The following is a 60,948-nucleotide window of genomic DNA, read 5'->3' on the forward strand; positions in this document are numbered from 1 at the left end:
TTAAATTTTAAGGCACATTGGTAAACAAGTTCTTTTTCATATGCCAACTACAATAAGTTGCAAATGGCTGACTAGAACACTGAGTTGAAAAGGGTTCTGAGTATGAGCGTTCAAGTTCAGAAGGGGTTCTGAGATAATTTAGTGGCTTCTGCCACTGGTAGGTGATACAGGGAATGGCAGCATGCATGCCCTTGTTGCCATCTCTGCTAAGATGTAGGGAAATATTACTTTACATGAAACAATTGTTTATTATTAGTACTCTTTCTTCACAGTCATTTGACACATATTTATTGAGCACCAACTTTGTCCTAGAAAATGTGCTAGGTTCTGAGGATACAGCAGTGAGCAAAAAAATACACACACACACACTGACATTTGAATATAGTACTTTGCTATTTTCAGAGGTTTTTCTAGAAGATATCTCATTTAATCCTCACTATAGCCTAGCAAAATAGGTGAAACAGGTGGTGATATCTACATATTACAAACGAGGAGAATGAAGCATAAAAAGTTTGAATATACTTCTTTAGCTTAAGTATATTCACCAGAAAAGCATAGAGAGAAAAAACAAGAGCAAACAAATACTTAATGGTGAATCTTTAAAGGCATTTTTATCAAAATAAAGAGTAAGAGTAACCATTTCCTTTTAATACTGTACAGGAGCAATATAAGATTTGGAAAGGAAGAACCAAAGCTGTTCTTATTTACAGTCTATAGGTTACCTATAAATTCCAAAAAGTCAACATACAATTAATATTAGGGCACAAGATTTCTGGGTACAAAATCGAAATATGAAAATCAATAGAATTTCTATGCATCTTAGTACTAATCAGAAAATGTAATAGTAAAAAATCTCAGCTTTAGCTGTTTGTAGAGTTTGACAAGCTCAACCCAAAGTTTTCATTGAAATACAAAGGGTCAGCAGTACACGAGACAATAATGAAAATCAAGATAGAGGAATATTCATACTACCAGATATCAAGACCTATAAAATTGTAGCAATTAAGACAGCATAGCTTTGACCCAGGGACAGAAAAATAACCAATGAAACAGATTAAAGGACCTATAAACAGAACCCAGCACAAATGGAAATTTGATATATGGCAAAGTTGTATTACCATCAATTGAAAAGAGAGACTAGTCAGTAAATGGTCTTGGGGGGAGTTCCCTGTTTGCCTAGTGTTTAGGATTCCAGGCTTTCAGTGCTGTGGCCCGGGTTCAATCCCTGGTCGGGGAACTAGTTCCCACAAGTCGTGTGTCTTGGCCCAAAAATAAATAAATAATAAATGGTCTTGGGACATTGGCTATTTTTATGGAAAAAAATAACATTCATACCGTACTACACACACACACACACACACACACACACACACACACATGCATACACACATGCATACACACATGTATACACACATGTATACAGGCTCAGAAACTTTTACAGATAGATTAAAGACTTAAAATGAGAAGTTTTTAAAACTTTCAAAAAGAAATACAGAAAAATATCTTTACAACCATGAGATAGGAAAGAATTCTTACACAAAGCAGCAGAAGAAGGAGAATAATAAATTAAACTTCTTTCTTTTTTAATTTTTATTTTATAATAAATTAAACTTCTATCTAACAAAGATACTTTAAACAAAGTAAAAAAGATAAGCTACAGATTTGGAGAAAGTGTTTACAGTGAACGTAACTGACAAAAGATTAATTTCCAAAATAAAAAAGTATTCCTACAAAACACTAGGATAAGGAAACCCACCACCATCATGGGTGAAGGGACAGGCACTCACAGAACTCAGTGACAAACAAACATTTGAAAAGATGCTCAGGATCACTCATAATCAGCAAAACACAAATTAAGGACTTCCCTGGTGGCGCAGCGGTTAAGAATCCGCCTGCCAATGCAGAGGACAAGGGTTTGTGCCCTGGTCCGGGAAGATCCCACATACCACGGAGTAACTAAGCCCGTGAGTCACAACTACTGAGCCTGCGTGCTGCAACTACTGAAGCCCACGTTCCTAGAGCCGGTGCTCCACAACAAGAGAAGCCATGCAATGAGGAGCCCACGCACGTCAAGGAAGAGTATCCCACGCTCGCCGCAACTAGAGAAGCCCGTGTGCAGCAACGAAGACCCAACACAGCCAAAAAATAAACAAATAAAATAAGGAAAGAAATAGAAAAATATCCTAAAGACACACACACACACAAATTAAAACAATGATTTCACACCTTCAAACTGGCAGAAGAGTTTTAAAAGCTAACAAAATTCAGTGTTGATGAAGATGTAGAGCAAGGGATATTCTCATACACTGATCCATATAGTCATTCAGGGATACATCAGTCGTTCAGGCTGATGGAGGTTCCAGATCTTCCAATACTGCCATTTTAAAACATGCTTCCATGGTCTCTGCAGCAGGGAAGAGAGCCCAGAGAATTCGTTCTTCTATGCTTACTTTGGAACTTACACACACACCCCACATCTGCTTACAGCCCATTGACACAACTAGTCTCATGGTACCAACCTGCCTGCAAAGGAGGCTGGGGGATGCAATCTTTTTGTGTGCCCAGGGAAGAGGAAAATGAAATAGGATTTGATGAACACATGGCATTCTCTCTGTCATAATTGACAAAATATTAAAATTTTATAAAACTGGGTGGTAGGTAGATGTTAATTTTATTATTCTTTATGTTTACATTTTTCATAATTATTTAAAAGAGAGGAAAATGAAGAAAGATTAAATGATCTGTCCAGAGCTACAGTGCTAATAAGTGGTGAATTACACTAGAACTGTTCTCTCTCTGATAAAATTTTCCTCCAAGAGGCAAATCCAGTTACTGAATTCAGATTATTCATTTAAGACATATATATTGAGTTCCTATTATACTCCTGTCCTTGAAAAGGGCACATTACAAAGGCAGAAGAAACAGACACATAAATTATTGCAATACATTACAATTATCACAATGGAACATGAAAAAAGTATGTACAGAGTACTTTTGGTCATTAAAACATAATCACTGGAAACTTCTTCATGGTGGTCTTGATTCCCAGAAAACTTTTGAATGTACACTAGCAGTGCATGAGGTCAATGTAATCTTCAATTATGAGAGCCGAACTTTTGTGGAGGGTTATTTCAGGAAATTCCTGAAGCAAAACTTCGCCATGAACTCCATCCAGTTCATACTCAACCTGTACAGACTTGCTAGGGAGGTGATGCTAAAACAATATATACAGTCTTCTTTGACCTCACGTCTTCAAATAAGAAGCTCTTTGCTCTACACAAAAGTAGAGTGAAATAGTGAAAAGGAGAATTGTTCCATTTACTAGTATTGAAGTCTTATGCCTTGCTGAAGCCTCTAGGAAGACAGCTCTCAAAGCATGGCACACTTGTGGAGGTCAGAGACTGAAAAAACCTAGTGTATTTTCTAGACCATCCTCCATGACCAAGTACATAGCTGCTTCTGATAATTTACCTCCTTATATTCTCATCAATGCAGTTTTAAAATATTCCCCTTATGTATACAGCTATGTTTATCAAATGAATTCCATAATCTAGTTCATTCATTTATTCAACACAAAGTTTGGAGTTGGGGATATAGTGATTAGCAAAACAGACATGGTCTCTGACTTCTTGGAGCTTATAGTCCAGTTGGGGAAAGAGACATTTATCAAACAAGTACACCAATAAGTATTCTCATATATGGACAAGACTTATGAAGACAAATAAAGTGTTCTGTGAAAGAGAATAGAGAGTACTAAGGATTCTTATTTAGAATGAAGGGATTCAGGACTGCCAGTCTGGGGTAGTGACTAGTGGTAGATTAGACTAGGGAAGTGGTAGAGGAACGTTGAGACATTTGTGATATCTTTTAGTGGTTAAACTGCTAGGATTTGATGATTCATAGATATGTAGATGGAGGGAGAGGGAAGGTCCAGGATGACTCTCAGGACTAATCCTCAATATAAAAATTCCCCTCATATTCTCAGAATGCTTTTTCTCATCGAGTTTTACAAAAACACTCATATTCATCTATGTACTGTTGCATTCCTTGCATAAGCACTTTATCCTTAGATACAGATGTTTTCTTATCTGGCAGGGGGATCACTGCGACACTGGCCACATTTAAGCCTGCTGCACTCAATGCCATTCATCTTCTTTCTTTTTTCTGTCACCAAGATGATGCTAAATCCAGAGCTAAAGGCTCTCACTCCCCTACTGCTCTCTGTAGTTATTTTATACTCTTCAAGGATTTTTAATTCACATTTAATTTATTATATCACATTTACATGCATATTAAAATGGTACAAGTTTTACAAGGACAAAGGGTACACAATGAAAAGTAGGTCTCCTTCCACCCTGCAGCCCAGTTGTCTACCTTCTCTCCCTCAAATCAGCCACCATTATAAATTCCTTGAGTGTCCTTCAAGAGATAAGCTTTGCATATGCAAGCAAATGTTTTGTAAATAAATGGAAGGATACTATGACGGTTAATTTTATGTGTCAACTTGACTGGGCTAAGGATGCCCCAAATAGATAATAAACATTATTTCTGGGTGTGTCTGTGAGGGTGTTTGTGGAAGAGGTTAGCATTTGAATCAGTAGACTGAGTAAAGAAGATCCAACCTCACCAATGCAGGTGGGCATCATCCAATCCTCTGAGGGCCTGAATAGAACAGAAAGGCTGGAAAAGGGTAAATCTTCAAAAAAAAAAGGTAAAGCTGGGAGAGACATCCATCTTCTCCTGCCCTCAGACTTTGGTGCTCTTGGTTCTCAGGCTTTCAGACTCCGACTGGGACTTACATCGTCAGCCCCAGATTCTAGGGCCTTTGGACTTGGACTTACATCATCAGCTCCCATGGTTCTCAGGCCTCTGTTCTCAGACTGAATCACACCACTGGCTTTCCTGGTTCTCCAGCTTACAGATGGCAGATTGTGGGACTTCATGCCCTCCATGAGCCCATGACTCAATTCCTATAATCTTCTCCTATCTATCTATCATCTATCTATCTATCCATCCATCCATCCATTAATCCTATTTGTTCTGTTTCTCTAAAAAGCCCTAATACAGATACTATACTCACAGCTCTGCACCTTGCATTCTTCACTTATTATATCTTTTCATATAGGCTATTTAATGACAGTGTACGATTTAAATTGACTTGATTTGATTTAATTTGATTAATCTGTCCTTTATTGATGGACATGTATGTTGTTTCTAATTACAGGCCATTACAAACAATGCTGCAGTAAATAATCTTTACATACCTCATTTCACACATATGTAAGCTCCTCTACAGAAAAAAATCCTGTAAGTAGAATGCAGAACCAAAAGGTATGTGCATTTGTAATTTTTATATCTATTGCCATAATTTTAAAGGATACTCCAATTTACACTTCTATCTGCAATATATTGGAGTTCCTCCTATCTCACATTCTCACTCACATATTATGTCATCAAACTCTTTGATCTTTGACAAAATGAGAAGTATAAATATTACTGCATAATTCTAATTTGCATTTCTCTTAGAGTGAAATTGAATGTCTTTTCCTACAGCTCTAAGAGTGGTAAGGTTTAACTGTGAAATTTGCACATCTGTTCTTTATTTGAAAGAAACTTTTCAAAGTTAAAATGAATAAAAAACGTTCTTTGATCAACTATGAGTAGATAGATTGTCAAATCTGGTTGTACTGTCCTTTAAATATGAAGATGCACAGATCAATTTTGATGAAGTCATTAATTTGCAGACATTAAGTTTTGAAATGTTATTACTCATTATTGAGATTGAACTAAAATTGGCATATGTTCTTTCCATTTTTTCAAAAGGAACAAGCATTCATCCATGTAACAACATGGGTGAATCTTAAATGCATATTGCAAAGTGAAAGAAGGCAGAAAGATAGTCTACATTCTGGGAAAGGCAAAACTCATTAGAGATGGAAAACTGATCAGCCAGTCATTGCTAAGGGTTTGGGGAGAGAGAAGGACTGACTAGGTTAAGCACAGGGGACTTACAGGGCCATGAAACTATTCTGCATATTACTGTAGCGGTAGCTACACAACACTATCCATTTGTAGAAACCCACAGAACTTTACAGAACATGTGTGAACCTTAATAATGCAAAATTTTAAAAAAATCAACTAGGAGGGTGGGGGAATCCTGGGATGGAATACAGCCTGTGACAAAAGAATCTAACTATATTACTAATGTGCAACATGACCGCACTAAGGGAAATAGGGAAAAGAGATGCTGACCTACCTAACTTTGGAAATGACTGGAAACTGTAAGACTAAAGACAAAAGAAAGAGTACATCAGCCTATACTCTGGTTGGTAAAGTTGTTTCTCCAGGGGGACAAGTTAACAATTCTGAAACTGCTATATATGTATGCCAGGAGTGAGCAAATAAGTAAATGGCTGGTGGATAGCCAGGTTTCCCACTATCAGTGAGAGGGGTTACAGATCAGCAAAAGGAGGAGGCTAGAATGAGCTTTGTGGTTCTGGATTAGAATGGAAGAATTAGTATGCACTCATGTTAATCTTAATGCAGATATTGATGGATAGATATAGACATAATCTGCATCCTTATATAGATATAGATTATATAACCTGTAATAATCTATATCTAAATATCTATATATGTTCTTATACACAGGTTAGTATACATGCATATATTTCTTAGCTCTCTCTGCTGAGAGAGCTTGGAAAGAACAATACTCTAGTAGCAACAAGCACCCCTTGTGCCCAGATCTTGGTTTCTGACACCATTCTCCAATAAAAGGAACCAGGGCTCCTTGGAGAAATGGCTGATTCTAGGACTGGGTCTGGGAATATACAAGATGAGCCTGGAGCACCTTGTAGTGCCAGAAAGTAAGGAAGTGCTCAAAAAATAAAACTATGAGGGTATATCAAAGGGATACCAGAGCTAATTGGAAGAGCTCCCAAACGCCAAAGCAGGAAAAATTGGGGCAAAAAAAAGACTGGATTTTAGTCCAAAGTATAAAATAAATACCCAAGAATCTATTTTAATATAAATAAATGATTAAATAGATAAATAAATGGATGAGAAGAGACAAATCTCCCCATATAAAAGAACGCCAAATAATCCCCCCTCCACTACCTAAGGGTGGGTTACACTTAGTGATTTGCTTCCAAAGAGCACAGTATGAAAAGGAGAGGGAAAGGTAGCTTTACAATGAAGAAGCCTGGCAAACACTACCTTGGCCAGGTGACCAAGGTTAACATCCTCAGTAATAAATCATGTGGATAGCATGGACCTTAGATAATTATGTGCTGAAAATGGCTTAATTTCTGTGGTCTTCTTCCCCAGAACCTGTAACACCAGGATAACCGTGAGAAAAACATCAAATTAAGGGACATTCTACAAAATTCCTGACCAGTACTCCTCAAAACTGTCAAGGTCATCAAAAACAAGGGAAGTCTGAGAAACTGATATATCCCAGAGGAGCCTAGGGAGACATGGCAACTAAATGTAATGTGATATCCTGGAGAAGATCCTGGAACAGAGAAAGGATATTATGAAAAAACTACAGAAATCTGAATAAAGTATGAGTTTAGTTTAAAAAGATGTATCAATATTGTTTCATTAGTTGTAACAAATGTACTACACTAATGTAAGCTGTTAATAATAGGGAAAACTAGGTGCAGGCTATGTGGGAAAGCTCTGTACTTATCTTTGCAACTTTTCTATAAATCTAACACCATTTTAAAATAGTTTAAATATGAAAGATAAGATTGATAGGTAGATAGAGGAATGGATAGGTGGGGTAACTATCTGATAAGGCAACTATAGTAAAATATTACTGGTAAAATCTACGTGCTGGGCGTATGTTATCATTAAAACTTCTTCAACTTTGCTGTATGCTGGAAAAATTCATAATAAAATGGCAAAAATACATTCATGGAATTAAAAGCAATCTTATTAACTTCTTCCTTTTTGTACTACAAGATTTCCTTCTGCTTTCTTTTCTTATTTATTTAAAGGCCTGATTATCCATACAAAATTCAAAAAAAGAAAATTTTCACTGCTGCATTTCTCTTCTGGCCATTATCACTATTCATTTCTTTCATGATTATTACTGAAAATAATTTATCAGATGGAGGGGAGTTTAAAAATTATCGCTCCTGGGTATCAAATCACTAAATATGGCACTGCTGAGTACAAGTGAGAGTGGGTTACCCATGGTATCCCCCGGCCCAGCTCTGGTTTTGGGGAAAGGCAGTGATGGAGGGAGGTCAAGGCCATGAAGGTAATTTGGCTGGGCTGTCTGTGGGGCACTGAGAGCCCAAAGGGCAGCACCTGCAGTGGCCGCGTGGGGACTGGCAGCCTTGGCAGGGGACAGCAAGGGCATCTGTAGGAGAAATCGGGCACTTTTGGCCCAGGCATTGGCTGCCTTGGCCACAGACAGAATCCCAGGGAGCTGGAACAGAGTCAGAGGAGGGAAATGGTGATGCCACCTGGTATCTGGGGGAAGAGCCAGAGAAACATGATTTTATATCAGGATCCCAATTTTATCCCCTAGTCAGGAAACATGGGTTAAAGCTTCAGCAGCACCTTTATATTTTCTATGCAAATTGCTGGAGAAAAATTGAGGAAAGCATTAATATTTTGCTGCCTTTTATAACTCATTTGGCTCCTTTTTAACAGTTCCTCCCCACTTTCTTAATTTGTATAATGATGAATTAGATATGCAACGCAGTTGTCAACTGGGGTCTCTCTGCCAATCCATTTTTGGCTCAATTTCCCTGGTTTTCTGAAAATTTCCAGGGTACTTAGGTTCTCTGTTGCCTGGGGTTTTAACTTCCATATTAGAGTCTCTGTTTTGTAGCAAAAGAATCTGAACGTGAAACTCCGCTGCTTCTTACACCCACGGTAGGAGGCACCACTTCACTGAAGACTTTAGGGGGTGATGGAGAGGGAGTTTACAAGGCAATGCAAACAACTTCAAATGCACTGGTCTGCTGGCTAGAAAGGCCCAACTGGCAGGGCTGCTGTCACCACATCCTGGACTTACTTCAAAACCCCATTCAAAGCTAGAAGCCTTCTTAGTTACCAGCAAAAGGACCAAAGCAGTATTCACGAGTGTGGAAAATGCTGACTGCAGAACCCTAAGGGCCTACCACGCATTGTGCTCCCTTCTTAGTAGTGGAAGGCATGAAATGCAAATTTGTCCTTTACTTTGGAGGGGATGTCCCAGTATAGCCCAGCCTCTACACCCCTAAAAACTTCACTGATGTACAAGAGCCCTGGATTTTTGTAGGGTTTAACTCCCACCCTCTGATGCACAAGTATCTCACCAAAGCCTTCAACTTATTGGCACTTCCCGCTCACCTAATGTGATGAATATGGTATCATTGATACAGCAGACCGATGTGATATGATGTTTTCTCCAAGCTTCCAACAGTCATCCTAGCAGTGTGATGGCAACATCTCCTGGGGTCCTTGCCAGGATGAACTCCTATATCATAGGTGAATAGAAATTTCTCTTAGAAATGAGTTCTTCCTTAACCAGCTTTACGTTCTTCCCTGCCTTGATCACGTGTACCCAAGATCTATATATACTCTTCCAGCTTCCGCCAATACAGCTTTTCTGAGACACAGTCTCTTTTTTTTCCCATCGCTTATGTGGTGACTTAAACCTAGTTGTTGGTTTCGGGGGTGGGGAGTGGAGGTGGCAGAGTACCTTAAGATCCTTTGAGGAAAGGAAAATTTTTTTTAATTTTATTTATTAAACTTTAGATGATTTCAAATTTGTGTTAGTTTCAGGTGTACAGCTTCAGATTCTTTTCCATTATAGGTTGTTACAAGATACTGAATATAGTTCCATGTGCTATATAGTAAATTTTTATTGTTTATCTATTTTATATAAAGTGGTGTGTATCTATAGGAAGTGTTTTCTTTGAAGGCAAAAATCTCTGTATAAACTTCAAAAGTGAAGAGTGCTTTTAACCTGGAGAGTAGGACTCTTCTATAGCCCAAAGGATTCCGAGGAAATCTGGAGAGATTTACAAGGACATCGACCCACATGTCCTCATTCCATATCTCAGGATCTCATTCTTTCTCAATTAAGGCCATGATTTTGACATAGCCGACTTGTTAGGATTGAGAATTCTGTCTTCACTGGAGCTCTGCTACCTTATGATTTAAGTTCTGGGCCTCAACCTCAGGAGGTTCAGCCTCTCAAATTGGTGATTAATCACTGTCAGCCTTTCTTGTCTCTCCCCAATACATAGATAGTGGCCAGTAACACTCATTCCGTTGTCCTTAAATTACTACTCTCCCTGAACCTCTGGGTGCCCAGAATGCTGCACCCTCCAGTACATTCCCTTCCGCTGGCATCCCGCCCCAGTTAGCTGCTGGTGAATGTTTTACAGTTGCACTGCTACTTTGTCAGGGCCTCCACCTACCACTAGTGAGGGGTTTTCATTACCAGCTAGTCAGCAGGTAACCCAGCTCCAAAATCTTATTCCAGAATCTCTTCCCTAGGACCACCCCAATTCTGTGCCAGCTATTGGAGGGCAGATTTCTCCAGACTCTTGAACTCTGAGATTTGCCTGTAGGGGTATATTAGGGAGTGCCCTCAGGAGCTGCCTCTGCGAGGGAGCGAGGGAAGCAGGATTGGGTAGTGGGAGAAGTTGAGTTGCAAGGCAGTTGTAACAGAGGCCTCAGCTGTCCCCACGGGGAGCTCCAGGGCTGGGACGGCCAATCAAGAGACATCCTGAATTGAGGACTGGGGCTGCATCAATGGCTTACAGCTCCTGGAGGCAGGGCATAATTTGGAGTGAGGCAGTTGCCTGAGTAGGGTCTCAACTGTGAGCTGACACTACCAGCAGCTGGTGAAAAGAGTGTCTTGGTCCTGAAGTGGGGATCTGGGTGGTTTACCGAGACATTTACTACAGGTAGGGTGGCCGGGGCAACCAGGACTGAGGGACAGCACAAGACATATGAATATCAGTGCTGAAACTGGAACAGTCCCAAGCCCTTAAAATACTAAAGGGAGCTGCAAATTTGCCAACTACTACTTCTCATAACAATGAATAAGTATTAGTACAATATAAATTAGTAGTTAAGATGCTGGGCTATTGGATGAATATTCAAGGGGGAACTTTTACTACAAAAGGCAAATAGAATATTTGTGACAGTATTTGACTTGTAAACTTTAGTGGGTGAGTCATGGAACAAGAATATCAACATCTCTTCAGTGAAGTTTCTGACATAAAAACAGAGTAGAAGTTGCTTAAATAAGGCCACTATAAGGAAATAAAAGATCATATCAGAAAAACTAAAAACATAGACATCAGGTTAGCTAGCAACAGCATCAGAATCATCTGGGATCTTGTTGCAAGTGCAGAGTCCCACCAGCAGAAATACTGATTTGACACCTCTGGGGCGGAGTAGGGGAGCATAGGAAGCTGCCTTTATAACAGGTAAGTGACACCAGATCACACTCTAAGAGAAAAGGCACCGTTTCTACCATCCACTTTCTCTGAGCCCATGGATCAATCACCAATTATGTTTTTAAGTTTCTAGCAAGTCAGGTTGCTAGATAAAATACAGGTCACCCGGGCTTCCCTGGCGGTGCAGTGGTTGAGAGTCCGCCTGCCGATGCAGGGGACATGGGTTCGTGCCCCGGTCTGGGAGGATCCCACATGCCGCAGAGCGGCTGGGCCTGTGAGCCATGGCCACTGAACCTGCGCGTCCGGAGCCTGTGCTCCGCAACGGGAGAGGCCAAAACAGTGAGAGGCCCGCGCACCGCAAAAAAAAAAAAAAAAAAAAAAAAAATTATACGATTAAATTAAATGGTATGAAAAATTATGGGTGATATATCAAAATATAATACAAATTATTAATAATAAGAAATTATTCATTGTTTATCTGAAATTCAAATTTAACAGGGCATCCTGCATGATTATTTGCTAAATCTGCCAACCCTGCTATCAAGGGAATTTCCAAGCACACAAAAGTAGAAAGGATAGTAGCAGAAACCCATGTGTAACCATTCCTCTGCTTGAACAATTATCAATATTTTGCCCCAATTATTTTTTTATTTAAATTTTATGCCTACCATTAGGTTCTATGCAGTGAGAGATACAGAAAAAATTATGTCCTTAGTAGCTTCTGGTCAAGTTGAGGGTACATGATAAACATTCAAGAAGTAAGTGCTAAAGCATATAATTCTGACTGTAAGTTCCACAGGAGTTCATGGAAGGGAGCATCAGTGTTGACTGAAGTGTCTTGGATAAAGTGAGCCTGGAGTTGAGACTGTGTTAGGCCTGGTAAAATCTGTATAAATAAGGACGAAGTGAGCAGGCTGTCTAGGTAGGGTAACCAGCATGACCAGGTTTATTCACTTGGCTCTATAAAAGTCTCTCTCCATTTGAAAGCACTCACCCCTCATGCTTCACACTTCAATCCTCCGGGCCCACAGCAGCTGTCTCACATCAGGCTAATAGACATCAAGCACTACTGCAAATTACATCATCAGAACCGATTAGCTCTTCAACATGTCAGCACAATGGCTGCTCCATCTTCTCCGGGTGACTTGTTAGTTAACCTCTGCAATATGCTGTCTTTGACATCATTGGGGAGTTCAATCTTTCCTTGATTGAAAGTAGCCCTGGGGAGAATTATAAATTGGTAAGAGAAATAAAATTCTATTCCATCGGCCAGCTTTATGCTAATGCTTATGAAATGCTATGGCTACTTGAGCCTATAGGCACATGTCAAATAATTAAGAAAAATGAAGGATGATGCTGTATCTTATCTCTTGAATTACATTAACATTAAAATGGTCTATGCAAGTGACAATAACACAAAATGTGGGGTCTTATAATTTAATAAGTTTTCACTTTTTAATTCCTCTCAACTTTAAATGCAACTAATTCAAATACTAAGGATGAAAAAATTTTAAATACTTTATTGAAATAAAATATAGATACAGATGAAGAAACATTAAATGACCAGTATCCTCAGAAGCCCCCTTCATGCTCCCTTCTGGAAAGTCACCACCCCCAACAAAAAAGTAACCAGTATCCTGACTTCAAACACCATAGAATACTTTTTGCCTGGTTTGCATTTTATGTAAACAGAGTCATACTGTACGTACTCTCTTCTGTGTATGGCTTGCTTCACTCAACATCACATTTGTGAAATTCAAGAGATGCTAATTTTAAAATGACTTTTGTTATTAAATAAGTAATATCTAGTCAACATTAAAAAATTGGAAAACACACCATCATTTTTAATTAGTTTAATGTCTGTACATAATTTATTTGATCAAGATTATAAGCTTTTACAAAGGTCCTGCATAAAAAGTTCTCATTTTTTTTTAATTCTAAAGAGAGCAAATATCCATTTCTTTTTTTTTTAATTGAAGTATAGTTGATTTACAGTGTTGTGTTAGTTTCAGGAATACAGCAAAGTAATTCAGTTATATATATAATATATATATATTCCTTTTCAGGTACTTTTCCATTATAGATTATTACAAGATATAGAATATATCAATAATTCCCTGTGCTATACAGTAGGTCCTTGTTGTTTATCTATTTTATATATAGTAGTGTGTATCTGTTAATCCCAACTCCTAATTTATCCCTCCCTCCCACCTCCTTCCCCAGAAAAGTTCTCATTTCTTTTTGATCTTTTTGTTAATCCTTTTATCCTGGCCTATTATTATGACTATTAATCCCATTTCTCCAAAACTTAATCCTTAGTCAGCTCCTAGTGCTTTACAATCCTTGCAGCATGTTTATAATAAGAAGAGGAATGTAAGAATAAGATACAGAAGTTTATTTTCCAGCTGGTGTGCTCACTGGTAGCTGGTAGCCACTAGGGAAGTAGTTATGTTGCCAGCTCTGCCCCTGTAAGGACATCTGTCATCTGTCAGAGCAACACTCTAGGGCTTGCTCAGAAGAGTGGGTGTGCATCTAGGACTTAAAGTCAAGAATCAAGGTTTGATTGTGTCTACTCACCTCATTATAAGCATTACTCCAATTCAAAATTGTCCATCTATCTCATAAACTACCCAGTAAGCACAGGAACCTCCACCCTTGGCAAGACATTGTGTAGATTTGTGGCTTAATTGACCAGGCATAATGTAGTGCACAGGTGCCTGTCACATAAGTTAACTCACCGTGAACCACAACCATGCCCAGCATTGCCCTGAGATACAAGCTTTTTTTCCCAATTTTTAAAATTGTGGTAACATACACATATAACATTTACCATCTTAATCATTTTTAAGTGGTACTAAGCGGTACCAAGTACATTCATGTTGTTGTGCAACCATCACCACCACCTATACCCAGAACTCTTTTCATCTTGCAAAACTGAAACATTGTACTCGCTGACTAGTAACTCCCCATTCGCTCCTCACCCCAGCTCCTGGCAACCACCATTCTTCTTTCTTTGAGATACGGACTTTTAAAATACAAAATGCAAAATTCTTTCTCATGCACTTAAGCCAGGCTCCTGGGACACAAGTTTTCCTTATCGGAAGTCGTTCTCTGCCCTCCAGGATGAACCCCAGCTCATTACCTCCTGCTGTCTTCATCTTTACAGAGGTCATCATCCTAATGTCTGGATCCCCTTTGGTGAAATCAGACCACTTAGGCAGGAAGGAGAGGTTACTTCATTTAAACCTAAGGACCTAGACAGTATCTCACCCTCAGCCATCTCTTAGTGTCAATTCCAGTTCTTCCCATTCCAGAAAGTGCTCCAGTGGATTGCACTGGTTCACACGGGGCCTTCTGCTGACTTAGGAATCTTCTCAAACTCCATGTGGCAGGATGGGCTGTGAGTAACTGCTTTCTCCAACTAGGTAATTTCTGACCTTGCTCTAAGATTCAGTCCTTTACTTCTTATTTCTTGGCTACTTATCCTGCCTGACCCAATGGATCTGCTGTTAACTAAAAGCCCTGCCATCAGAGACTTCCAGCCATAGCTGGTTGAGAAGATCAGCAATGATCTCCCCAAAATGCAATCACAAAACTGGACAAAACTGACCAAAACGAGACTTCTCTGGCGGTCCAGTGGTTAAGATTCTGCGTTCCCAATGCAGGGGGCACAGGTTCAATCCCTGGTCAGGGAACTAAGATCCCGCATGTTGCAGGCCTTAAAAAAAAAAGACCAAAATAACCATTTCAGCCTTCTGAGAATAGATCAAAGACACACAACAATCTGAAAAGTGCTCATGCTTGAACTTCAGGTAAGAACAGTGGGAGTCTGTGGCATTCTGGCCCCTCCCATTCTCCTCCCTGCCCCCACCCCAGGTTGGCCAATGTAGATGTTCTGTCAGGGCAGAGCAGGCTGTCAGTACCAACAATACCTCTGCCACAGTTGAAGGGGCTCATTCAATTTGGAGTGCCCATACCTACAGGGAGAAATGAAGATTACCAGAGATGATAATTATATGGGCTAATATAAAAGACTGCAGTTATCTATTTCTCATGTCTTAACTTCTTTAAATACATACAATTATTTAAAGCAATAATTACAACATTGTATCGTTGGTTTTATAGCATATATAGATGTAACATATATGACAATAATAGCACAAAAAGACAGAAGGGAATAGAGAGATATTGAAGCAAAGTTTCTATATTTTTCTAGAATTAAATTAGTATTAATCTGAAGTAAATTGTGATAAATTAAGTTGCATATTGTAATCCTTAGATTATAATCCCTAAAAAAACTAAATTATTTTTAAAATTAACAGAATAATTTAAATGTTACACTGAAAATATTTAACACAAAAGAAGACAGTCAAGGCAGAGAAGAAGAATGAAAAAGAGAATTGAGCTATAGAAAACAAATAGATAAATGGCAAATATAAGTCCAACCATATCAATAATTACATTAAATGTGAAGAGTCTAAACACCTCAATCAAAATGCAGAGATTGTCAGACTGGATAAAAAGGCAAGATCCAGCTATATGCTGTCTACAAGAGACACATCTTAGATTCAAAGACGTAAGTAGATTGAAAGTGAAAGGATGGAAAAAGATATTCCATTCAAACAGTAACCATTAGAGAACTGAAGTGGTTATATTAATATTAGACAAAACAGACTTTAAGACAAGAAATATTACTAGAGACTAAGAGGGACATTTCATAAAGATAAGAGTCAATACATCAGGAAAATTTAACAATTATAAATATACGTGCACTTAACAACTAGGACTCAAAATACACCAAATGAAAACTGACACCTATCTCAGAAATAACCCAGGTGAAAAAAGGGGAGGCAGGGTTACTGTTTCCTGATCCCACCAACTCTGTCAGGTCCCTCACCTTATTCTGCCAAGTTACATAGCATTTATCGTGACGTGTTGTAATCATGGGTTTACTTATTTAGCTTACTTAGAGCCTTTTTGCCATTTGTATTCCCAGTGTATTGCACTCTTTAGGACATACAGTTCGTTTTTAAAAATTAATTGATTAATAAGTGAATGACAACCCAGGTAGAGTGGGGAGAAACGAAAGAGAGTATGGCATATTCCAGAAACTCTGATGCCTTCAGTAGCATTTCCCAAATTGAATTCCTTGAGATGTTAATAGAGTTTGGTGCTCAAACTTGACCCACTCTGTTCATTTCTTGGACATTCTCAATGCATATTACTGTGTAGAAATGTGTTTTCATCCTTTCTCAAACTCACTTGCCCAGACTTTTATTAATATCTTGAGGAAGTACAGCTCAGAACAGCATTGGGGATGCTGACCTAGAGAGTAGGATAGCTATGAGGGGTTGGTGGGAGAAGAGCCCACAGAGTTGGGTTGCGGCCAGGCCATGAGGAACCTGTTATGAAATATAAGGAAACTTGAACTTTACTTTGCAGACTACATGTAGTCATTGAAAGATTTTAGACAAGGGAGTAACATTGTCTAAATTACATTTTATAAGGATCATCCTGGCAGTAACATAGATGATAAATTGGAGGGAGGCCCAACTAGAGGCAGAAGGACTGGTTGGAAGGTGATGGCAGTGATCCAGGCAATAAATGATGAAAGTCTGGACTATGGCAAATGGGAGCAGGGAGGAGGGACTAAATTAAGAAAACATATTTAGGAAGCAGAGTTGACAGATCTTTGTGATTAATTGCATCTAAGGGTGAGAGAGAGGGAGATATCCGTGAAACATTCCAGTTTTCTGACTTGGTGGGTGGTGGTGATGTTCAGGAGATAGGGAAGAGAGGGACAGAACTATGGAGGAAGAGGTTTAGTTTGCAGTACCCAGGAGTGTCCAGCTGGAACTTCAGATGTGGAGCTCAGGAGAAAATTCTGGGCTAAATGTGAAGAGGGGAGAGTCCCTGGAATATTGGTTCAGTTGAAGCCATAGGTTTGGATTAGGCTACTCAGTAACAGTACATGGGATGAGGAGGAAGTGGGCAGGAGATTGAACTTTGGGGAACATCAATATGTAAGAGATCAACAGAGGAAGAGGACACTTCAAAGGAAGAAAGGGAAAGTTAGAAGGGAAACCCAAAAGGATAACAGGAAACCAAGGTGGGTAGGAAGAGAATATGATCAGATCAACATCTAAAGCTAGAAAATCAGAAAAAAAGATGAAACATGATAAGGAAAGGAAAGTACCGTTGTATTTGAGAATTTGAATGTAATTGTTAACTTTAGGAGAGAAGTTTCAGTGGAGTGGTGGACTGGGGTAGAGATAGTTGAAAGTTAAGTTAGGGTGAGCCAAATGATGATAGATCGAATTAGAGATGAGGAAGTGTGGATGAGGAATGCATATAACTCTTCCAAGAAATTTAACTTTGAACAGAGAGCAAGAGAGGGAGAGAACAGTAGTTCAAGGGCTGGGGTTTTCAGAGATGCTGTTTTCTTAAAGCTGAATGACATTTAAAAAGAGGGGAAAGCCTGCGGATATGCCCAGGGGAAGCCAGAGAGTGGGAGCAGGTGACATGGCAGGGGACTGAGCAACACCGCTGAGGAGGCAGGAGAAGTGGTACAGGTGAGGCCCCTGCAATAGACGCAGCAGTATTTTCTTACAACAGTCTTTTCACCGTCATTTGGTGAATATCCCTAGACGCAATTTTTAGAATAGATACAGTAAATTGGGTAGAGAAGTCATCTTACATATTTTTGGATTCCCTACCATAGTATTTACATGCGGCAGGTATCCCTGAAATTTTTTTTTTTTTTTTTTTTTTTTTGCGGTACGTGGGCCTCTCACTGTCGTGGCCTCTCCTGCTGCGGAGCACAGGCTCCGGACGCGCAGGCTCAGCAGCCATGGCTCACGGGCCCAGCCGCTCCGCGGCATGTGGGATCTTCCCGGACCGGGGCACGAACCCGTGTCCCCTGCATCGACAGGCGGACTCTCAACTACTGCGCCGCCAGGGAAGCCCTCCCTGAAATTTTTTAAATTCATTAAATCATTCCTCTGATCAATAATCAACAACACCCTATTGCTTACAGGGAATAAAAATAAAAATTAATTCAAGCCATTCAGAATCTAGCTAAAACCTTGGTCTCCAGCCTGCTTCTGCTGCAGCTGCCCTCCCCAGCCAGGCTGCTGTGTTGGCTTTTGCCCACAGACATGCCTTGCTCATCCTGCGCCTTTGCCCTGCTCTCACCCCATCGCAATACTATCCCTCTCTTTACTTATAGGGAGACTGAGAATAAAATTCCAACCTGTCATGGCCTACGAGGTCCTCTGGGACCTGCCTTCTGCTTATGCCTCCAATTACGAATGCAACCACTCTCGCCTTGCTCTCTTCTGTTCCTCCAATAGGGAAATATTTTCTTGCCTGCAGATATTCACGCTTACTCTGACCACTGCCTGGAATGTTCTTTCCTTAGCACTTTTCGTGGCTGGCTCCTTCCCATCTTCCGGTCTCATCTCATCCGATCAAAGTAGATCTGTATAAAGTAGATCCCCCACCCCATTATGAGTGATCATAATATACTTTTAATTCCTTCAAAGCACTAAGAACAATCTGTACTTATTTTATTCATTTATTTGTCTGCTGTCTTTCCTCTTTCCCCCAACAGGATGGAAGCTCCATGAGGGCTGTACTTGATCTATCTTATCTCCTCTTTACCCCGCAGTGTCCAGTACAGTGCTTGACAAGTGCTTGACAAATACGTTTCATGAATGAACGAATGAATGAATGAATAGTTCCTCCATAGTTTCAAACTCCAGCTTAAATCCCCACTCCATAGTGAATGATGATAATAGCTTATATGTATTGAGTGCTTACCTTGTTCCAGTGGTTACATATATTATCTTACTTGATGAGCCCCCTTCTCTTCACTCCCAATTTACCTCCTGTAATCCACATAGTTATTATTCAGGCCATGCAATTTAGCCTCTTGCTTTGTTATTTAATATATTCCTCTTTTTGCTCCAGTGAAATAAAAATTCTTAGTGCTCCCCCATAGCATACAGAGAGTGCTCAAAGTATGCTGAGCGGCTGAAAATGGCCCCCCAGGGTTATAACATTAACATAATAAGAATGTTGATAAGTTATCTTTATTATAAACTTCAAACTACTCATCCACTCATTTAAACTTCGAATCTAACTCAGCTTGCAAGTGGACAAACTCTATTCTACCTGTCGAAAGACATTCTAAAATGCCGAAAATGGTTAAGGCAAGACAGTTTGCGTTTTGAGGTAGAAGACACGCAGTTCAACACCTCATTTTCCAGAAGAATTTCCTAAAGTCTTAACTTTCTAGAAAGGATTGTCTAGTCTGTCAAACATGCTTGCAAAACCAAGTTATTTCACATTGAGAAGCCACAAGAAAAGTTCCTAGCATTGTGTTGACTGTTGGGTTTTGAAATATCAGCTTTGCAGTGTTGTGGAATCCCCAGCTGAAAAGCCGTCCAGTCCCTTTGCACATCTAGGCAGTGGCCTGAGGAAACTGGAATCTATCCTGATGGAGATGACAGGGAAGAGGATCCTCCCAAACTCCTCTAGATGCTTCAGCAGTCTAGAAAATTCCATTCCACACCCTACTCCACATTTTGAGCTCAGATCAAAAGGAGCATCCCTAGACTCCAAGGAGTCCTTCCTTCACTGTAAATGATGACCTCAGGGGCAGTCTGCTCTGGTCACCCCAACTGGGTGTGACCCTCCCCAAGGCCAGCAGTAAGCTTGGAGTCCCCAAGGGCCGTTGTTTCCAGCACTCTATCCTTGAGAGTCATAAGAGTCATCGCTGAAAACTTCTCGGGCTCTGCACAGACCCAGTAGTGATTTTCTTATTGAGTTCCACCCTAGAGCAGATGTGTACATTCAAAAAATGTCGCCCAACCTGTCTTTCCCCATCTTACAAGTCAGCTGGAAGCACCCGTCCTACTGGGTGTCATACTGGGTGTCCTTCCTTGAAGAGAACCTCCCCCTATTAGAAAGGTGTCTTCTCTTAATTAAATCTTAAACTTGACAGATCCAACTGTTCATCGCAGTAGAGTCTGGGCAATGCTTTACCAAGGATTCTGTTTGTTAGCTTCTTCAGTGGCCAGGGATGTAATTAAATTAAATGCCGTCGTTCTAATGACATACATTTTCTGTTCCAGCTGCTTGAAGTTCCTTCTCTGCTTAATAGTTTAGCAATTATCTCTTTGGCCACCACTTACCTCCCCTGGGAATGGCCTGCCAACATGACCTGTACTCCTGACATTTTAGAGGAGTAAATTAGGAAGAACTCCTGCCATCTCAAGTAATGTCATGATGTGGCTTATTTATTTATCAGAATGCAACATGGCTATCTCTTCTCACTTTAAATTAGGACTACTGGGGACAGGCACCATCAAGGTGGCCATCATTTACCAGAACGCCAGTTTTCAAAATTCTTAAATGTACAACATTCCGTAGTATAGACATTGTAAGAGGGAGACAAACTTTGTCATGATCCTGCAAAGAAGGCTAGTCTTGGGCAGAGCAAAGGCCTCGCATTCCCTCAAGGGCTCAAATTTAGATCCTGACATTATCTACAGTGAGACTGTACAGTACCAGAGATTGCGTGTGTTAATAAATCATTTATCAAGTGTAAATAAACATTTTAAATACGCCACAATGTAATCCTGCTTTTGTATTGCTTTGTTTATGTGTTCATTTACAATATCAGAGACGGAAAAAAAAAAAAGTTGTCCGAACCAGTCCCAACCTCTCGGAGGTCATGGCTCAGGGACCCACGACTAGTGGGGTCGGGATGAAAGGGGGACTTGGAAGGCGGGGTTTGGGCAGCAGGAGTTTCAGGGCCAGCTCCCAGGCCTCGGTGATTTGGGCTCTGCGCTCCCGCGGAGGCTCAGGGAAAGCGCTGCTAGAGTCAAACGGGCCCCGCGTAGCCCTGCCAACCCCGCCACCACCTGGAAGAGAGCATCCGGCGAAGCATCCGCGAGACGCAAAATGGGGCGTGGCCGTGGGCGGAGTGGGGCGTGGCCTCGTGGGGATGGGGCGGGGCCGCGGGCGGCGCGAAGGAAAGGCCGGGGCGGGGACACAGTGGCTGGTCTGGCGCGAGGGATGGTGTCAGGCCCTACCCCCACCCCCCGCTGGGAGCGCCAGAGGTGACCTCGGCCTAGCGCTCCTGCTCCGGGCGGGGCCGGCGGCGGCGCCTCCAGGCCGTGGGCGCCAGTGGCCTGCTAGCGCCGGAAGGGCCGGGCCTGCGCGCTCCAGGGACTTGCGGGCCGACGGCGCGGGCGCGGGCCCGGCGGGAGGGGCTACGGCTGATCTGTTTTTCGTTTCCTCTTACACCCGTTCTCAGTGTCATCCTGAACACCGGAAGGTGCAGCGGCAGGGCTACGGACAGACCCACCCACTCTGCCCCTCTGTTGTGTGGCCACGAGGACGCCCATTCCTCTCTGGACTCCACCCATTAAAGCGGTTTCAGGGTACGCATATATGGCCATCTGTCCCCAGAGTGAAAAGTCGGTGTTTAACCGTTTAGAAATGGGAACTTTTGGAGAAGGAGAAACACTCCCATGGGGCAGAGGAGTTTCCTGGGGAAGAGGCATAAGGAACTCACGGGTCCTCACTCGAGAAGCACCTCTTTACAGGTCCCCCGAGCGCGCAGGCCTGGCCCTTCTGGCGCTAGGAGGCCACCGGCTCTAGGAGGCCCCTGGGGTGCAGTTTGACAGGCCCCGGACCCCTGGATTTACCCCTTCCAGAGTTCGGGATGCTCGTCTGGGAACAGCTTAGGGGCCGTGCGGATTTCATCCACTTTAACAGCTTTACGTCCTGATTTTTGTTTCCCATTTAGCTCTTCGGCTCTAGATGCAGAGCTTCTCAGGGTTGGCTGGAAGCCACAGCCCAGCTTCCTGATGCAGTCTGAATCCAGCCGGTGTGAAGAGGAAACTCCTTCCCTCTCGTGGGGTTTGGATCCTGTGTTTCTAGCCTTCGCCAAACTCTACATCAGGGATATCCTGGACTTGAAGGAGTCCCACCAGGTGCCAGGTATGTGGCTGGTCGGCCTGGTGTGCTGCTCTGTGCTGCATCTGCACCCCACCCACCCTTCCCCAAAGCTACAGAAATCTGGGGCTTAGGGGCTTAGCAGAGCCTTTCCAGCTGCAGGCTTTGAAATTGACATAACCTGGATCCTCAAACAAGTTCATTTCTGTGCAAGTAAAAGCAGTCTCTTTTTTATTTTTTAAATAGATGCTTGGGGGAGTAACTTGGTACTGAAGAATGTTTTTTACCTGGGTTTGAGGTCTTTCATATTTAAAAATACTCAGTTTTTCTCTGGACCTGCTTGTGGTGGAAAGCTCAGGCCTTGCTCCCTTTCCTAACTTCACCACTTACCTGGCCTGGGCATGTGACTCACCTGTAAAGTTTAGGTGTCTTCATTGTAAAATGAGGATTAACCGTGCCTGATTTTCTTGTGGGGTTTGGTTTTATTTTGAATAGATGAGAATCAAAATAAAATAAACTCCTTGAGAGGGAGGACATCATGTGCCTTGTTCATCTATGTAATCCCAGCACCTAAACAGTGCGTGGCCTCTGGTAGGCTCTCAAGTAGTAGTAATTGGAGCAACAAAGCATTATAAATGTAAAGTTAAAGAAATCATTTTTTTAAATTAGAGTGGTGGTCACTACAAATAGGATCTTCATACCCCCAAATATAGCAAATATAGTTTAGGGTAAATTTAAGTAATTTACATAGTTGTGGATGTATCTTCACATGTTTACTGTGCTATATGAGAAGTTTGGTTAAACTCTCTTTGCTATTTTGAATGAATAGAAAGCTATGAGTCAGAAGTAGTTCAGAATCTCAAGCATGCAGTTTTAATGAGACCACATTTTGTGTGTTTCCCGTTCTATGTACAGATATATTTGGATGACCTTATACTAAAGCCTTTTGTACAGATTTTTCACCACACCTTCATTTTCTAAGTATTGTTAGAAATGATCTGGTTTTTTCCTTGGAAGGCAGCCATCCTCCCCCACTGTTGTCTGTTTTCCAGAACAGTCTGGTAGTCTTCATAGCTCATCTCCTCAGGAAGAAATTAATTCACACCAAATGCCGGGCTTGCGTAAAGATCTTCTGTAGGTACTCAAGGAAGTATCAGGGATGCTATAGGAGCTTAACTCTTCCTGTGGGTGAAGAACTGTATAATGTATTAACAACAAACCAAGGAAAACTTCTCCCAGTGATCTTTGTTATGTCGCTGGTGGTAATGTTTCAGATGTAGTTTTTAAAATGAAACTGTTGTCAAACCCCAGTTTGTGTGCCTGACACACAGTGAGTCCAAACAAACCAAAACGTTGGAGTTTGGAGCAGAGAGAGGTTTATTGCAAGGGCCAAGCAAGGAGAACAGGCAGCTCAGGCTCAAAAAACCCAAACTCCCTCATGATTTTCAGGGAAGAGTTTATTTATGTATGTATGTATGTATTTATGGTTGTGTTGGGTCTTCATTGCTGTGTGTGGGCTTTCTCTAGTTGTGGCGAGCGGGAGCTACTCTTCGTTGCGTTGCACAGGCTCCTCATTGTGGTGGCTTCTCTTGTTGCAGAACATGGGCTCTAGGCACACGGGCTTCAGTAGTTGTGGCACGTGGGCTCAGTAGTTGTGGCACACAGGCTTAGTTGCTCCGCGGCATGTGGGATCTTCCTGGACCAGGGCTCGAACCCACGTCCCCTGCATTGGCAGGCGGCTTCTTAACCACTGCGACACCAGGGAAGTCCCCCCTCAGAGTAGAGTTTTTAAAAGCAACATTTGGGGTGAGGGCTACAGGGTTTATGACCTTCTTCTGATTGGTTGGTGGTGAGGTAGCAGTGTGGTATTCCAGGAATTTCAATCATCAACCTTCTGGTTCTGACCAATCTGGGGTGTCAGCTTGTAGTTACCATACTCCACCTGGGTGAGGGTCTTAGTTCCTGCAGAACAACTCAAAGATGTATATCAGACTATTAGGTATATCCCTTGAGGGGGAACTAGAACTCTGTTTGATTGCTGCACTATTGTTTCTTGACGGCTTTTTCTTTGCTTCTGCATTCCCTCACTCCCCTAATTAGTAACTACTTGAACCTGCCCTTTGGAACTCAGGGAGGTCTAGGATCCTGAAGCCTTTTTCCTACAAAAAAGAAACGATGGGGGCTTCCCTGGTGGCGCAGTGGTTGGGAGTCCGCCTGCCGATGCAGGGGACATGGGTTCATGCCCCGGTCCTGGAAGATCCCACATGCCGCGGAGCGGCTGGGCCCGTGAGCTATGGCTGCTGAGCCTGCGCGTCCGGAGCCTGTGCTCCACAACGGGAGAGACCACAGCAGTGACAGGCCCGTGTACCGCAAAAAAAAAAAAGAAATGAGGGACACGGAAATGCTTTTGTATCCAGGAGGGCCCTGCTTGGTTTCAAAACCTCATGGTTGAAGAAGACATTAACCATAATTTCATAGAGGGATCTTCTTTAGACTATACTCTAGGGTTCTGAGGGGTGGGAAATGCTACTAGTTTAGGTTTTTATTTTTGTATTGTTTTGTTGTTGTGTTTGGTTTGGTTGTCATAAAAAAAAAGTAAACCTTTTATTTTGACTGCATAAAATTTAGAAATGTTTAAACAGCAAAGAATATCTTACACACACAAAAAGAAACAAATGTGTAATGAAGAATTTGGCTGGCCTGTGTTCGAGGTTCCTGGAAGATGTTTGGATTTCTGGAATGATAGGAGTGTTTTTGTTATTCATGGTGGACCCCTTGAACCACATCTGAGTTTATGCTGATGAGGTGCCTCATGCTGGGCCGCTAGGTAGTTTCAGGGTGGGGGCCTTTCAGGCCTGAAAAACCAACCATGTGATTAGAGGGTTGGCTTTGAGCCAGGGGACATCAACCCAACCCCGCAGGAGGGGAGGGGGACTGGAGATTGAGTTGTCAAGTGGGCAGTGATTCAGTCAATCTTGCCTATGTAATGAAACCCTAATTAAAACTCTGGACATTGAGGCTTCGGTGAGCTTTCCTGCTTGGTAATCATACTTGATGTGTCAGGGTGATGTGTCCTGAGGACATGGCAGCTTTATGCTTAGACTCTCCTAGACCTTGTCCTATGCATCTTTTCATTTGGCTAGTCCTGGTTTGTCCCCTTCATTATAAAACTGTAATCTTAAGTATAGCACCTTCCTGAGTCCTGTGTGTCATTCTATTAAAGTATCAAACCTGAGGTTGTTGTGGAGGGTGTTGGTAGCCAGTTGCTCAGAAGTGTGCATGGCCCGAGGACCCTCAAACTTGGGGCTGATGCTTGAAGTGAGAGTCTCTTGTGGGAGACAGTGTCCTTAACCTGTGAAATTCAACCTTACCCTGGCTGGTTAGCGTCTGAATTGCCTTGCAAAGTGGTTGTAGAATGTCAACTCCCCGAAATTAACCTGTGAATTTAGAGTTAAACTAATAGAATATCGTGAAGTTTGACTGTGGTGGTTTGGTTAGGGATGTGTCCCCCGTGTCCCCTGCACTGGCAGGCGGATTCTTAACAACCTTGCCACCAGGAAAGTCCCAAAAGTACTTTTAAAAAAGAGAAAAAAGGTAGATGTCTTGCTATGGGTGTGGCTGTCACTGCTGTGAAAGTTGAATCAAAGGTACCTGTGACCCTGAGTCCCTGAGCCCTTCCAGAGTGACCCTCCTCCTTCCTGGGGACCTGATGATCCAGGGGATGGATCCCCTGATATGGTTGGAGCTCTGTAGGCTGCATGTAGAACAAAGGCAGCAGGAGTGAAAGGACCACTTGGGAAAGGCTGCAAGTTAAACTCAGCATTAGCCAGTATCTGTTGTTATTTTCTTTTCTTAGCTCATCAAGCTTTCTCTCAGTCGATAGAGCTGCCATCCAGCTTTCTCAAGTTCTCTTCCCATAGAGGAGATTCTAGTGTGAAGGAAGTGGTTCTCTCCATTGCTTTTTCCATGTCCTCCTTTTTTATTTTTGTTTTTTTTATTTTTTGGCCACACTGTGCAGCATGTGGGATCTCAGTTCCCTGACCAGGGATCAAACCTGCACCCCCTGCATTGGAAGCGTGGAGGCTTAATCAGTGGACCACCAGGGAGGTCCCATCCATGTCCTCCTTCTTCTTGTTCAGGTTGTGCTTCTGACGTGTATAGTTCAAGTTTCTATACACTGGGGCAACTTTCTTCTCTGTTTCCAAGCAGTTTATATCCTCCTCAATCAATTTTCTCTTTGTGATTTTATTCAAACCATCTGGTATTTTCTGCTAACTTGTCCTCCATTGTTCTTTTTGTGTTGCTTTTATGATGTTTTTCCTTGTTTTTTTGCATCTTTGAGCGACTCTCTCCTTGAAGACGAGCATTGTCAGTCTATGAGATGAAAGTTTAGGGGCTTCCTTGGTGGCGCAGTGGTTAAGAATCTGCCTGCCAATGCAAGGGACACAGGTTCGAGCCCTGGTCCGGGAGGATCCCACATGCCACGGAGCAGCTAAGCCCGTGCGCCACAACTACTGAGCCTGTGCTCTGGAGCCCGTGAGCCACAACTACTGAGCCCACGTGCCACAACTACTGAAGCCTGTGTGCCTAGAGCCCATGCTTCACAGCAAGGGAAGCCACCGCAATGAGAAGCCTGCACACCGCAACAAGGAGAGGCTCCCACTTGCCGCAGCTAGAGAAAGCCCTCACGCAGCAGTGAAGACCCAATGCAGACAAAAATAAATTTAAAAATTAAAAAAAAAAGTTTAGGGGGCTCCCTTTTCTGTCTTTTTTCAAGAAAGTCTACTGTGTCCTCCAGTGGAGGCCTGTTCAGGTTTTTTCAAGTGTTGCCCAGTGCAGAGTTGGTAATGTTGGAGGACTGGCGTCTACCACAGGTGACTTGACGACTTTGTTGGCTTGTGTCGTCAGTCCAGTCTTCTCTGTATACTTGCCTTTTCTGTATACTTCAGCCAAGGCAGAACACCTTTTGGCTGGCTCTTTTCCCCTTCTTAAAGCGTGTGGGCTCTTCATTATAAAAACCACCACAGCGGCACATACCAGGGTGTCCCAGGAAGACCCAAAGAATCCTGGGGCTTGTCTCAAGCTTTCAACATCACCAGTAGAGCACCCCACAGTGGCTTCTGGACCAGCTGGAAAGACTCTTCAGGGGCAGGCAGCAGGCCCTCCATGGGTCCACAGGGCCTCCCGCTGCCGGTGTCCTGGGAGCCACACCAGCCACGCAGAGCCCTGTGGGGTGTACCGCGTCTGATGGTACCAGGAGCACACTGTCTCTAATGGCCGGCAACCAGCACAGACCATCAGTTAGGCTGGGGGAGACAGAGGCCACTCAGGTTCTAGGAAAGAGCTCTCTCTAACTTGGCTCTGCTCAGCGCACAGATAGAAAGTCCAGCGCATTTGGGGAAGCAGAAAGGGCTGACTGCAGCCAGAGACCAGTCTGGAGCTCAGGCCACCCTCATCCCCCCGCCCCAGCCCTACAGCAAAGCTGGACCAAAGCAGGGCCATACCATAGCCCGTCTCTGCACACAAGCGTGTCAGGGCATGATGGTGGGGCACACTTCAGCAGAGGATGCCATGCCCCTGACCCTGGGGTAGGCTCATTCTCCCCATTTAAACTTCCCTTCTGCTGCAGTAAGCCCGAGTCTGCCAGCAAAGGTCCTATGGGGGCCACCCTCCCCTGAAGGTGCCCTCTCTCCTTTGTGTCTGATCAGTGCAGGCAGGCAGGGCTGGAGGACTGAGGGTCTCCCCACAGGTCATCACAGGGTTTCAATGGTAAGAACTCAGGAGAAGTCAGTCAGAACTGTCCTGCTCTTAAGATTTCATGGATCTTCTGTGGAACCAGTTTGACCCTATTCAGTCCAAGTGTTCCTGGAGGGAAGCGATTCTGCTCCGGAGATGACACAGGGACCCAGGCTCCTTCCCTCATGTGGCTGTGCCGTTTCAGCTCTTGGCCCCCAAGGTTGCCCTCTGCACGGTCTCCAGTCCACTAAGTCATCTTTAGAAGTTTGCCTCTGCTAGGGGGAGGGCCTGGGTGAATTTGACATCTTCAAACCACGTCTCACTCCCCTGGAATCTCTGGCTAACTGAGGCTCAGAAGCTCCTTGTCCATCCCCTGGGGACTCGGGCGATTGGTCCCCAGCCCCTTTACCCACATGGGAAACAAGAGAACCATCAGTGGAGGCCATTCTGGGGGTTCTGAAGGGCTTCAGCGTTCAGGCTGCGGGGTCCCCTCCCCCCGTGGATGTGGAGAAGACAGACTCTGACCAGACTTGGCGAGGACCAGAGAGGGTGAGGGTGGCCAAATACCTGAAGTGATGACTGATTCTTTTTTTTTTTTTTTTTTGCGGTACGCGGGCCTCTCACTGTTGTGGCCCCTCCCGTTGCGGAGCACAGGCTCCGGACGCGCAGGCTCAGTGGCCATGGCTCACGGGCCCAGCTGCTCCGCGGCACGTGGGATCTTCCTGGACCAGGGCACGAACCCGTGTCCCCTGCATCGGCAGGCGGACTCCCAACCACTGCGTCACCAGGGAAGCCCATGACTGAGTCTTTGTTTGCAATTCATGTATTTATTTGAAAAGGAAGTCGCCATTTAAAAGTTTATAGCCTCTTTCTGAAAGTAAAGAATTCGGTCATCGTAGGGAGAAAAAAAATGGCTGGAGAGGATTTTAGTCCAGACTCTTTAGCTGCAGGTGACAGGAACACAACGCAAGTAGCTTAAGCCCAAAGAGGCAGTTCAGGTAAGGATGTTGGGGGCCCCACGGGAGCCGGGACAGCGCTGGGGTCTCGGATGGGAATTGAGGGCTCACCGCTGCCAGGAGTCCCTCTGTTCCATCTCCGTCACGGAGTCCAAAAAAGGCCTCCGGGAGTCGGTGGGTAGGGTTCTTCCTCTCACGCTTCTCCTCTGGCGGGAACCTGCCTGCTGGCATCTGTTGCCTAGGCTTTGAAAATAGAATTTTAAAAAGAGAAGTTTTTGAGTCGTAATCTACTGGCCCCAAAGGGTAGTGTTTTGTAACCTAATCATCTTCTCTTTTTCTTAAAAAAAAAAAAGTGCTACTGCTAATTCGTAGAAATGATGACTGGTTTCCTAGAAAAGCCAGAGAAGCCTTTTCTCGTGGTTTCCTCTCTTTCCTTTTACAGTCCCTCAAAATACAGTACTGTGTTGTGTCTCATAATACTGCGGCTGTTTTTAGGCCCTTAGGAGAGTTCTACAGGCAGGTGCATTTCATTCTCACAAGTGGAAAGAAGATTAACCACATCTAGTTGGACAATATTGGTTTTCTCTTTTCTGTGCTAGTACAAGCTTCTTTAAAACCACACTTTCTACTTATAACCCTTGAGGAAAAGACATCTGAATTTCTTGGGGTTTGGCATTTGTCAAGAGCTGATTCTTAAGTCTGAAATTTTAGCAAGCAGCATGCCACTGATTTTTGGCACAGTTAACATTTACTGAAGCAGAAAATGTCATCATACGTTATATGGACTTTGCCTTTTTTTCCCTTTAATTTCAGGTGTATTTTTTTACAGTGGGCATCCAATAAAACAGGTAGATATCTTGGGAACTGTAATTGGAGTGAGAGAAAGAGATGCTTTCTACATTTGTGGAGGTAAGAACAATTGTGTCTGACATTGAGTTTATGTGGAAGGACCCCACTTAACTGGACATTGTATTTGAAGCAACCCCAGCCTTTCAGAGCAGCTGGGGCCTCTCATAACCCCCATGCACTTGTCCTCTATTGGGAACCATTTGCAGCCACCAACATGGACTAAGTGTAAAATGAGGCAACGGGTGGGAATGATACTGATGAATATTGTCAGGTGACAGCTGCTGGGGAGCTAGGAGGCAGAAGAATTAAACTACAGTCTAGGGTCACTGGTTGATCAGGGACAGATACCTGATACCTAGGGCATAGCTATAAATAGCAAAGGATGGTGATATATGTTTATATTGATACCTTTAAAATAAAAAGGCCAGATTAACATTAAAGTAGACTCTTTAAGAAGACAAGGAGATATGAAAAATAATTTATAAGATTTATATCCAGAACAGTTAAAAAAAAAAAAAAAGCTTTTTGGTACCCAAAGGGATAAATATCCATTATCGGAAAATTTCCCTTCCCTTTTGATGATAGAAACTAAATAAAGGGTTTCTGTAGTTTGGACACCAGTGAACTATTAGGATATGATTTTAGTGTCATGGGTCTTGACTTTTTTTTTGCATTGAGTTTAATGTAATCATTTTAATATATTGCCTAAGATTCTCTGTAGTTAAGAGGCCAAGCTGGATATTTTGTGGGAAGCTTAACTTTGAATTCCAACCTTTGCTATAATTGACATTGTCACTTTTTGTTGTATTCACTTGGATTTGTATTCTTTTTCTACTTGGGGAAAAACAGAAGGCAGTTGAACTAGGTGACCAAGAACATTTCATTGGCAGTCTGTGCATGACTGATAATTTACAGATACAATTTCTTCAACATATATTCATTTTCCTGGGGATGATTGTCTTGTGCTTATAAAATAACATGTGAGAGATGAGATTTCTCATGCCCTCTGCTTTTTCCCAGCTTGTATTTTTTAAAAACTCTGAAATAGATCACCTTGTCATGCATCCTCATACTGGATCTCTTCTCTGCTTTATTTTACCATAGATACTGGTTCTCTTTTTCTCCAGGCAGTTCAACAAACATTCACTAAGTTCCTACAGCATACCCAGCTGCTGGCAAGTACGTTATCTGTACTTCCTCTTCAAGTACCAGTGATGAAATGATAGTATCTGTCAGTTTACAGAGCACTTATGCATGCATAATTTCATGTTATTCTCCTCCCAGTCTTTTGAAATGGAAAAGACAGATTATTATTTCCATTTTATAGATGAGAAAACTAAGGTTCAGTTACTTGCTCAAGGTTCCACTGATGGGTCCAATCTCTTTACTAACTCCAGTGTGCTGTGTAGTCTCCGTAGAACTCAAATTCTAAAAGAAAAAGAGATTTTTCTATCAGTGTTACTCAGGGGCTGGGGGCAGGGAGGGATGAATAGGTGGAGCACAGAGGAAGTTTAGGGCAGTGAAACTATTCTGTATGGTTCTGTAATGGTGGATGTGTGTCATTATACGTTTGACCAAACCCACAGGATATACAACACCAAGTGTGAACCCTAGTGTAAACTATGGACTTTGACTGATAATGATATGTCAATGTAGATTCATCAATTGAAACCAATGTACCACTCTGGTGGGGATGTTGGTAATGCAGAAGCTATACGTGTGAGGGGGCAGGGGATAATGGGAAACCTCGGTATCTTCTGCCCACTTCTGCTGTGAACCTAAAACTGCTCTAAAAATAAAGTCTATTAAAAAGTTTTTTTTAAAAAAAGATTTTTCTCTGTCCCATGCCCCTCCTCCCACCCCCCCCCCCCCAAATCAGCTGCATCTGGTTTTTAATTTTCTGATTTTTAGATCAGAATGAGGCTATTTGAGGACATCAGTCCTGGCTGCAGAACCAGGCCAGATATAATCTGGCCTGCAGAAACAGGCCAGATATAATGCCTCTGACCTAAAGGGGTTTCATTTAACCCCTTTTCCCTTCATAAAGAGATGAAGGCAATATGGCTGACTCTTCCCCAATAAACATTTCTCTTAGACTGGATGTCGTGAGAGCATGGCACATCTGTGGTTTGTGGGGAAATGAAAAGCGTCTGAAGGCTGAAGTAATTGAGAGTATAAACACTTGGGACTTTAATTCCTGTGAGGCCTGTTCAAGAGAGAGCTGCACATACCCTGCTGTTCTCAGGCCCAGCTTGGCTCTCGGACCACCTGCCAGGTGGCTACTCCTGCTGTCCCAGGTCCTCTTCCTCCTGACTCACTGCAGGCCTATATGCTGGGGTTGCTTCCTGATTCGTCCCATGGCTGAAACAAAAGGCCGGCAGCCCAGGCCATGCTGCCCAGCTAGGGAGGACACTGCCCAGCATGGCAAGAACACTCCCCTTCCAGGGCCTTCCAGTAGCCAGGCCTCAGGATGCCAGGGCGGTGTCTGCTGGGAGAGGTTACCAACCAGGAAGTCAGAGAGTTTGGTGGCAGTGCCCTGAGCACACAGAGCACCTGGCAGCAACTCAAGCTCAGACCTAGAATCCTGGGAGACTACAGTCAAGACCAGAATGACCTCACATTTTCTAGAACAAATACTCATGTGCCAATATTTTTTGACTTAGAATTATAAGGCAAAATTTTAAACTGGCCAGAGAAGTAGTGTGCCTAGAAGTGTCATACATTATTTTTTAACTCAAAATGTCCTTATTGATTTTTTTTTTGCTTCTTAAAATGATACTCACTATAAAATAAAATTTAAAGCTAGAGAAAATTTTAATGAAGTACGTAAAGCTCATGTGAAATGCTGTAAATCAGATAAAAACAATATCAGTGTTTAGGTGAACATCCTTCCTAGTTTTTCTAACATGTTCCTAATATGAAGAAATATAGATATGCCTTATTTCTTTCTGTTTTTAATGTTTCTGGAATTAGGCTTACAGTCAATGTATACATTGAATATGGGGTTCCTTCTACATACTCCAAAAGAAACTGCTATTAGCATTTTAATGTCTTAAGGTCATTTCTGTCAAAACACACTGTTTAATGTTTTACATAAATTAGCTTATATATGATATATATGACTATATATATATAATTTCTGTTTTGCAATGAGATTAATAGCAATGACCATGGATCTTCATTATAACTTTGTATTCTCATATGCCATGCCATTGTAATTTATTTAACCACTTATATATTTATAAACATTTAGGTTATTTCCAACTTCCAGAACTATAAACAATATTATAATGAACAGCCTTATACAAAATATATATATCTGTGCATTTGTGCCATTTTTCTCTTCAGGATAAATTACTGGAAGTAAATACTAAGTCAAAGGATATAAACATTTCAAGATTTGATAGACATTTCCAAACTTAGTCTTTAGAAATTTGGTATGAACTTACACTCCTGCTAACGGCATATGAGGGTATCAGTATTTTTAATACTTGTCTTCTAGTAGTTGAGAAGTTATTTAAATTTGCTGCTTTTTTCTGGTAACTAGTGATTTAGCATACTGACAAATGTCTGCTGGTCATTTTTGTACCTTCCATGAATGGCGTATTCTTTTTCTTTGCCACTTTTTCTCTTATAGTTTTGGTCTTTTCCATATTAATTTGTATGAGTTCTTTATATATTAAGATATTAACTCCATTATTTGGAAAATTGCTATACAGAGTTAGTTTTTAGTTGGTCAAATATATCAGACTTCTAGAATGAGTAGTGATTTTCAGGTCTGTTTAAAGAAGACTCCCCCCACCAACTGTAAGCCCAGGATTGAAAGTATTCACCCATATTTTTTTCTCATCTTCTTAAGTTTACCTATATTGTATTTAATAAAATAAAATCTATCTAGAATTTATTTTAGTATAAGAAGTATTCTTCTCAGCTTCTGCTTTAAACACAGATTTAAACAAGCAATAAAGAAATTTTGCCATATGTTTCTTCTATATTACATGTGTTTTTACAACAGTCTAGCTGATGATTTTTTAAAAATCATTAAGCCCACCGAACCCATGTTGATCAACCTCTGTTCTGAGATTGTCAGAAATTAGGCCAAGAGAAACACCTCTCATCCTTGATCCTATCATCCTTGAAACATCTGCAAATTTTTCTGCAGTTATAAATCCAAGTACAATGGAAATTCTTTTTTTTTTTTTTTTTTGCACTGTGGCTAAAATAAGCCAGACCAATACTGCTTGTGTGAACAAGGTATAATTATTTTTTATTATGAAAATAAAACTTTGCCCTTCTGTGATACGCTTAGCTTTCCTTACATCCCCTGCAGTGGTAAGGACAGGGTAGAAGCTCTTTCAAAGAGAAGCCCAGGCCAGAAGACTTGGGATGCTTTGTCTTGGTAAGTCAGCAAGCTATCGAGAGAGCGCATGGTGACAGATGGCTGTGCTCTGAGTGCCTCTAACCACAGATCAGGCAATGGTCTCTGGTTGCAGGTTGGAGTGCAAGGCTGATTTTACATGTTAGCAGATATTGAGATCTTTGCACTTAACTTCCTGAGGACACCATTTTTAGGAGAGGTTAATAACCTTGAGATAGGGTAAGAGAAGTGCTGACTACATTCTGCTGGGCTCATTTATTACACTGACATTGCACGCAGTTGCCACTGGACTGTGGTGAGAGATTATTTCTAAGGGTGGAAGAAAAGTTTGCTCAGGGATTTGCCCAACCAGGCTATTGAAAATGTCGTCTTACAGTTCGGCTGAATGCAATGGCAATGTGCTAATTCACCTGTAACGCCCGTATCTCTGTTCTACACTTTTGCGCTTCTCTTGCAGTGGATGATAGCACTGGAGTTATAAACTGCATCTGCTGGAAGAAATTGAATAATACCAGATCCTCATCAGGTAATTTTATTTGCCACGCTTCTTTACCTTTACAGCTAACCAGTAGATTTTACTTAGGGTAGCTCAGCAGAGTAGCTGGAGTACTAATTTTCACATTTATTCATTGGTGAATTACATTGATCAACTTGAAGCACTACACCCAGAGCTTTGGCTGCTCTGCAAACTGATATTAGTGGGGAGCCAGTTGCTTTTCTTGCTCTCTTTTCTTTGGTGCTCACTTCCTCCTAAGCCTACAGGAATGTGAATAGGTTACTAGAAGTTTCAGTGTTTCATTTTTACCATGACATTATTCCACAAGTCAAGATAGTTTAGCCTAATTGCTGATCAGGTGAGAATCCCCTTGCTCTGGGCATATCACTTGACCAAAGCTTTTTTGAAAGCTTTTGCCCTGACATGGTTGCCACTAACATCTATGCTCCCATGATCTAAATTTTCTGAAATCTCTAGCTTGTTCAAACAAATATGCCAGGAGTTCTAAGACTGATGAGAAGGTAAGATAGGATTCCCTTGAAGTTAGCCGTTAAATAATATTAAATAATATAAACTAAAAAAGAACTTTAAAATAGTATATTGAACTCATTGACTATAACTGAAACAGCATTTGGAATTTCTTGAGTCTGTTTTAATAGTCCTTAGGTAGTTTTTTGAGTTGCATAAGTTCATAATATATATCAAAGTATATATTGTGCAATAGTGGTGATCATTTTTGGTTCTAGAGAAGCTATGGAAACTGGGGCCTTGTTTTTCTCTGTTTTATAGCATATGCATTATGATGCCATATACACTGGTGTTATTCAGTAAATATTACCTGCTCTGATATCTAACATCTACTATCTATGTCCTCCTGTTATACGCGTGGTAAGAATGTGTAACACTTGGAGTAGTTTCTTTTTCTTTTTGACATTACCTGTCAGAATCTTAACTTCCTACTTTGACTGTACTGACCAGTGAGATGCTCCTTTGCTTAATTTTCTGATGTATTTATATTTAGAATTTGGCCATCACTGATGTATTTATATTTAGAATTTGGCCATCACTTTCATATAACTTTGGTATTCCTATTTCCTAATTTGGGAACATCTATATCAGTGGTACTACTTAGTACTACTTAGTACCACTAAGCTTTGCAGATTAGAAAAAACTTAAGGCAGACAACAGGTTTTTGTGCAGATATCTCACAGGTAAGAAATAAACCTATATGACAATCAGATATTTGAACTTTCATATATGTCCAGGGTATTAAAATTATTTGCAGATTTATGGTTGTGGTATTGTCACGATCTTCAATCAGAAGGTGTAGTTTCAATATGCATACTTGTTTTAAACCAAGGGTCAGCGGACATTTTCTGTACAGGGCCAGACAATAATTGTCTTCTGGTTTGTGGGCCATATGGTCTGCATCTCAACTGTTCAACACTGCCATTGTTAACACCAAAGCAACTATAGACAGTACATAAACAAACAAGCATGGTTGTGTTCTAATAAAACTTTATTTACAAAAACAGATTGTGGGTAGATTTGGTCCATGGGTTGTAGTTTGACTGTTGTTTTCGACATTGTTTTAATTTTCAAAATCAACTCTTTTTTAAAAAAATAAATGGCAGCAGAAATATTATATGATTCAGTAATTTTTTAGATAAAATGTCTATTAATACTGAAAGTGAGATTTTTTAAATATCTGTAAGTAGATGAATAGATGAACAGTCACAGTTGGTAGCCTTAATCAGAAATTGCTTTGAGAATAAAAAGTGAGGGTAAGGGTGCAAGGAGAAAGCCCGAAAGTGATTCTCATCATGTTATATATGAAGTGATATTTTAAAATTGTTCCCAACTAGCCCATTCTCTCCTTTTAATTTAATCGCCCTCGGTTTTAAAGCTTTCCACTGGAAAGTGTCCATTGAAGACTAATTTTTTTAAACGAAATTTAGTCTGAGTCAAAATCATGTTCTAGTCAGTTACAGTATAAAAATATAATATTAACTCCTATAAATGTCACACTGATTGTACCATTTGGACTTAGCTTATGAGAAAAGTTAAGAAAGCTTGGAGCTTAATATTAGAATTTTAAAGAGGATTTATCTTCCAGCGTGGAATAGGCTACTTAAAACGAAATTCTGTCAGGCTCCAACTATCTCATTCTACTCATTAAATTACACAGCTTGAGCCCTTCTTTTGGCAGTTTGGTTCACCCTTTAAATGAAAGCTGAGCCTCTTTTTCTCAGAACAGCCCTCAGTCTGATCATTTCAGCAGTGCTGTATGAAGCATTTATTATCACCTATAATGTCTGAATCATGGCAGTGAAATTTATAAATACTTTTAAAGTTCAGCCTAAATGGAAGAGGACTTAGGGATAGGAACCCAGACAGAATAACTTTTTAAAAAGTAATACTTGGGTATTTTCTGAAGAAACCCAGTAAGTTGAGTAACATTAATGCTGATTGTGTCTAGATTCCAAGCTCTTGGTTACTGGTCTATGCAAAGTTCTCCGAGCTCCTTAGGTTGCTGTTTCCCTTACTATAGTCAGTATGTTAAAAGTAATAATGCCTTTGCACATTACAGAGCCATGGTTATCTAAGTTGTGTTAGATTAAGAAGCACAAAATTTGATCAATAGACCATTATTCATTCCATTATAGGAACCCTAGTATATGACAAAGCAGAAATAATACAACAGCAGGAAATAAGTAAGCATTTAACAAATGTTGTTGGTTCAAGTAGATAACAATATTAAAAAAGAGGTAACTGTGATCACTGTCTTACAGCTTACATAAAATAACCCAAAGAAGATAGAGTTGTGTATTTATCACAATAAGTATGGGGGTATCTATGTTAAGCTCTTATATGTTAAGCTGTTAAAGCAATGAAAGCTATCATCAGTGACAAGAGGGATAAACTAAAACATTTTTTTCAAACTTTTATGTATTAAAATTAAATCAAATAAACATAAAAAAGAAAGCAGTGGAATGGGGAGAGTGGATGTAATAAGCATAACTGATAAAGCTTCCCTGCATTTTTTTCAGAAATGAACATAAAGTGTTCAAAAGAGATGAAGGGCTTATACATAAAGAAATGCAGAGAGCAGATCATCTTATATAAAAACACATGGTCTCTCTGGCAATTTAAAAGCAAAAATAAAACATTATAGAATCATTATGTATTTTTTAAGGTGTTAAAAATCCAAATGACTGAAGCCAGTATAGGAGCTGCAAGCCCACACACATTGCTGGTGACACCTTGTAAAAAGAGAATGGTTTGATTGGGGTTTTTTGGCAAACATTCTGATAATATGTAAGGAACTCTAAACCTGTTTGTACTTTTCTATCCAGTAATCCCCAATGAAAGACCCCAAAGAAAACAAAATTTTTGTCTTGAGGGCTTAATTGTTCATTTTCACAAGTAGCTGACGTTTATTGAATGTTTCCTATAGATCTGACATTGCGCTAAGCTCATGATGTAAGGGTTAAGTAAGATCATACACAGCAGCTCCGTACGTGAAGGGCACTGTTAAATCCGCATCATAACTGAGGAAACAGGTACAGCAAGATTAAGCAGTCTGCCCAAGGTCACAAAGCTAATAAGAAGTGACCTGACATTCAAGCCAGGTCTGTCTGACTCCCTTTACCCAAGCTGACCTCTCAGCCCCATACAGTGGTAGTGATAAAAACCAAAATAAAAAATTATGAAAGAAGGAAGAAATATTTAACGAGATTAGCTGAACAAACTGTGGCATATGAACATGACAGAATGCTATTTTGTTATTTAAAATGCTGAGTTGTATAGATTCTGTGGATACATGTGTGTATTTGAAGTGATGCTAGACAGAAAAACAACACAAAATTGTTTACACACATGAGCTATAACCATGGAAGATGTAATTATACTCACGGGTCAGGCAGCAGAGAATAAAGAATAAGCAGGAAGGCTCTGGAGTCAGAGACCACCAGGGTTTGAACTCCAGCTTTGTTGCTAACTAGTTATTTTACTGTGGGCAAGTTGCTTGACCTCTGTGTGACTCAGTTTCCTCATCTGAAAAATGGGACTAATAATAAGAGTGGTTGTGAGGATTAGATGCACTGATAGGTTATAAAGTCCTTAGAACAGAGAGAGAGAGAAAGAGAAGGTTAGCCTAGTTACTCAACAAAGAAAAGTGAGAGAGATTAGGGTGTTGAGCACCTTGGTGGAAAATCAAACTGGCCAATTTGCCTTCCCCGTAAACAACGACAAATGGAGACTCTTGGGCACCTTTCCCCTCAGGCCAGGCCTCTATCTCCCAGCAAGGACACTTTAAAGGGTTGTTTAGAGCTATTCCCACCAAACCCGGCTGAACTCACACAGAATTCAGCTCAGGCAGGTGTAGAGCCCTTTGCACAGGCGATGCAGGGGTAGGAAGGAAGACAACGGAACTCACCCACTGGGTTGTCAAGCCTTATGCCTTTTATCCAGTAGAGGATTTCGAAAGATTACGCAGATTTCCTACAGTAGAGCAACCAATCAGAAGTAGAACAAATAAATGTCTCATGTCGGTCTTACCACAGACTCTCTCCCAAATGTGGTGAAGTGATTTTGTTACGCATTTCTCTCCTTCCTTCTGGCCCCAACAACTACAGCTGCTCCGAGTGCAAGAGAGCTGAGCTTAACCTCACAGCTTAAGAATCTGCAAGAGACCATTGCGCAGAGGACAAAGGTAGAAATTGGGGACATTATCCGGATCAGAGGTCACATCCGCATGTACAGAGGAGAGCGAGAAATTTACGCTACTGCTTATTGTAAGCACAAGATATCTCTGCCAAATTGGTTGTTATTCTGTGTGTGTGTCCAGTAAACTCATTCAGCGAAAAGTCAAACTTCTAAAAAGTTCAAATAAAAAGATTTAACTCTAATGAAGGAACAACATGCTTTCTTTAGAAAAGTAGCATTTCTTAATTTTATTTTGAAGAGGTCACTATAAATAAATTGGGAAAGAAAACAAGTGATTCATTGCATATGGCTGACAAATTGTATTCAACATTTGGACCCCATAGTAGAGTCTCTGAGTGTGAATCCATTTAGGGAAGAGTGTTCATAGTCTTCAAAATGATGGAAATTTCTTGAACACCGTTGAGTCCATTAACTTTGAAAAATAACAACTAATCAGAAGTGTGACAGTTCTCTGTCATCTGAGTGGTGCCCTTTGCACCGCTCTGGCTGGTTTGTCCTTGGAAATCTCAAGGACAGCCCAGTTGTCCACCATTGTACCAGATCAGTGAATACGCTCATGCGCTTTCCCTAGCCCTGGTCTCCTCTGGCCATGCCTGTGTCACTTAGGGTATCGCATCCCCTCTCGCAGGATGACTGGGAACCATTCAGTGCGTTTAGACTGTGATCCTGGGCATCCTTGAGGAAGGAGACCCACCAAGTGCTTCGTTCACTGTTGTCCTGGCAGCATTCTGGACATGGGGAAGCACTAATCTCCGTGTAATTTCTGTGGCCTGCTTTCCCCTGTGGCTTGTTAGATAAAGTGGATGATCCAGTGTGCAACATTCAGATCGCAAGGATGCTTGAGCTGCCCACCATCTACAGGAAAGTTTATGACCAGCCCTTCCGCAGCCCAGCCCTAGAGAAAGAAGAGGCACTGAGGTAAGTTCTGGACTATGACTGCCGACGATGTGACCACATCAATGAGGCCAACCAGTGGGATCCCAGATTCTGGGGTGGGCCTGGGTCCAAATCCTGAACTGTCCACTCACTCACTGTGGGGCTCCAGGCAAGTGTGTCCCCGCTCTGGATGCCTCAGTGTCCTCACCTGTAAAGTGAAGGTGTTAATAGTGCAGGTGTTCTAAGGTTTGGTAAGGAAGATATATGTGTAATTGGAGTCTCCGAAGGAGTGGAGGGGGGAGCAGAGAGAGAATATTGGAAGAAATCATGGATGAAAATTTTCCAAGTTTGATGAGGACTGTAAACTCACAGATCCAAGAAGCTCAGTGAACCCCAAGGCAAGAAACGTGAAGAAAACTGCGCCAAAAGGCACATCATAACCAAAGAAACAATACCAGCCGCTCTCAACCAGGGATGACTTTATTCTCTTTCAGGGACGGAAAAATAAACAGGAGGAGGAAGAATATATGTATATTTGTTACTATACGCCTCAAATAACTCAGAGGAGACAGAAATGATCATAGTGGCTGCTGGGGGGTGGGGGGGCCGGTGGGAGGGGGACTGGAAGGAGGATAGAAAGGAGGCTCTTCACCATGTACCCTTCCCTTTTTTAAACATATTCAATATTTATAGATTACATATTCCAAAAAATTATATTAAAAAAACCCCAAACTGTAGACCTGTATAAAGTAAAACGTGGAAGTTCTCCATTTTCCTGTCTTCCGCCTCAGTACCATTCCCCAGAGGTTACCACTGTGCAGAGGTTGATGTGTGTATCCTGTTAGGCGTTTTTCTTCGGTTGCATACACAAGCATGAATATCCACCCACGTACTTTGTGGGTTGTCCTTTGCTTCCTTACAAAAATGACACCGTCCCTCACATGCTATTCTGCAGCTTGACTTTTTTCTAAATCTATCACGAATATCAGTTCCTGTAGTTCTGCCTCATCCTTTTAAACAACCACACAGTGTTCACTGGGTGAACTGCTCCTTATGTCAAAAACATGCATCAGTATAGTATTGCACTTGCTAGCTGTTTCAGTTTTACATGCGTCCAAAAGGAACAAAAGTAACAGTTTTCTGCAGGGCTTGTTAAAACTTTCTCCCAGCAGCAATCCAGGCACCCTGGACCTTGACAGTCTCACGTATCTGCTGAGTGAAAAAGTCAAAGAATTCCTTGTGGAGAACAGAGTGCAAACCTTTTACCAGCAGGAGTTGGAAACGGTGGAGTCCCTGCTGTCCCTTGCCAACCAGCCTGTGATTCACAGCGACTGCTCCGGGCGAGTAAGTGCGGCATGACCATGTGAGAATTCGAGGCCTCTGCCCCACAGCTGCAGGTCGAGGGTGTGGGTGGACATGACTGTGGCATTGAGACTCACAGGGTGTACCCGGAGTATAGAGGTTATGTTGATTCTATTCTGGAAAAGTCACTGACCACTGAGAATTTGAAAGGAGAATGCACGTGCATGCCCTTTTCCCCTCCTTAATCTCATAAAGCTTAATCTTCAGGTAGAAAAAAAAAATAAGGTTCATAGCACTTAGTACTCACTGAGATGGGTATTTAATGTCAGCAGGAACCAACTGAGGGGGAAATAGATGAGAAGAGCTAAAATTATCCTTCCAAGATTATTTTTTGATCAGCAAGATGATTCTTGAACTCGAACCAAGGTTTTTAATGACTTGTTCTGTCTTCTCCAGAATAAGGTTGATCTATCGTGTCTTAGGAGTTTGAATAAAGATCAAGTTGTATTCAGTCTGGTTTATAAGTAAAAATTGCAGGGAATACTCAAGTAATTTTTTATTCATCCTAGAAAGAGCTGTCCTCTTTTTTTTTTTTTTTTTTTTTATGGTATGCGGACCTGTCACTGTTGTGGCCTCTCCCGTTGCGGAGCACAGGCTCCGGACACACAGGCCCAGCGGCCATGGCTCACGAGCCCAGCCGCTCCGCGGCATGTGGGATCTTCCCGGACCAGGGCACGAACCCGTGTCCCCTGCATCGGCAGGCGGACTCTCAACCACTGCGCCACCAGGGAAGCCCTGTCCTCATTTTTTAATACCCATAGTGTTAGAGGTGAACTCAAGGTGTTTGGTGTTTACGTATTTGCTTGGAATTAAGAATTATCTGAGACTTTGGTTTTAGGCTTTCCTTTTCATTGCAATTCCTTAGTTTTTTTGTTGCTGTAACACGACTTGTATTTATTTATTTCATTTATTCCACTGGGAATGATCTCTGCTTGAATGTCACCTTCTTGCCCTCCCTGACCTTCTGCTCTGATAGCCACCAGCTTCCTCACTGTGTTATCACTCTGTTTCCACATTTCGTGATAGCACTGGTATTTATTTGTTTTGTGTGCCTATTACCCCACCAGAATTTAAGTTCTCTAAGAGCAGAGCCTTTGTCTGTCTCATTCTTTGCTCTCTAGAACAGGGCCTAGAACATGGTTGGCGTAAAGTATGCTCTCCACAATTATTTGTTGATTGAAGGAATGAAAACTTTTAAAAATTCAAATAGTCTGGGAGTTCCCTGGTAGTCCAGTGGTTAGGACTCGGTGCTTTCACTGCTTTCGGGCAACTAAGATCCTGCAAGCTGTGCGGCACAGCCAAAAAACAAAACGAGAAAACAAAAATAGATAAAAAAATAAAAATTCGAATAGTCCAGGAAACTGTCTAGTTTTTAAGTTTCCTTCCCATCCTCCTTCCTCATCCCCTTTCTACAGAGACGAGCACCATCTCATGAGTATCCTTCTGGAGATAATCTGCATATATAAACTAGAAGTAGTTGTATCCCCTTTTTTACACAAATGGTATCATACTAAACACTCTATCTACCTAGGTTTTCATTGGACAGCATGTCTTATAGGTCCTTTCCTAGCCATACTTACATATTTGCCACTCTATAATAATCTTTTATTATGTGTATCATAATTTCCTTAAGGGGTCTTTCCATTCCTGGACTGTTTAGATGTTTTCTAGTCTTTTGCCATTACCACCAGGGCTGCCATGAGTACCCTTGTGAGGTAACATAATTATTCTTTGTGATTCTGGTGGAACAGATACCAGGTCTCTGTCCCGACCTCCTAAGCATGACCACTGCTTCTCAGTTTCATTTGTGAACTTGATTATCTCTTCCTGTCACCAGGCTGTGTGCCCAGTGTCCCGCAATTTCATACATGGAGATGAGGGATATTGTTTCAGGAAACACCGAGGTGGAGAGGGTCAGGACTGGCCGCTTTGTTCTGTGCCACCGTTGCTTCTGCACAGTTGTAGCTCCCCAGCTGTCCACTGACAGCAGGAGTGACCTTCTTCCCATTTAATCATTTAGAGGAGGCTCAGTGCCAACTTGGCCTCCCAGGACTTCTGACCACTCTCTTGGCATGTTTAGAAGGAAACGTTGAAGCTTAGCAAAGACCACATCTTCCTGTGAGCCAGCTCTTCTGCAATAATTAAGTAGGGAGAATTGAGGACTAAAAGGCCCCTCCATTCAGAACATTCCAGGGAGGACTTTTGGTGTGATATCTTTTTGAGAATGCTTAGAAAAGAAATTTGTATCTGCCCGGTGCTATATGTTTAAAAAGAAATGAATATGGCAGTATATCTGTTTTGTCTTTGGAAAGTGCTTTTCCATCAGTTATGAATTATTCCCTCACATGGCTGTGGTTGGGGAGGTCAGTGTCATTAAATTGAATTCTGTTTAATAGAGCCTGGGAGACCCAGGATGCTTTACAATGATGGTGAAACCTTAGACCCTTTGGCACTTTCTGTAGTCATACCGATGAAAGCTTAACAAAAAAAATCATTGTGATGTTGTCTTAGCTTAGAGGCTGGGGAGAGTGGGTTTGAATGCTTTCCCCCTTTCTTTTTTTCCACAGTGGCCCTTTTTAGCAAATCCAGAAACATGATAAACAAACCTTGCAAAACCATTGTTTCTTTGACAACTCGATAAATGTTGAGTTTGTTTGGGAATGAAGACTATATATATATTTCAGAGATCCACCCAGTTCCTGACCTGCCACAAGGAGAGGCCCGCTAAGGCTCAGCCCGTTCAGCTGGTCACGGTTTTTGTTTCTGAACAGTTTCGGTTTCCTGAATGGGACGAGTCTGTCATTGCTCTTTAGAAAAAGACAAGAAAGACACACATCTCAGGCCAGGAAAAGCTACTAGCTAGAGGGACGATTGGAGGCTTTATCCTTGAGCCTGTGTCTTTATAACCAGCAGGGAATTATGTCCTGAGTTCAGCTGAGGCAAATGTTTTTGGAAAGGAAGCTTCACGTATTGTTTATATTTACAGAGAGCCTTTTCTGCTGGGTCCTCCTTGTTCACAGCTGAAACTGCTTTTACTCTCCCAGGCCTCACACCCTCTCTTCCTGCTGCTCGATCTGACTGAAATCTGGGAGGAGGAACCGGGCTTTCTGTATGGTCTGAGGATAACCAAGAGTCATTTTTAATGACAGGAATAATCGTGCAACATTTCTAGTCAGTTTCCCATTTATTTCTATATTGGGAAGAGACATAATAAACTCAACCCTTAGGATCCTTATATTAAATTGACCAAAGAAGACGAATCTCCTGAGAATTATGAAAATGAAGTAGTTATAAAGTCATGTAGGGGAGCCTGTGTTGGGTTGAGCGTTCTTTTCCTAAGTGAGAGCACTCACGTATGAAATTAAAAACAGCTTTGCCTCAAGCCCCCCTGAATAAAAAGATATGTGACTGAGGATCGCTGGGAGAGGTGTTTATTCTAAACACACCCAGATAGCTTTTCTGCCCGTGGGAGTCATCAAATATTTCTCAACCTGTTCTCCCTTCAGAGAACGGGTGCTGTCGTAACCTGGAGTGCTTGTCAACTCTCAGGCCCTCCTGTTCTACTGGCCAGGTTCTCCAGGCCTGTTCTGTTGAGAAAAAACCTAGGCTGTTAATTAAGAACGTTAGTCTCTCCTGTTCAGCTCAGGAGAGCACATTTGTGAAACATCACCAAGATCTGTTAGATTCAAACAGTGCCTGTCTGGGAGGCCTCTTCCAGAAAGCAAAGATTTCTTTCAGGATGGAGCTGTCAATACTTGAGGCCATTTGGGAGTTCCTTTCCTCTCCCTGTCACTTTGTGGGAATGTCATCAGCAAATCCCAGGCCCGCTCTCTGTTTCAGCATCTGTGAGTGCTGCCCCAGACAGCCTCCATAAGGACCTTCCGTTAGAGGAGTAGGACTGTGCCTTCAAACACTCTTTTGGAAGCTTTGCCACGTTTCTTTGGCACTCTGATCTTTCTAGTATCTTGATGTATTTCTGTCACATTACAAATGGATCTGTACCTTGAAGGACACTTATTACTTACCACTTCCTTTGTTTTAGGAATGAACTGAAAATCCCTAATGGAATAATTAGGAGGATATCGCCTACCTATGTGGGGTATTTCCCCTGAATACACACATGTTTTCTCCATCACCCACTATGTGTCAGGGAGCAGGTGTCCGAGATGAGTCCCCAACTCAAGAAGCACACAGTCTAGTTAACCATGGTAGGACATAGCTGAAAACCTGGCCTCCTTGAAATAAGAAGTAGGATGACCTGGTAACCTCTCTAGGCAAACTTGACTCTTAGAGAAGGGAAGGGATACTGAAATTGAGGAGAGAGCAAACTGACAGCAGCAGAGGGTCCTTCCTCATGGTGTTCTCGCTTCCCCTAGGGCCCTGTCCACCTTCAGCCCCTGGACCCTCCCCTTTGACAGATCTCTGCACAGCTGTTTGTCTCCACTGTCCTCCATTTAAAATAAGGAGTCTGTTTAATACTCTCTATGTGCTGGAATCCCCAACTTATTATTTCAATGTGTGTAAAATTCTTTGATGTCCGTAGGAAGAAGTTGTATATATGGCCACAATTTTAATGAAAAAAGTGAGCCAGTAGGTATAGAATTTTTGGCTCTGTATAAAAAAATAAATCAAAGATTGTCATTTTGATATTTCCATTTTATATCATTGAGTTAAATGAATTAAACAAACAAAAAATCATAACCAAGGTGTGGAACAGTTATCAAGTGTGATTCTGCTAGAGCAAACCTCCCAATCCTCCTTAAATACCATCCTGCTAGGCCCGTGCATACCTGAATCTTTTTGACTCAGTAGATAAAAAGCCTGTTGGGTGAATTTATAACCAGTTGGTCTAGGGAGTTGCCCTCAAGTGCTGTAAGATGGGACTTATTTCTTTTCTTCCTTTATTTTTTTTTCCTCCTACAGATGGATTTTAAGAATGACACCACTTCCAAGGCAATTCATAGTATATTTAGGAACGCTATAAAGCTGCTGCAGGAAGAAGGACTTGTTTTCCAGAAAGATGGTGGTTTTGATAACCTGTTCTATGTAAGAGACCTGCAACTTAATTTTTTTTCTTAGCTTCAACTGCAAATATATTTATTACTTAGGATTGTTTGTTTCCTGTTTTTTAAAAATCCGTCATTAGGAGGTACATAAAGTAAGGAGTGAGAGTTGGCCCTTATCTTTCCTCAAGATACCGCTTTTAACAGTACAGCCTTCGGCACACATGTAAATATAGGCTCCTGTTACCAAAAAGATGTGATATTCCTCTAAATCAGGATTTCTCAACTTCAGCACTGTTTGAGCCAGATGATTCTTCGTTGTGGGGTGTTGTCCTTTGCATTGTAGGATGTTTGGCACATCCTTGGCCTTCACCTACTAGATGCTGGTAGCAGCACCCCCAATTGTGGCAACCTAAACGTCTCCAGACATTGCCAAGTGTCCCCTGACCCGGTTGAGAACCACTGCTCTAAATAATGCTCAGCAACTTTTGGGGATGCCAGAACAGCACATCACAGTCATCTTTCCATATTAGTCCTTATAAATCTGTCTCATTCTTTTTGACATCTGCATGGTTTTCCCTATTGTGGGAACTTGCCGTAAATTGTTTAACCACTTATCTCTGATGGCCATTTATATTGTTTCCAACTCCTGTCCTCACATACAGTGTTGCTATGTCTGTTTTCTTGTGGACTTATGTAAGTATTTCCGTAAGATCGACTCTTAAAAGAGGAATTGCTGGAGTAAAGGGCATGTACCTTTAAGCTTTTGATTGCCTCCTTCAAAAGTGGTGCCTATTAACATTCCCACCAGGGGTACAAGTTCTTGCCTACCTCATACTTTGAGTTAAAAGTTCACCTCTCACTGCCTACCTTTAATATGGGAGGAACCAAGCTGATACTGATGTTGTTATCGATATTGATGTCCACTTTAGTAGCACAGATGTAGCTTCAGCTGTGAGCGATTCTCCTGAAGACAGATCAGAACTCTGGGAGCTCCCAGAAGCCTCATTCTTTACAGGCATGATTCCCGAGGGGAAGCTTTCCTTAATAGGACATTTTCTCGATGTTGATTAACTCTAGTGATTCCCCATTTTAGAACATTAAAAAAAATTAAGATATGTTTTAAATACTATTTAAATAACTTCTGAAAAGGGTATTCCATTCCGTATAAGGGTGAGGGCAGCCCCCCCCGCCCCCCCGCCTCCCAGGACGGGCAGGCCTGGTGGGAGCTGATTGCTTCTTGGGGTTGGAGAAGCTCATGCTGGGCAATTCACCCTAACACCCTCCCACCCCCACCCGCACCCTCACATCACCCCCCAGGAGGCTCTGCGTGGCCTCCTGGGTCAGTAGGAAGCTGCTCTTCCTGAGGAACAGCAGACCATGGGCAGCAGTCCAGGGATGAGGTGTGGCAGGGCTGGGGCACTTCCTCCTGTGAATCAGTCTGAGCTGGAATGGGGTGATCCAGCTCTAATAGCTCTATTTTCCTCAGCAGAGCCACCCCCCTTCTCTGACTTCACTCCCCACTTCTACCTCAACCCTGGCTCCTAGGTTTCTGTTTTCCTGAGGGCATTGCCTCAGGGACGGAGTTATCTTTTCTCTGTATAGTGCTTTCCAGCTTTCAGCAGCTCTCCCACATTACCTTACTTAATCTTCCCAACACCCTGTAAGTCCAGAGAAGGGTCCTTATCAGAACCCCCATTCTTAAATCTGCTCATTCCAAGTCCGTCAGTCCAAGGAGCATCCTGACATATGTGTTTGTTTGCGTACTTTTTTTTTTTCTCCTTCTTCCTTTTTTCCCCTTCCTTTCTTCCTCTTTTTTCCTTTCTTTCTCTTTGATTTTAGATTTACTGTTGAACATGAAGGTGAAACCCATTTGCTGGCTGCTTCCCTCTTACTGGAGCTGGCTGAGAAAGGAACCTTGGTTATGTTTGCCTTTGAGAACAGACAGTGTTTCCATTCATAAACTAGATTTACTCTCTTGCTAGCTTTGCCTTACAGTTTTATTTCTTTTGTTTTTTTCCCTATGGTTGGGTGAAGGAATATGAAACCCAAGATAGAAAAGAAGAAACACAAGAGGAAAGAGTCCTCGGGTTTGATCACTTGTGCCTCCCTCAAGAACATAATGAATAAGAGAAATTTTATGAATGTGTTATGAATATTTAAGACGAAAGTTGCTCCTTGAAAGCAAGGGATTCCAGCTTTTCTTTCTATCATGGCCTCCCCGTAAACCACCTCCCGAGGGAATATGCCTGTGGGTGGACTTCAGAGCAGTGAGCTACTTAGGGACAGAACTAGTTTGACAGCTGGCCACGTATCCAAAGCGACACTCTGTTAGGGTAGGGATGAGGATCGTTATGAAATCTTTAGAAACTATCCTAAAGACCAATTTGGGTGTCTGGATGACACAACCTCTGTTTTACTTAACATTTCTTTCCGAACTGTTTTTCCCATTTAGGTAACCAGAGAAGACAAAGAATTACACAGAAAGATCCACCAGATCATTCAAGAAGACTGCCAGAAACCAAACCGTAAGTGGTGTAACGTACATGTGTCTCGGTGCCCTGGAGGCGGCTGTTCCCTCCCGGAGAGCGCTAGGTGGAGAGTCAGGAAACCTGGGACCTTTCCCAGTAACAACTTGGAAGCATGACTGGTCAAGATACCTGACCTCTCTGAGCCTCAGACTCCTCCTTTCTAAAGTGAGCGTTAGCCTTGCACAGTTGTTCTGACATGGGCCACACGTAAGAGTCAACCTTGGAGCTTTTTTGAACATACAACACTCAGGTCCCACCCCTAGGGATTCTGATTCACTAGGGGCTGGGATGGGGGCTAGACAGGTGAGCTCCTCAAGTGATTCTGATACAGCAAGGTCAGCTGTTACGCTAGGACTTTTTAACATCCTTCTTGTTTCGTGTCCTCTGTAATTTGTGTTATTTCTTGTTCCACTCTTCCTTCTTGTCTCTGAACCCAAACCTGACATTTTCCTCTCTTCTAACATCAAGCCCTTCAAGGTTGGGAGGAATGGTTCTAGACATTACAGTTTGTGAACAGTGTAATTCAGTCATCCTGAAACCTGATAATTTGCAAAAGAAATGGTTGAGAAAATAGTTGGTTTTAGTGGAGTTAGATCAGCCCCTAGTGGTTAGAAACTCAAACTGTAGAGAGTCTGATAACAGACATTACCATTTTCATACTAGTTAGAAAGAGAAGAAAACATTAGTCCTATGTTTAAATCCTGTGTAAACCGATCGCTCTTAAAGGTGACTTTTCAAAGTCTACCTTTTGCAAACATGTGCTATTAACAAATGTTGGCATATGTCAACAAATGACGCCAGAAGAAAAGTGGAAAGGCTTGTTAGTGAGCACAGGCCTCCTCATTCTGCTTTCTTTCTCTCCCGGGAGGTCCACCTCCAGTCCTTAAAGCCCATGTATCCCTGGGGCCTGGACCTGTTCCAGGCTGAGTCAGCAGGTGGAGCTGGACCAGATCTCCAGCCCTGGTGTTTATGGTATGCAGCCTTATTTAGCTTTTAAGGACCCATGAAGTCACCTCCCAGAGTGGTGTGACAACAGGTCTTAAAATAAACTGAAAGCAATCTATTATTTTAATGCAAGGTTTCTAACTATTGTTCACTTCATTCAGAACAAGAAGGATAAATATCCTTTAGTTGGGGGAAAAACCACCTAGCCACAATTTAAGGAGCTTTTTAGAGCTGTGAAATGTGGGATTCTTCAACCAAGAAGGGATGAGACGAGAGGCTGGTCCCCAGGTGACATTCCTGCGCTCATGGTAGTCCCAAGCCATCTGGCTAGACTCTTATTTTGATGTGTATTAGGAGCAGGGTGGATTAAAGTGATCCTAGGGCCTGCTGAAGCAAATGAAAGCAATTCACACTTCATTTCTTAGGAGAACCAAACAGCCTTGGTGGCCTGAGGGTCTATAAAGTGGCAGGTTTTATATCCACTTCTAATCCACAGGCCAGCTCCTGCTTTGGTGAGTGTGTGTGTCAAGGTGGACAGGCTCTGCTACTCAGTCTGTAAATGGGAGCCTTTAAAAAACATAAGCCAATTCCCTGGAACTAGTAAACTCCCAGGAGACAAATTCTGGAGCATGAGTAACTGAGAATACCAGTAAACATACCTTGTAGGAACTGTCAGAGTCTGTTGCAGCCACCCCTTTTGACACCCCTTTTGACACCCCTTTCACTTTTCTGAAGAAAAGTGAACAGAACCTAAAGAACCTGTGGGACATCATCAAATGGACCAACATATGCATTGTGGGAGTCCCAGAAGAAGAGAGAAAGGGGCAGAGAGAATATTTGAATACCTATGACATTAAAACATTATCCTGAATAATGTATGCACAGGATAAAAAGTCAAAAAGTACAAAAACACACACAGAAAAAGTGAGACTCCTTCCCAACACCGAGCCCCAGGCTCTGTGTTCCCCTTTCCAAAGGCAGTGGGTGTTACTAGTTTCTGGCATATCCTTCTAGAGATGTTATATGCACTTATAAACATGTTTGTATAGTTTATCCTTTCTAAAAAACATAAGTAAAGCTTAGCATACAATACTCAGTGTTTTATACCTTGTATTTTAAATCTAACATTGGCTTATAGCAGCCATTCAGCAACAGTATGTGTAAAAGTACCTGTCTTTTTAATGGCTGCACAGTATTCCACTATATGTATTGATAGATATTCGACCATTTATTTAAGTATTCCTACTGAACCTTTAGTTTGTTTCTAACCTTTCAGTATGAAACATAGCATTGAGTTTTCCTTGGCAGTATGATTGGTAGGAGAACTTAAAACCTTTAGTCACTTATGAATATTTCAGCAGAAGGTAAACCTACAATAATGAAAGGATTATAAACATGGGCCAGTTTTAGGTCCCTAAAGCACTGATAGAGGGTTTGTCTGAAGATGGCCCGCATGGCATAGTTGTGAAGAGCTGGGCTCTGGAGCCACCTTGCTTGGGTTTGAATCCCAGCTCTGCCACTTTGTAGCTGTGTGGCCTTGAGCAAGTCTGTGCCTCAGTTTCTTTATACGCAAAGCAGGGATAATAATCGTACCTACATCGTGGGTTGTTATGAGGATGAAATAGATTGGTGTTTTATGAAACTCTTAGGAATATGGCAGAGTAAGAACACCAAGAATCCTTCCCTCCACTTAGACAACAATTGCATCTGTCTGATATAGCTATTTTGGAACTCTGGAGTCTATCAAGGCTAGCAACTTCCAGAGGAAGGTTTGGACAATGAATTGGGGTTAATTTCAGTCAATTTTCTGATGTTAGTAGCAGCTACTCATCCCCCATCCCCAGCTACATGGCAGGCGGCTGTGCATGTGTTTCTGGAGCAGTTTGTACAGAGCTTGTGGGAGCTAGCGGGGGCAAAAAGGACCCAGTCCTCCATGTATCAGGGATTTGTGCTCTGATCACCAGTTGCTGCTTCTGATCACAGAGGTGCAGGCAGAGAGGTGGGTGGCCATTGTTGTACCTCCTCCCATTGTTGTAAGCTGCTCACCCAACAGCTGAAGTGACTTCCAGGGATTTAAAAGACTGGCACCCTTTTTTTTAAACTCCTTCATTTCTCTTTTTTACCCCTTTTGGAGCCAGAAAAGAAAGACTAGAACATTCCAAAGCACCTGCATATATGGGTAAAATTAGAAAGCGACCACACATGCCCAGGGAAAGGCACAGGCTCAGAAATAGGCCTGAGAAGACCTTAGGTTTCCATCTCAGGCTGCTCCTTGGCACAGAGACAGCCTACAACAACCAAAAAAATAAAAACAATAACAAAAAGCAGCAAACACCACAGAAGGTGAAGAATCTAATCTCCAGAGTTACCACATTATTAGATTCAAATGCCCAGTTTTCAACTAAAAACGAAAGACATTCAAAGAGACAGGAAACTATGGCCCATTCAAAGGGAAAAATAAGCAACAGAAACTGTCCCTGAAAAAGACCTGATGGCAAATTTATTACCCAAAGACTTTGAAACAGTTGTCTTAAAGATGCTTAAGAAAATGATGGGTGAACAAAATAGGAAATATCAATAAAGAGATACAAAAACTAGAAAGAAACCAAAAAGAAATTCTGAAAAGTACAGTAACTGAAGTGAAAAGTTTACCAGTGATTCAAAGGCAAATTTGAGCAGGAAAAATCTGAAGAAAAGTGAACAGAACCTAAAGAACCTGTGGGACATCATCAAATGGACCAACATATGCATTGTGGGAGTCCCAGAAGAAGAGAGAAAGGGGCAGAGAGAATATTTGAAGAAATAATGGCCGAAAACGGCCCTAATAGGATGAAGGACATGAATATAAACATCCAAGAAGCTCAGTGAACTCCAATTAAGATGAACTCAAAGAGAGCACACCAAGACACATTATAATCAAACTTTTGAGAGTCAAAACAAAAGAAAGAATCTTGAAAGCTACAAGAGAAAAACAACTTGTCACATCAGTAAGATGATCAGATTTCTTATCTGAAACTTTGGAGGCTGGAAGGCAGTAGGCTGATATATTCAAAATGTTAAAAGAAAAATAACCTGTAAACCAAGAATCTTAGGAGCCTAATACACTTAAAAGAATTATTAGTCTGTGTTCTTGGGCACAGTGTATAAAGTTGTGGTTTTGTGACATCAACAACTGAAAGGGGTGGGGACAGAGCTGCAAAGGAGAAGGAACAGAGGTTTTATATATTATTGAAGTTAAACTAGAATAAATTCAAATTAGTGTGTTATAACTATAGGATGCTAAACGTAATCCCTGTGGTAACCACAAAGAAAATAGCTCTAGAATATACACAAAAGGAAATTTTAAACGTTTCACTATTAAAAAAATCAACTAAACACAAAAGAAGACAGTAATGCAGGAATTGAGGGACCAAAAGCTATAAGGCATATAGAAAACAAATAGCAAAATGACAGGAGTAAGTCCCTCTTATCAGTAATTAGGTTAAATGTAAATGGATTGAACTCTCCAATCAAAAGACAGAGATTGGCAGAATGGATTGAAAAAAAAAACCCAAGAACTCCAACTATATGCCAACTACAAGAAACTCACTTTAGATCCAAAAGCACAGATAGGTTGAAAGTGAAAGGACAGAAGAATATATCCCATGCAAATAGTAACCAAAAGAGAACAGGGGCAGTTATACTAATATCAGACAAAATAAACTTTAAATCAAAAATGTTGCAAGAGGGCTTCCTTGGTGGCGCAGTGGTTAAGAATCCGCCTGCCAATACAGGGGACACGGGTTTGATCCCTGGTCCGGGAAGATCCCACGTGCTGCGGAGCAGCTAAGCCCATGCACCACAACTACTGAGCCTGCGCTCTAGAGCCCACAAGCCACGACTACTGAGCCTGCAAGCCACAACTACTGAGCCCACGTGCCACAACTACTGAAGCCCACGCGGCTAGAGCCCATGCTCCGCAACAAGAGAAGCCACAACAATGAGAAGCTTGCACACTCCAACGAAGAGTAGCCCCTGCTCACCACAACTAGAGAAAGCCTGCGCACAGCAATGAAGACCCAACACAGCCAATAAATAAATAACTAAATTAAAAAAAAAATGTTGCAGGAGACAAAGAAGGACATTATATATTAATAAAAGGTTCAATACAGCCAGAAGACATAGTAATTTTAAACATTTTGTACCTAATGACAGACCGTCAAAATATATGAAGCAAAAACTGACGGAATTGAAAGAAGTAAGTGGTTCTATGATAATAGTTGGAGATTTCAGTATCCCACTGTCAATAATGGATAGAACAACTAGACAGAAGGTAAGGAAATAGAGGACTTAAATAACACAATAAATCAGCTATAGATCTAACAGACGCACGCAAAAGCCTACCTGGCAACAGCATACATACAGCATACAACATGTACGTGGGACCTTTTCCAGGAGAGACCATTAATTAAGTCTCAATAGATTTTAATAGGTAGGTATCATACAAAGTATCTTCTCTGACTAGCATCTTCTGAAGTTAAAAGTCAATAACAGAAGTAAAACTGAAAAATTAACAAATTTGTGGGAATTAAACAACACACTCTTCACCAGTAGACTAAAGAAGAAATCATATGGGAAATTAGAAAATACTTAGAGATGAATGAAAACAAAACCCCAAAGTACCAAAACTTCTAGGACACAGAAGAGCTTTGTATGAGGGGAACTGTATAGCTAAGAACACTTATATAACTTTACAATTTAAGGAACTAGAAAAAGAAGAAGAAAGTAACTCAAAGCTAGCAGAAGGAAGGAAATAATAAAGAGTAGAGCACAAATAAATGAAATAGAGAATAGAAAAACAATAGAGAAAATCAATGAAACCAAAAGTTGGTTCTTTGAAAAGATCCCTAAAATTGCCAAACATTTAGCTAGGTAGACTAAGAAAAAAGAGAAAAAACTCCAGTTACTAAAATCAGAAATGAAAATGAGGACATTAGTACTGATTCTACAGAAATAAAAAGGATTATAACAAAGTACTATAAACAATTGTACGCCAACAAATTGGATAACCAGGTGAAATGGAAATTCCTAGAAACACAAAACCTACCAAGACTAAATCCTGAAGAAATAGAAAGTCTGAATAGATACATAGTAAGGAGATTGAATCAATAATCAAAAATCTCCCAACAAAGAAAAGCCTTGGACCTGATGGCTTCACTGGTGAATTCCAAACATTTAAAGAACTAACACCAATCCTTCTCCCCACGTGAATGGAAGGTCACTTTGTGAACAGCCTTACCAGGCAACCCTCGACGGCAGAATGGCCTTTGTGAAGAATTAGTTTAAGGCCTTTGGGGCAGTCAGCATTGCTGACCACATATGCCTGTAAGTCACCTTGAGCCCTGAGCCTGAGCACCCAGGTCTTAAAAGAACTAAGATCACAAGCCGAGCAGTGCTGAAATTCCCAGGGCTTCCTCTCTGCTGTGTGCAAGCCCAGTCTGGTTGGAGTCCTTCACCCTCCGTCATCAGCCCTTCCTCTCGGGAAGAGTCAAAGCTTTAGAGCAGGGACAAGGTTATGTGCATCTTCTTAGGTTATGGATATGACGATAGAATCATAGTAATTCTCCATGGAAGAAGCCCCCACCATGGTCTCCTTTCACCCACACAACCATGAGTGAAGTGGGTGCTTTTCTTCCCATTTAACAGATGAGGATGCGGACTGAGAGACCTGGACCACTTTGCCCCAGTCATAGAGCCAGCATTTTTATTCGGGTCCTTTGGACTCCAGAGTCAGCTCTCTGTCTGCACTCTGTACTTGCTCCTCCTTGCTCAGCGCTGCACATGTAGTAGGTGTTCAGGAAATCTTGATCGAATGAATGTTGAAGAAATAGCCTGGAAATGTAGAGACCAGGGGAGGTGGCGAGTTTCCCAACAGTAACCCAGTCGGGAGGAACAATGAGTTGACTAGCCACTAGAGGTCAGGATTTGCAGGTCTTTGTTAGCCCAGGACCACTGCCTGTGAACATCACTGACCCTTAGAGCTGGGAAGGACCTCAGAGGTGCCCCCCAGCCCCACTCCCCATGGGTCAGAAAACTGAGGCTTAAAGATGCAGTGACTTGCCCAAAGCCACAAAGGTGCAAAGAATCTCAACCATGCTTTGCCCATCACCACAACCCCTCTTTGAGGACTTTCCTGGAGTCTAAAGCATTTTATCACCTGAAAACAACATTCAGTGACTGTGCAGAGCACTAGTGGGCCAGATGCTGGGGATACGGCGGTGAGAGGCCTGGCCCTGTGAATGGGGCTTTGGTGGAAACTGGGGAGGGTTTGTTTCCAGGAATGAGGTTTGACTTTGACTCGATGTTACAAATAAATTTTACATCATCACCTAGGAAATTATATAATTTTATTATAAATTTTATTTCAACTATACATATACATGTATAGTTGAATATAAAGTTTCTCAATGTTTATAGTACCTAAAATGCAATACATTCTGTAATCTCATACTCTAGTCTGTTTGGTAAGAAAAGAATGCTAACCGCAACCCACTAAATTGATTTCATTGATCCTCTAATGGTCATAACTTCAGTGTGAATACCACTACTCCAAATCATTGATTTCAACTAGGAAAGCGGTCACTCGTCCTGAACTGCTACGAATGGTCTCATTTGTTTTGGGTAGAGGGTGAGAGGTTCCTAGAATACAGCCGTCACAGACAGACTTTTTGGAAGCCTAGGCAGAGAAGAGTGAGAACAGGCCAAAGGTCACCACCGCAGTCCCACCGTCCAGGAGTTACAGAAGGAATGTGGAGGCTGCTGCCAGCCGGCTCTGCTGTCGGCCACAAGAGGGCTCCCGCCTGGGAAGCCAGGGGGTTAGAACTGAATGCATGTGCTCGTACATGTAACTTCATTAGAGAAAAAAGCCTATCAAGCGCTAAATCCCCACTGGGTTATGAGTATAAAATTATTGATTGGGAATCCTGGAAGGTTGAAGGCCTGCATCCCCGAGCAGTGGTCCATGGCACAGACCTGAGAACATGTGTTTTGGTTCGTTCTCACTGATAAGCTAGGCCAGTGCATGTCCTACTTTTAATGTGCATAAGAATCATCTGGGGATCTTATTAAGCTGCAGGTTCTGATCCAGGAACTCTGAAGAAGGACTTCCATTTAGAGGAGAGGACAGGAGAGAGAGAGGAGGGTCTGACAGGTGTGTCCAAGCTTAGCCAACTCCCTTTTTCCTGCAGACGTGGAGAAGGGCTGCCACTTCCTGCACATCCTGGCCTGTGCTCGCCTGAGCCTCAGCCCAGTCCTGAGTGAAACTGTGCTGCGGCAGGTGCTGGAGCTCTTGGAGGACCAGAGTGACATCGTCAGCACCACAGAGAACTACTACACTGCGTTCTGAGGAGAGGCCGGCAGGCAGCACGAGTGGAGCGGGGTGGGGGGGGAGGAGAAAACAGGTGGCGTTCACTCCCGGGCTCTGATTTTAACATGGTGCTGAGGCTTATAGGCCTGGTGGCAATTATCTCATAATAAACTATGAAATATGGTAATTTGAAGAATGGAACTTGGCATGAATTCTGGAGGCTGCCTTCTGCCTGCTGTATCCTGGGATAAAAGACTTATCTCAGCCACGACATACAAGAAAACCCTTCTCATTGGCCTCCTGGCTGGACCAAGCATCACTCACAGAGCAGAAGAGGAAGAAACAGTGTTGGTAGCTGAACTGGTTGGAGGCTCTGTTGTGGTAAAGGGGCATCCCGTGGAAAAGGCGCTTGTACTGCGGGAGCTGAAGAGCATACAGATCACGAGTTCAGGCACTTTTTAAAACTTCAGACTATCAGGTACTTTCTTGGTGTATCTTGATGGTTAAGAACCTGGTATAGAGGACTCGTTCTCCCTGGATGAGTGTCGCTGACCTACAATTTCTGTGGGTCAAACACCAGTGATGGGTCCAGAGTCTTGGGTTGAATTCTGTCTACAGACCAACGCATCGACGGGAATAAACAGGATCCAAGGCGTGGCTCTGTATTTGTCGTTTTCCTTATTGTCCTTCTGAATCAAAAGGTGCTTCAGTACATTTCCCTGTGCTTGAGGACACTGTGACTAAATACATCATCCCTTAATACCCTGAAGTTCTTGGCGGAGGCCGCTGACCAATCACTTGGCAGTGGTAGATGTTGTTTTCAAGGTTACCATTGAACGTGCAGGACGTCCTGACACCATCCAAACACTCAGTATTTGCCCAGACAGGTGATGGGTCATGCTTTTGCTCGGAACGACAAGGTAAAGGGAAAAAATCCGAGGTATGTAATAGGCTTGTTCTTACAGGACGATGACAAATCCAGCCAGCGAAAACAAAGTTCGGAGGAAGATATGGCGTTAATTACAGTCACTTCACAAAAGGCACATCTGCCTTTGGCTGCTGCATTTGCACTTGATGTAATAAGCTTTTAATGGCTCTGCTGGAGAGCCTGCAGGCCTGACGCGTTGTGCTGCTCTGTGTGGAAATGGAGAGGCTTTACACTTAGAAACTGGCTGTAGCTCCACATGTCAGACCAAAAGCTAGTACCGACAGCTTGCTTCCTGTCTTGGACTTTTCTGACTTGCCCTAAACCTCTGTGCCTGGTTCCTAACAGCGATTACCCAGAAAGCTGCCCCGTGTTGAGAAGGGTCCCTGTAGAACAGAATTTACCTGGAATGACATCCCAGTAGGTCTTCCTTAAGGTCGGCAGCTGATCCATATTGAATACATCTCAGATGACTGGAGCTGCCGGGAAGGAGTCTTGCATCAGAACATAAAAAGGGCACATACTTGCCCACAGCTGCCCCACTTCTAGGGTTTATCCCAAGGAGATGATCACATAGATGGGAGAGGATGAATGCACATGATGCCCATTGCTGTGTAATTTAAGATTCCGTAATTGGGAAAAATATGTGTCTATAGAGGAAAATTAATTATGGTAATGTACACTATGAAATACTATGCAGCCATTAATTTAACGGAGCAGACAGATATTTTCACCATGGAGCAGTATTCCCAGTAGATTTAGTGGGAAGAAAATTGAGATCTGTTTATATAATACCACTGATCTGAAACTACCTGTGTGTGTATGTATATATCTAAACAGAGAGCGTGTTTCTGCATATCCATCTGTATAAATGTAGTGTGTATACACGTACATACAGTTGACCACTCCACTCCTAGGGTTTGGTCCCAGGCCTCTTTTCTGTTTAGCTTGCTCCCATGGGGATCTCAGCCAGTCTCAGATCATCTGTACACTGCCAAACTCCCCAGTTTACATCCAGTTCGGACCTCCTCGAACTTCTGAGCTACACTCAGCCTTCTGCTGACAGTCCTACTTAGGTGTCCAACAGACATCACACACATAAGATGCCCAAAGCCAGGCCCCCTACCACCCCTGACCCCAAATGTGCTGCTTCTGAAGTTTTCCCTGATTCAGGAAAAGGCAGCTCCATTTTTCAGGTTGCTCAGGCCAAACCCGTTGACTCCTTTCTCTCACACCCCACATCCGACCTGCGCACAATGGCGGCAGCATCTCACTCCTCCGCCGCCACCACCTGGAGTATTGTGGGGCCTCCTACTGCCCTCCCTGCTCCCCTGGCCCCTCTTCAGTTCACTGTCAGCACAGCAGCACAGCTTGACTCAGACTCTGCTGTCCTCTGCTTCCGGCACCTGAGGCAGCACAGTGTCACCAGGGCTCTGCTCTGCAGGGCCTCCTCTCCTGCCATTTCCCCTTCACCTCTGCTCAGCTTCTCAGGCCCTGCTGTTCCTCACACACACCAGAGACATTCTTGACTCAGGGCCTTTGGCCTTGCTGTTTCCTCTGCCTGGAATGTTCTTCACCTGGATAACCATGTGGTGGGCTTCCCCCTCCCCTCCTTTGGGTCATTCCTTGAGTGTCACCTTTTCAGTGAGGCCTGCCCTGATCCCTTTTTTGCTGATTGCAACCAACCCCTTCTCCCTCCTCCCCAGAACTCCACAGTACTTATTTTTCTCCACATTCCTTGTCACCGTGGAACACATTCCGTATGTTTCTTACTTACCCTGCTTACTATTCAATATTTATTCTCCCTAATAGAAAAAATGCTCCATGAGGGCAGAACTTTTTCTCTGTTTTGTTTCCTACTGTGTCCCAGCACCTAGAACAGTGCCTGGCGCATCTTCCAAGCAATACCACTTCTGTGTGTGTGTCTGGCTGCCCTCCACCTGCTAATAGCTGCCTCTCTTTCCTGGGGGACTTTCTGCAATGTCTTGGAAGGCTGTTCAGGCGGGAAGTACTCAGAATTAACACCCACCAGGGGCAGTCTCAGCCAGTGGGACCTGGGGTATAAATACTTCTGCTCCCTCACCCTTCCATTGAGATATCTCTGAGGCTCCTGTTCTACAGCACTTTCCAGAGTTTCTCTGTGGGATTAAGCTCCATCCACCCACAGCAGCAGCTAACTTGATGATCACCCTTAATTGGCTACCTTACCCTCCTGTCTTACTTTCCCACTCTCCATTACCTTTTGCTGCACCTTGCAAATGAATTGCTCCTTTTCTGATCCTTGTCTCAGGGTCAGCTTCTGGATGAACTATGTTCACAAATATATTTGACAAAGTCTTATGAATAATTATGCACATCAAACAGAGATTACCAGAAATGCTCACCAGAGTGACACACTTGTTACCCCTGAAAAGTGAGATGTCAGATGCTTTTTAA

The 60,948-nt window shown here is 42.2% G+C and overlaps 1 protein-coding gene across 6 annotated transcripts; it reads left to right on the forward strand.

The window, feature by feature from the left end:
- Positions 1-21,486: 21,486 nt before the first annotated feature.
- STN1 (STN1 subunit of CST complex) lies at positions 21,487-59,557 on the forward strand. Of its 6 annotated transcripts, none has more exons than XM_060286724.2 (11): positions 21,487-21,865; positions 22,234-22,427; positions 29,888-29,983; positions 31,028-31,102; positions 34,759-34,827; positions 39,435-39,593; positions 40,320-40,443; positions 41,571-41,745; positions 46,687-46,809; positions 49,222-49,294; positions 57,469-59,556. In XM_060286724.2, exons 2-11 carry the CDS (start codon positions 22,295-22,297, stop codon positions 57,624-57,626), a joined length of 1,185 nt encoding a protein of 394 aa, XP_060142707.1. In that variant the 5' UTR covers positions 21,487-21,865; positions 22,234-22,294; the 3' UTR covers positions 57,627-59,556. The 6 variants fall into 6 exon arrangements, with proteins under 6 accessions (XP_060142707.1, XP_060142708.1, XP_030721393.1 ...); XM_060286725.2 differs by having other exon boundaries at positions 21,488-21,865; positions 41,574-41,745; positions 57,469-59,554; XM_030865533.3 differs by lacking the exon at positions 31,028-31,102 and having other exon boundaries at positions 21,488-21,865; positions 57,469-59,554.
- Positions 59,558-60,948: the final 1,391 nt, after the last annotated feature.

This window comes from Globicephala melas, chromosome 16, assembly GCF_963455315.2.
Source record: "Globicephala melas chromosome 16, mGloMel1.2, whole genome shotgun sequence".
Taxonomy (NCBI): Eukaryota; Metazoa; Chordata; class Mammalia; order Artiodactyla; family Delphinidae; genus Globicephala; species Globicephala melas.

Coding starts and splice junctions, on each gene's coding strand:
- STN1 (XM_060286724.2), top strand. CDS start 22,295: ATGCAGTCTGAATCCAGCCGGTGTGAAGAGGAAACTCCTTCCCTCTCG. Junction 29,984..31,027: donor TGCTTTCTACATTTGTGGAG/GTAAGAACAATT, acceptor ATTTTACCATAG/ATACTGGTTCTCTTTTTCTC. Junction 46,810..49,221: donor GTTTTGATAACCTGTTCTAT/GTAAGAGACCTG, acceptor TTTCCCATTTAG/GTAACCAGAGAAGACAAAGA.